Source organism: Arachis stenosperma, chromosome 10, assembly GCF_014773155.1.
Source record: "Arachis stenosperma cultivar V10309 chromosome 10, arast.V10309.gnm1.PFL2, whole genome shotgun sequence".
NCBI classification, from domain to species: domain Eukaryota; kingdom Viridiplantae; phylum Streptophyta; class Magnoliopsida; order Fabales; family Fabaceae; genus Arachis; species Arachis stenosperma.
Window position 1 is genome coordinate 113,363,579 of NC_080386.1, and position 72,089 is coordinate 113,435,667.

Genomic DNA, 72,089 nt, shown 5'->3' on the forward strand with positions numbered 1-72,089 from the left:
ATTCTAAATTCAGATTTTACCTAATGGATTCAAAATTAAATTAAAGTTTAGGAAATCCTTACCGCTCCCACACGCGTTGCAACTCAAACCCAGTAAGCCCTACAAGCTAAATCGAACCTAGAACAACAAAATTGGCAAAATCTCATCATAGGATTTCAATTTCAAGAATAGAAAGGAGATAGAAATTCTGGGGCAGAAATGGAGCTTACTGGTAAAATTGATCCTATAAAAATGTAGAACTCGACGCGTTGGACGCGTGGCTGCGAACGGTGCGGCGATCGGAGCTCGAACGAAAAAGTTGTGGTAGTTGGAAGATTTGTGAGGGTTAGGGAAAGCTCTCTTCTTCCCCCAAAGCTGTTCGGTGTTGTTGTTACTGAATGGGGAGAAAGAGCTTCTGTCCCTTTTTAATTTATGGGTCCGGTTTGGGACTCGGTTCAATTGGTTCGACCCTTTCGGTTCAATTTTAGGTCAAATTTTTGAAATTGGTATCAAAATTCTTGTTTTGATGAGCTCTATCCTATTTTGATGTTAGTTTTTGTAATTTTAATTTTTTTAATTAAAATTCAAATTATTGACTAATTATTTACCGATTTTAGCGGACTTTACATCTATCAAAGATTCGTTAAAAACATTAATATGTTAATTTCTTAAACCATCTAAACTATTAATTATGTAGAGTACTGAATTTGACATTTAATTATATCGAGTACTAGATTTAAAATTTATTAATTTTTTAAATTATATTGCAAAAATATTAATTAATTAAAATATTATTCGTCTCTCACATGATTGGCATATAAAAGATGCAAAAAAAATTTATACATGCCAATGGTAGAGTGAAAAAATTTTATGTATATTTTGTTAATTTATTTTTTATTTAATCTATTTTACATTCAAAAATATTATTTTTTTATTGATTATTAGATTATTGACGTGTAACACAATAAACAAAGATAAGAATTTTGTTAATTGATTTTTTAAATAATCTGGTAATTTAAGATAACAACTTTGCTAATTGATTTTGTTAATATCTTTTTTTATTTTTAATCTATTTTACATTAAAAATATTATTTTTTATTGATTATTAAATTGACATATAACTTTTAAATGTGGCAAGATAAGAATTATGTTATATGTTTTGGTTGTTTCAACTTTTATGATTATTTTTTCTATTTATTGTTCTATGTCATGGACCATGTAAGTTTTAATTTATTATTTTTTTATATATATTCTATTTTAAAAATCATTTTATTTTATCAAGTTTTCTAATTTATTTTATTGTATTTTTTTTACTTTAAAAATTTTAGAGTCTAAAGATTTTCTGTTAAATGATTTCAACCATATAATCAAGAAGTAGTTCAACAGAATAAGTTTGAATTTTGGTAAGTTATTGAGTCTAATCGAAATAAACACATTGAAATACAATAAACAGAATCGTTAATTCAACATTTACTAATAGATAACTACTAGAAGAAAAAAATATTGCATAAATAATAAAAGTAAGTTCATAATATACAAACTAATTTAGACAACAACAAAAAAATCGTAACAGGAGAAAGATATAAATTTTCACCTTTTGTTATATGGTACAAAGATTATATATAATATAATAAATGGTACATGTTCTCATATATAAGAACATGGGACTTAATATTATCCTTTCATAGAATTTTTCTGCCTTAATAAAAGAACTAATATCATTTAGATTTGATATTTATTTTCGTACTTAATAAAAAAACTAATATCATTTAACTTTAATTTTTAACTTTCAAGATACATGAAAAGATGTAATTTTTTATGTATTAGATAATTTAAAAGATACTTATTATATAAGAAGTTAAAAATATTTTAAACTTAAAAAAATTAATAACAAAATTAAATTTGTTCAAAATCGTAGGGAGAATTAGAGAGAGAAAGAAAAAGTTAAAACCTTCTAACTAATTACAAAAAATCACCACCATCGAAACTATTAAATTTGAGTATATTAAGGCCCAGTTTGGATAAACAGTCTAATTAAGCTTCTTTTGACAAAATAGCTTAAACAATAAATGGCTATATTAAAAGTAGCTTATAAATAAGTTATTTTGTGTTTGAATTTTTACTTCTAAAAGTGCTTATTTTATAAAAATGTTATAAAAAGTAGTAGTATTACGATAGAAGCCATTTTTTTTAACTTCTCTATAAGCTCCTAAATAGTTTCTTAAAAAGCTACAATTTACTTTTTAAAAATTGTACCAGACATTAATACTACTACTTTTCATAAGTTATAAGCTCAAAAAAGTTACTCTTGAAACTTTTCAAACGGGCCCTAAGTGGGGTTTAAGAAGTAAATTTAGAACGATGAATCTAAAATTTTTTTATCTCTCTTTATATAGTATTTCACTTTAAGTAACTATTTTTTATGGATAGTTTTCAAATGATGAAGAAAATAATAAGAAGATTCGCATTAGATTATGAAAATTAATCTCATCCTTATAATACGATGGCATTATTTTAAAACATATAAAATAAAATAATAAAGTATAATTTAATTGATGTGCACAATAAAATAAATATGAAACTTATAAAATGGCAGTCAAATGTGGATAGTAATGATTGCCTTCTTTTCTAAGGTATTATATTAAACTGCGGCTTAAATTTATAATTATTAGTTAAAAAACTTACAATTATGTACTATTTTTAATTATTTTAGTTGAAAATAATATATTTTAATATTTTTTTAGGATTATTGGCATCAAATTTTGATAATTTGAAAAAATTTTAAATGCTTTATGTCTTAATTTTTTTTTAGCAAAACTTCAACAACTTATAAAAGTTAACACAATAGATGGTTATAAATCAAAGTGATAAATAGAGTAAAAGTTGCGATGATGATACTTGGTAATAATTAATAATAATCGGATGAAGAGAATGTCGAAGGAGGAAAAAAAATGAGACAGGAGAACAAGATAATATAATAGTGACGATGAAACAATGACATGTATGTATATAGAGAATAATATATAGTAAGAGAAAGAATAGTGTTTAATATAGTAAAAGGATATAATAAAAATATAAATTAATAATTTTGAAAAAAATGAAAATAAAGATAATTTAAAAAAATTAGGTATAAAATAAAAAATATTTTTTATCAATTGAAATTATGAATGAAGATAAAGAGTGTTTTGAATATAAATTTTTATCATTGCTTTAAATTAAATATTATCAAAAAATAAATAAAAAAACAATAACGTTTCTAAATAGTTAATTGTAAATAATGTTTCTAAATCTTTATTTTCATTTTGTTACACATAATAACAACATAATAACTTTGTTTAATATCTTATTTAATTTATAAATTTTATACATTCTAAAAGTTAAATAATTTATAAATTTTTTATTTTTTTAAATTTATTTATTCTTAATATTTAGATTATTTTATTAAATTTATAATTTTAAAATAAAATTATAAAAATTAATTTCTTCAAAACAATAGAAAAGGGGTTGAACAGGCACGATAGTGCCTGTTGAGCCGCTAGTACATAATAATAGTTGAATGAATGTAATATTCGAGGAGGCTTAAAGGAAAGCTTAAACAAAATCGTGAAAAGAAAAGCGCATCGCTTGCGTGAACGGAAACTTGAACAGGAAGAAAGTAAAGACACATATATATAATAATAAGAGTGCGGTGTCTAAAGATATAGAATATCAAGCTCCAGGCTCGACTTGCGAAGTCAAGACCGGCCAGAGAATAATATCATATATACATATATACAACTCACTATCCCAAAATACATAGACATACACTTAGTTCTCTACAAAAGCCTCTAAGAGGATAAGATTTAGAACATGAACACTGAGAATTATCTAGACATATATACATATACATAGCAAAATATCAAAAGTCTAGCATCCCAACTTCGATTGCAATCAGAACTCTAGATGCCTAGCGAGGTAATGGTGCCAACATATATAATATATAAGGTCCCGGAAAAGCCAGAGGCGATCCTAGAACTCTGACACTCAGATTTAAAAACTTAGAGTTATGAGTTAAACTAGAAACAAGATAAACTATCTAAGGTACTGAGACTCTAATCCAATTATAACTCAACCCCTTAATTCTCACTCTCCTCCAACCCTCCAAAACTCTAGTGGAACCACCCTCGTCCCTCCTCCTCTAGACAAGGAATCTCTTAGTTGCATAAATATATAATACAGACAAAGAAAATACAGATAGATTTCAGTTACAACAAACAGGACATATAATAGTTAAGCATAGATTATCAAGTAGGCAACCGCAAGTAATGCAAACTTAAACAAAATAGACAAATGCATATGATGTATGCCTACTCTATAGCTGATGAGTCTCATTTGTCGATTATATAGCCAAACCCGACATGTCCGGTAGCTAACCCTGGACTGTCTCTCCGTGTGTGCATCCCCAAGAGTCTATACATAGCTTTTACAATCAATCATCAAACTCAGCTCATTCGGAAAATTTTCGAGGAGTTAAAGTGCATGTCCACATCTTGTGACGTAAAGTCAACAGAGTATCGAGTTTCAACCTGGAGCAAGTGGAGGCTAGCCATTGCATCTACCCAGAGAAACTTGTATCTCAGATAAAAAGAAGTGCACAAGCCAAAATAATCATTCAGATTCAATTATTCAATATAATTTTAGCCATTGTTCATCACATATTCAGTGTTTCAGCACTTCTCAATCATAATTCACCACTTCACAATCTTTTTTCACCACTGAGTAAACACCCTCTCAAGGTTCACCCCTCTCCCTATGAGTAGAAACAAAATTTGGAACTCAAAGAGGTAACTATAGAGGTCTGGAAGTTAGAAAATAGGCTGAAAATCACAAAAAATTCACTTTTCTAAAAAAGAGGGGTTCTGCGTACGCATGCCATGTTTCGCGTAGCGGAAGTGTCATTTGCCCAACTCACGAACGCGACCATGGTCCGCATACGCGAGCCCCTTAGACAGAGGAGATGTCTCGCGTCGCGTGGTACTTGCGGCCTGTAAAATTCGCCTTTCGCGTATGCATGCACACGCCCACGTACGTGAGATGTCTGGACAGAGCCGAACGTTCGCGTCACGTGTGTGTCAGCATACGCAAGTCCCTCAAAAGTGTTAAAATGCTGCTAAGTCCTGTAGAATTCACTTTTGCACACCAAACTTCCGACGCGCATAACTTTTTCGTTAAAAATCAATTTTAATTTGTTCTTCGAACGGCATAAATTTGGGGGCCCAAAAATCAAGTTATGACCCGCCGAAATTCAGCCAAAGATTAGTTTTTTACAAAATCACCAAAACCTTTATTTTCACCAACTTTCAGTTTAAAATTAATATATACTCCTCAAAACTATACCCATTGTATATAAAACAAGATCACAACCATTTCATCTCCTCCCCTTTATCATTTACTTAATTATATTAATTTCCACTCCAAACACCCAAAATCATATAACATAACTGATCATAATACATTATCATCATCAAACATCAACATCACAATCAACAATAACATCATTCATAAACTCATTCTCAACATAATTCCATAATTCTATCAAGGTTACTAAACATTAACCTGCTTACACATTCCAACCTATCCTATAGTCGTCTAACCTACGTTTTAACAAAACATTATATATTATCTACGAGAAACCAAAATCATACCTTGGCCGCTTTCTCCGTAATGTCGAAGCACCTCAAATTTCTCTGTTGCACTAACACCCAAGGTTCCAAACGCACGCCAAACAAAAAATCCAACCTCCAACGTCCACAATCAAGCTTTCTCACCACCAATTTGGTTCTAACACATATAATCTAGTCTAATACCAAATAATATTATGCAAAAATTAACTTATGGTTCATTGTTATTAATGATTCATGAGAATTAGAGATTTCTCACCTTACCGACAAAAATTGGGACACGACTTGGCATGTCCACTAAGTTAGCTTGATCCTAAACACCAAAATCAACAAAAGCTTAACACCATTGTTCAAGATTTTCAAAAATGAGAGAGATGAGTAGCTGGATGAAAATTTAAGACTTACATACCGAATTGTTCAGTGGGTATTGTAGAGCTCAACACGATAATCGCGTGGCCGCAAACTGTACAGCGATCGGAGCTCCAGATTGAAAGTTATGAGATATTGAAATTTTTGAAAGCAAAGGGGTTTAGGTTTTCTTGTACTCCTCCCCCTATCTAGCGTGATTCAATGTGATAGAGGAGAAGATAAGCTGAAACTCATGAGTGTTGATAAGTTGGGTTGGGTCTTGGGATTCAATTGGTTTGGTCTGTTTGTCTCAATATTGGGGCAAAATCTTTAAAATTAGTGTTCAAACTCATATTTTAATTATTTCTACTTCATTAAACTATAAAATATAATTTTCTAATTTTTTATTAATAATTAATTTATTGGCTAATTACTCTTTAATTACGCAAGGTATACAGCTTATTAATTTCACTATAAGTAATTCTATCCAAAAATATATAATTTATAAGAGAATTTTCTTGAATATTTTGGATAATTTTATGAAAAGAATTTTAATATTTAATATTTGTTAAGTTAATTTATATTCTTTTAATTAAAATTGTTAGTTTTTAAATCTTTCACAATTAAAAATAGTAATTTAATCTTCTGATCACAATACCTAAGAATAATATTTTAATTTAAGAAATATAATTTTAACTTTAAAATATAATATTATAAATTTAATTAAGCCAGGTGCAGTGATAATGATCTTTTATAAAAATTCTTTATGTAATGTGGTCCTCACCCTTTATATCTCGAAACAATTCGAATATATTTCGAAGATTTTTTAAATATTTTTAACAAATCGAACTGAGCTTATAAGCCATTTTTGCAGAGTCCGCATATAAACTCGGATATTAAGTAACAAAGCAGTTACAAAAGATGCCTATAAAAGGCAACAACAAAGAAATCTATAGGATATACGAGAAAGAGATACTAGAAAAATACACATCAACTCTATTGCTTTCAGTTTCTTAAAATAAATACTAACTTGAGCGTCAGAGTCTTTTTTGCAGCTTCTACGCCCCCAGTTCGAGTTCCGAGGAGTCTTCACTGTTATCTGAAGAAGAGGCCTTTGGACGTTAGCAGACGAGTTATACCTCAGAAGATATCCTCTTTAACGGAATATTTGGCATCCACCGTGGGGCCGATAATAAAGTTACCCTACATTTTATTTTAGCCTTTTTCTGCAGGGCCGCAGTCATGGCAAATGATGGTACTCCCCCTCTTATTCCGTCTTATGCCAAGCTGGTGGCTATAAATGCTGCACTCCAAGCTGAAGTCAAGAAAATGACCAACCTACTTGCCATCAAGACAAGTGGGAGTAAAGAGGACGGAGAAAAGAAGGCTGACAAAGAACATCTCAACGACAAGCATAACTCTGACACGAATACGGCAATGGAGGTTACCTCCCTAAAACCAGCAAAAGAAGAACAAATCATTTATTGACAGAGATCGTAAATTTTCAAATATCGAAGAATTTTACACTGTCAACCACTTTGAAGCCATACGAAGGACTGGGTGACCCAAAGATACATGTCACAAAATTTGAATCAATGATATTTCTGAACGGTGCTTCTGATCCTATTTTATGCCGTTCTTTTCCAACCTTTTTGGATGGAGCTGCTTTACTTTAGTTTTCTAGTTTGCCTGCAGGTTCAATTTTCAACTTTTAAGAGTTTGCCGACCTATTCATCAAACATTTTGTAGCCTCTAAAATCAATGTCAAAAATTCTTACTATCTTAGTACCATCAAGCAAGGCCAACACAAAAATTTAAAGGACTACATGACTCAATTCACCGAGGTTGCAATAAAAATTCCCGAATTGTGCCTCGAAGTACGTCTACATGCCCTAAAGAGCGACTTCAGGCCCGGAAAGTTCCAAGAAACGATTACGGTCACCAAACCTAAAATATTCGCTGAGTTTCAGGATAAAGCGGTAGGACAAATTGAGATTGAAAAGCTTCGCAAAGCAAGAAAAGGCAAGAAACAAACACCCCGAAAAGATGAGGATAAATATGAAAGGTCAAACTAAGCATAGGAGCAAAAGAAGCCTTTCAGGCTAACACCTAAATTTGACATGTATACACAGTTCAACACCAAAAAAAAAGATATAATCAAGGAAATTCTTCATGCTAAAATAATAAAATCACCCAGTAAGGCAGGAACTTATCAAGATCAAAATTACGTGGATAGAAGAAAACATTGTGCCTTTCATCAAAAGTTTGGACACACAACAGATGAAAGTGTCATAGAAAAGGATCTACTTGAACATTTAGCATGGCAGGGTTTACAGGACAAATATGTCAGTGGCCGGAAGCATGCAGCAACAATAGGAGATAAAACCTCAACACCAAAAGATAAGGAAAAATGGGATACCCAACCCCAATTTTATGCAATTCGGGGAGTTATCAACTACATTTTAGGAGGTTTCATAGGAGGCAGAGCCACTTATTCAGCAAGAAAATGAAGCTACCGAGCTATGTTAACTATGAAAGGATCTTTAATAGCACAAACACACACGCCACCAACCAGTACTACTTTCACCACCTCGGATCTTCAATCACAATGCCAAAATCTTGATGATCCCATGGTAATCTCTGTGAATATCGGAGAATTAACAGTTAAAAAGGTTCTATTGGACCCGGAAAGCAGTGTCGACGTTTTATTCTATTCCTCGTTTAAGAAGATACAACTTAGCGACAAAGCTCTACAATCCTCCATCGGAGAATTGGTAGGGTTCTTAATGAAAGAGTTCCCATGACAAGTTATGTTTGGTTAAGAACAACCTTAGGGGAGCCTCCATGCTCGAAAATATTAAATATTCAGTTTCTAGTAGTCGATTGCATATGCCCTTATAATATAATTCTGGGATGACCATCATTAAATGCTTTTGGAGCAATTGTCTCAACAATTCACTTGTGTGTCAAGTTTCATGTGCAGAATGATGTAATAGCAACCATTCTTGGTGACCACAAAGAGGCAAGACATTGCTATAATATAGGTCTAAAGATCAGATCACCACTAGAGGAACAAATCCAACAAGTCAACTCAATGTGCAACAAGGAGGACATTCCAAGACTGGCCGAGCTCGACCCCCAAGACGACCATACACACAGACCAAAAATAGTGAACAATATACTAACATTGGATCTGTTTTTTCTGCAGATGATAACCAAAGTCTTATCCGCCTACTTCAAAGTAATGCTTATCTTTTTGCATAGACACCCACTAACATGCCTGGATCGGTCCAAATATTATATACCACAAATTAGCAACAAAATCAGCCGTTCGACCTATTCGATAGAAAAAACGAAATGTCAAAACTGAACGAAAGGAAGCGGCCCTAAAAGAAACCCAAAAGCTACTCGATGCAGGATTTATATGTGAAATTAGATTCACCTCCTAGTTAGCCAATGTGGTCATGGTAAAGAAAAATTCCGGAAAGTGGCGCATGTGTGTCTACTTTATAGATCACAACAAAGCATGCCAGAAGGATTCATACCCATTACCAAATATTGACAACTTGGTGGATAACCCTTTGGGTTTTTAGGTCCTGAGTTTTATGGACACCTATTCCGGCTACAATCAAATCCAAATGCATCCCAAGGACTAAGGTAAAATAACTTTCATAACTGATCAAAGTCTTTTTTATTATAAAGTAATGCCCTTTAGACTTAAAAATACAGGTGCAACATACCAGAGTCTAATGGATAGTATTCCAAGAACAAATTGGTCGAAACATGGAAGTTTATGTCGATGACATGGTCGTAAAATTAGAATCCGAACAAGCCCACCAGGATGACCTTTTCGAAGTCTTCGAGCAAATAAGAAAATACAACATGCGATTAAATCCCGAGAAATGTCCATTTGGAGTACATGGCGGCAAATTTCTTGGCTTCATGCTGTCACACAGAGGTATAGAAGCAAACCCCAAAAAGTGGCAAGTTGTACTTCAAATGAGATCACTGAACACTGTTAAAGAAGTTTAATAACTCACCGGACGCTTAGCTGCGCTATTAAGGTTCTTGTCGGCAGTTGCCGCAAGATCGTTTCATTTTTTCAACAGCTTACGAAAGCAAAGAATTTTACATGGATGGATGCTTGCAAAAAAATGTTCACAGATTTTTAAAACATCTTGAGCTCGCCACCCATCCTCCAGAAACCACAACTTGGTAAACCTATTTATTTGTGTCTATCAGTTTCCCCTCACATTGTTAGCTTTGTATTTGTTACAGAAACAGGAAAAGAACAATATCTAGTATATTTTGGAAAAACTCGCTTTCGCCTTATTAATCACAGCTTGATGCCTACGTCATTATTTTCAAAGCCATTGGATTATAGTTCGGATGAATCAACCGCTATGCCAAGTGCTGGCATGACTAGACCTTGCCGAAAGACTCATCAAATAGTCAATTGAACTCTCAGAATATGACATCTCCTATCAATCGAGAGGCTCATTGAAAGCTCAAAACCTAGCCAATTTTATCAGTGAGTTTACAACAAAATAGGTCACAACAATATGAGACTTATATGTTAATGGCACGTCAAACAACGAGGGATGCGGAGCTGGTATCATCTTAAAGCATGCCAACGGCGTTTTTGCTAAGCAGTCAATCAAATTCTCATTCTAGGAAAGTAACAACCAGTCCAAGTATGAGGCATTGCTTGCTGGTCTATGGCTCGCCAAAGAAGCAAACATCAAGCACATCAGAATACATTGTCATTCCCTCTTAATCATCCAGCATGTAAGTGGCAATTTTCAGGTACAAGATAAATTTTTAGAACAATATTTGAATATAGTAAAGAACCTACAACAATTTTTCCAACATTTTGAAATAGTGGATATACCTTGGGAACAAAATAACCGAGCTAATATCTTGTCCAAGTTAGTCATAAGTAGAACACAAGATACTCCACCAACTCCATACCAGCTGACACTTGGAAACCAAGTATACATAATAAAAATGTTATGAGTTTATCACAGCAAACAGATTGGAGACACCCCTACATAGAATACCTTAAAACAGGAAAGGTACCTACAGCCGAGAAGCCAGAAATTTTTAGTAGAAGGGCAAGATACTTCACAACCATCGGAGACAATCTATAAAAGAGAGGATTCTCTCGACCATTACTCAAATGTCTCGGCAAAACTGAAGCAGATTTACCAATAGCCGAGGCACATGATGGCATATGTGGTACATATATTGGAAGACGTAGTCTGGCCTTAAAACTGTTGCAAGCAGGATACTTCTGGCCCTTAGTAAAGAAGGATTGCATGGAGAAAGTGCAACACTGTGACAGCTTCCAGCAATGTGCTTTAATCATCCATACCCCAGCCGAGCTTCTGCACACCACCGAAATTGGATGGCCTTTTCATAAATGGGGGCTTGACATCTTCGGGCCTTTCCCAATATCGACCAGCCAGGTAAAATTCTTACTAGTAGCTATAGATTACTTTACAAAATGAATAGAAGTACAACCACTTGCCAAAATGACCTCGGATAAGGTACGCTTTTTCATTTGAAAGTTTTTAATATGTAGATATAGGTTGCCTAAAGGTATCAATACCGACAATGGTCGGCAATTTACCGATAAGAAAATAGGTTCTTCTTTAGAAAACCTTAATATCAAATATCATTTTTTCTTTCTCGAGCATCCACAAAGTAACGGGCTCGTAGAGGCGACTAACAAAGTCATTTTGCAGGCTTTACGAAAAAAGCTAACATAAGCTAAAGGATAATGAACCAAGCTCATCCCTAAAGTATTATGGAGTTATAACATCACTCCACAATCTTCAACAAAGGAAAACTCGTTCTGACTAGTCTACGGTGCCGAATCCATGACACCGGCTGAAATTTCGCAAGGCTCACTTCGAGCCGATCTATTGGATGATGAAACCAACACAGAAACATGATTAGCTGCGCTGGACACATTGGACAAAGAACGAGATATTTCCAACATCATACAGCAATCCATGAAAATCACAATAAGGCAAAAATATAACAAGAAAGTGCATTCACGAGCATTATAAGAAGGAGACCTGGTACTCCGGAGAATTGAAGACGTTCGAAAGCCACAAGGACATGGAAAGCTAGCTGCTAATTAGAAAGGCCCCTTCAGGGTAACAAAAGTACATGAAAGGGGAGCATAATCTCTACAAACATTAGCTGGAACAGACCTCCCCAACACATCGAACATATCATCGCTTCGTTTATACTATAGATGAAATCTTGTAAAAGACGGGGCAGAGCAGTACTCTTTTTCCTGGTCACGAGGTTTTCTCCCGCATAGTGTTTTACTCAGACAGATTTTAACGAGGCCAATCACCTCATACCTTCAGCAATCAGAAGGTTATTTGTCAATCATATACTATCAATAATAAAATTCCAATATTTGTCAAAAAATTCCTACTACCAACAACAAAATAAACAAATATTCATTACTATTCACAAAATAAATCGACGTAAAAGTTCGGCCAATATTCAAACTACAAGATAGAACCGACATCAAAGATTGGCCGAAATTCAAACAAGTTCATATCAAAAGACCAACATACAAGGTCCGCATAAAATACACTATAAACAAATGAGTCACTAAGACTTCTTTTCAACAATAGCCATATTCTCGTCCTCAGGTTCTATAGCTTCATCATCAACTAACTTTCCGTTTACGATGATCTTGGTCATGTCCAGATTGCAAACATTAAACTCAGGTGAAACAGTCACCACCTAACTCACAGCTCGATCAAAGCCAGAAGCGAACATTTCCAGCACTTCATTTTCCAACTCATGAATTTGGGAAGTTGTAACACCCTACCACACAAAGCCTTATGCTTAAGTCATAAGACAGAGGTTGTGAGGTATTACGACCTCTATAAGTAAAATTATATATATTAATAGTGAAAAAGATTTTTAACTAGGAGCCTTTGAAGAGAAGGATAAAGCAAAAATTGTCAAATTGAAAAGCGCAACACTCCCAAATGCAATAACATAAGCGAAACATGATAAAAGATAAGCTAACACGGATATATATACAAAAGAGTGCCAAAATACATATATCAAAGCTCAAGACCTTATTTGTGAAGATATCCGGCCCGATCACATAAGTATATACAGTTGTTACAAGTAGAAAGCACAATTACACGTATATCAATCAACAATCATATTCATATACATACTCAGCCATAAATCAATATTTATCACAGCCATCCGGCTCATAACATAATTCATAACCAGCCAAAATTCATTAAAAATTACAGCCATTCAGCTCATGGCATATACAGCACTTCCACCATCATCCTCAACAACTCATGCAATCATTATTACTTTTGATTCATCATTAATTTTCCCGTTACTTCATTCACAAGCTACCTTCCTCACAGCCCTAACTAAGTTTCATTACCCAAAAACTACCTATCATGCATTAAACAAGAGAAAACAAGGATTTAAACGTTAGAGAAATGTATTAAAAACCAAAAATCATAGTTGTAGAAAAATAGGGGCTCGCGTACGTGGCTTCTTGCTCGTGCACGCAAGGAGCATGGCCCATTGCATATGCTTGCGTCGCGTTCCCCTTCTCGCGTACACACCCTAGCAAAACTGGACTTCTTGCATACGCATCACTAGTTCGCGTACGCGAGCTCCTCAACCCAAATTGATCGCTTGCGTCGCGTGCGATGTGGTCGCGTGCACAACCAAGAAAATGCCACTCTTGCGTACATGACACACACCCTACGTACGCGAGACCTTGAGGCCATAGCCACTGGTCGCGTCGCGTGTGTTTCTCGCGTACGCATACAGAGCAGAAGTTTTGAAAAGTTGCTAAGTTCAGAATTTTCAATTTCGTACACCAAATTTTGATTGAGCATAACTTCTTCATTTTGAAATATTTTTCCTTCGTTCTTCAAACGGCGTAAACATCTTGGACCAAATTTTACTTCTAAAGAAGTTTGACACAAATCGGGGGTCTGGAGACCAAGTTATGCTCCATCAAAATTAGACCAAAATCACAATTTTCACAAAACTTGTAAACCTCCAATTTCAAACCATACAACTTCCAAATCCTTTTAAAACCAACCCAAACTTACCAATTCAACATCAAACATTCTAAATCCACATAATCAACTTCCTCATTATATCCATATCCAACCAATTCTCTATTTTCATCAAGTTCCAACCCAATATTTCCAATTTCACAACAATCAATATAACTCATTAAATATCCATATCAAATACCATATCAACTTCAAATTCATCAATCATTATACACAACCTAATCTATATCATGAACAATTCATACATTCATCAACAAGAGCACCAATTCATAATGTCCAAGGATATTAACCACGTGCATAACAATCAATTTTAAACCAAATCATCAACCTCAACAGTTCAAGTCCTATCCTAGGGGCACTAGCCTAAGTTTTCACATTACATTATATTTTAGATATGAAAAACCGAAACCATACCTTGGCCGATTTTCTGATCAAATCCGAAACACTCTCAATTCACTTATCCTCAAGCTTTCAAGGCCTCAATGCCTCACCAACAAATTTTCCAGCATATAGCTCTACTTTCAAGCCTTCCAAAACCTTAACCAAGCTCCAATATACATATATACACTACCTATTCCACAATATCACATTTAAACATAGCAACTTAATACCCATATACAATAAATCAAGAATGTCACAAGGGTTGAGAATTCTTACCGCACCCAAGGATCAAAGAGGCAAGACTAAGCATTTTCATCAAGCTAATTGGATCCTATATCATCAAAGAGCTGAAAATTTTAACACTTTTACCCCATAATTTCAAAATCAAGGGCTGAGAAAACTGGAAGAAAAACGTGTCTTACCTCTTACACAACCTTGTGGGCTTTGTAGAACTCGACGCCGCGGTCGCGTGGCTACAAACGGTGCAGCAATCGAAGCTCCAGATCAAAAGTTACAAGGATTTGAGGAGGTTGGAGAAATTGTGATATGTTCTTCTCTTTCCCAATGTGTTGCAGCGTGTTTTGCTTATGTGGGGGTAGAAGAGGGTGCTGAGCCCTTTTGTTTAATGAGGCTTGGCTAGGCCTTAGGTCCAATATAGGCCCATTTTGCTCGGTCCGGCCCGTTCGACCCAGTTTTTGGGCCAAATTCTTTAAAATTAGTGTCAAAATTCTCGTTTTAATTTTATCTATCATATTAAACCATGAAAATCATGTTTCTAATTTTTTTAATACATTTTAATTTATGAGTTAATTATTCATTAATGAACCGGATTTTACAGAAGTCATCCTTTCTTTCTCATTATCGGAATTCTTCATTTGACTTGTAACAACCGAATTTAATCTTGCAACTTTGTCACGTCTTCTTCTCTATTTTTCATTTTTGCAGTAATATCAACTATGACCTCATCTCTTTCCTTTAAGGTCTTCTCCAAATTTGCCAACCTTTCAGTAAGGGTCATTTCCTCCACTCTAAGGAGCTCCGTTGACCGACCTATACATAGCAGCCTCGAGGTAACCACCTGAAAAATGCACAAGTTAGTCATGACCAAAGAAAGTACACATTAACAACTAAGAACGTTCTTAAGTACATACCTGCATATACCTCCCAACTGCCTCCTTACCCACCCTCTTCAATAGCCTAATATTGCCAGGGTGTTGAGTGCCCTTATCCGCTAACTCAGTGATAGGAAATTACTCACTCAAAAGCGATTGAATGCTGACACTATCAAAAAAATCATGAAGTCTTTTTTGTTTTTCAACAGTAGCTCCAACTTAGTACCCACGTCCAACTCTTTTTCTGACAGGATCTCCAAAGACTTCTTAGAATTAGGCCTTTTTCTTTTAGGTGATGGCGGAAGAGCACTGGATTGAGCCACATCACCAGCATTCCCCTCAACACTCATAGCCACGCCATCCTTGTCCCCTCTCTTCTTTTGAGTCAAAAACGACTTTAATCGCGATAAGGTAAACGTCGAAACCTTTCCACCTAACAAAAAATCACACATCCAAAAATCAGAAAACCAAAAAAAATATATATATATATATAAAACATCGCTTAGATTTTTCTCGTCTGCCTCCATTTTCAACATTTTAAAAATAGACAAACATTTACCAGCTAAAAACCATTAAATTAAAAAATTCAGAAACCAGTTTTCTTCATCACTCCTCTCTACTACCTCAAGAATTTGCATAGGTTCTAGGCACCAAAATGAAGGAAATTTTTCAACCAACTCATCATCCAAAAAAAGGGATATTCAGTTTCAGAAGATCGAATTTTCACAAACATGACCTTAAAATCTTTAAATGAAGATTTATACAACAAAAAATGAAATGACCAGAAAAACTACTAAGATTAATCCAAGTACCCTTCCGAACATCTTTAGCTTGAAAGTGTGAAAAGAAGACATTTAAAGAGGGAGAAAACTCAATAAATTCCATCAATTGTTCATAAGTTAGAAGAAAAGCCAACGAATTAAGGTGTAATTGTGACGGGGCACAGTTAAGTTGTGTCAGTACAGTATTTTCAAAATAGAAAAATGAAAGTTTCAACTTTAGTTCTATTAGAATAGAAAAGTATAAGGAAAAATAAGCCAAGTCCCTTCTCCTCTCACAAACTCTATCTTCTCCATTACACGAAAGAAACTCCAGTCTCCACACCAATATTAGTCCCTTTTTTACCCAACTATCACCACTAAATGAGAAAAGTGATTTTGTGTTATTAAACACAGACGCACGAGACTTCACATCCACATGCACTCAGTAATAAATATCATCTTTTACTGCCATAATTTTTTTCCTAGCCATAGAACACAAAGAGAATAACAGAAACGAAAACAGAGAGGCACTAATCTTTCAAACTCATTTATCTTCCTTCAAGTAAACCCAGCAGATAAAAACTATCCCTTTCCAACAAATACCAAGTAATAAAATAGCAAATAGAAGTTTTATCGCACGTTTTGCAAAATAAACTATTTCTAAAACTATTCATTTTCTATTGGCCAACGTGATAATGACTCCCTCGAAAAATACCACATGAAATTAAATGCACTTTATTGCACATTCTGAAAAAAAAACCCCAAGCTTATTCACAAATAAACGAAATGACGCATGTTGAGTTTAGAAACTCATGCTGTATAATCAAACCAAAGTAAAAACAACATTCGAGATATATGAATATAACGTCATCTTTTAAAATCTCAACTTGCTAAAAAAACAACGACCTATTATAGCAAACTAAAGTTGGGGGTTATGGTCCTCTCCCCTTATATCTTGGAACAATTCGAATATCCTTCGAAGATTTTTTAAACATTTTTAATAAATCGGACTGAATATATGGGCTAGTTCTACAGAATTTGTATATAAACTCGGATACTAAATAACAAAGTAATTACAAAAGTTGCCTATAAAAAGTAACTACAAAAAAATCTATAAAATATACGGAAAAAAATATCAAAAAAATACACACCAACTCTATTATTTTCTATTTTTTAAGATAAATACTGATTTTAGCGTAGAAATATTTTTTGTAAATTTTACTCCAATTCAAATTCCAAAAAATTTTTATTGTTATCTAAAAAAAGGTCGTTGGACGTTAGCAGACGAGTTATACCTAAAAAAAAATCCTCTTTGACGGAACATAATGTAAAACGGGTTTGAATTGACTAATTACATTGCTTAACCCGTTAATTCTTAACTCACACTCGGATACACATTGTTATTAGGGGTGTTCGCGGTGCGGTTTGGTTCGGTTTTTTAATGAAAAGTCATCCGATCCAATGTTATATTAATAGTGCGGTTTGGTTTGGTTCGGTTTTTTTATCAAATCCATCCGAACCAAACCAAACCAATTAAATTCGGTTTGGTTCGGTTCGGTTTGTTCGGTTTTTAAATTGTTTTGAAAACCTTTCCTATTCTAATCATCAAATCATATCTAGGGTACTAGTATAATTAACAATTTTGCAAAATCAGTAGATGCAGATGGAACAATGATCAACTTATAAATCACTAACAAATTTTGTTACAAAAACAGCAGTAGCATATAGAACAATAATCAACCTGAACTGAATCAAGAAATTCAAGAAATACAACCAAATTAATTCCAAAAATTTTGCAAAAATGGTGCACCAATTCCAAACTGAATCAAGAAATAGAACCAAACTAAGTAAAAAATACAACCAAACTAATTCCAAAAATATTCATGTGGTGCACCAATTCCACAAATTCTTCCTTTCACCTAAGGTGTACATATCCGCCTGCAGCATAAGTAAACCCAAGAATTACATAAAATGGTTTCAAACAGATTATATGCAACAGAGGTTATGAAAAAGTATAAAATAAATGGTCGGAATCATATAATGGTGAATCTTTTACACCTTCTCATCAATCTTAGGCCATCCTTGTTCAATTTCAGGAGCTTCTCATCAATCATATAATGGTGAACAGCTTCTTGAAAGTCAGCTTCGTGAACAGCTTCCAAAGTCTTCCTCTAAACTAAAAAGTTCAGAATCAACCCTAAACCAGAATTTCCCTAAATCAAAACAGAAAATTTTCAAAATTAAAAAACTAAATCAGAATCAACAACTCGACCATAGAATCAAGAAAAAGCCAACCTAACTCAATAGTACAAAATCAAGAGCAGAAACACAACAATAAATAAAATAAAAATAAAACAACAAATAAAATGAACAATGATCAGTGAACCAGCAATTAGAACAATGAATCAATAACAAGTAAAGCAATAAAACAATAGAACAGGATGGATGGATGTTCCATTGTGCTCAATAACTGTCTAATCTATATCAACTACTTATTTGTTCTTATAATTATGCATCATGAGTTTGGATCAAAGAACACCTATACCACAGGATTGTTATGTTGATGACAATAACTTTTCTTTGTTCTTGTTCACCATAAACAACTACCGTATGTTGGCTCTCTACCCTTTTTTTTATGTTGAACCTTTAAATTCCTTTTCTAGTTAATAGAAGAATCTAACAATGATGAAGTTAGTTCAGAGACTGAAGAGCGGTATGATAAATATTTAAATAATTACATACCTAACTTGGAGGCAACCACCCAAAACAAGGAAGAGCTTTCTATGTTAATTGTGAAGGACATCCTCTGAGCTTGATGAACATTGAACCATGAACAGTGAACAACATAACAACAATCAGAAGCAATTTCAGGAAATCAACAACAAGTAAATTAAACCATGAACAACAATCAGAGGCAATTTCAGTAAATCAACAACAAATAAATTAAACCATGAACAAAAATCAGCAACAAATATATACTGAAACGGAAATTGAACAACAATATACAAAAATCAACAACAAAGTAAACCAAGAACAAAAATCAGCAACAAATATACACTGAAACAGAAATTGAATACCTGAATTGGAGGCTCCATATCTGACTTGACTCGGTGGCTTGGTGGCGGGTGCTGTCCGCGTCTCCGCGACGCCAGAAACGATGATGTGGGTGGCTGGGTGGTGCTGTCTCTGCGAGGCCAGAAACAATGCTGTGGGTGGCGGCGGGGTGGTGCTGGCTCCGCGACGATGGGGTTGGCTGGTGCTGTCCGCGAGGAGGTGCTGAAACGAAGGGTTCGGCGGCGCTGTGTGAAAGACTGGAAGGGTTCGGCGGCGCTGGGAGGTGGTGAGAGGAAGGGGTTCGTCGGCGCAGGGAGATGGTGGGAGGAAGGGGTTCACGCAGGTTGGGAGTGGGAGGTGCTGGCTGTTGCGAGAGTGGGAGTGGGTTGCGAGAGTGGAGAGCGCAGAGTGAATGTGAGGGTTGGCGGCTAGGTTAGGTCATGTTGTGGGGGGTGGGGGGGTGAGGGTTGGTTTTGTGAGTTTTTTTTAACCGGTTCGGTTCGGTTCGGTTAGGGTTTTCATTGTCAAAACCGAAAACCGAACCGAACCGCAATAAAAATAGTAAAACACAATTTTTTGGTTTTTTCGATTTTCGGTTTATTCGGTTTTCGGTTTTTTCGATTCGATCGATCGGTTTTGTTCGGTCCGGATCGATTTTGAACACCCCTAATTGTTATTAAAAAAAATGTTTGGAGGCAAAAAGCTAACAAATCCCAATAGGTTTACGAGTAGAATGCGAAGCACTGGATCACCGCACCCTTTTCAAATTTTAATATAGAATATTAAAAAAAAGGAAGGTAACTATGCTGACGTGTTAACGTGGAGTGGATGAGGATAAGGTCAGGCCTTCGCCTTCCACATTAACATAGCAAGAAAGAAAAGAACTCAAGTACAAGAAGAAACCCGGGATCATCCGTCCTTCGATACTTTATCCAATTTTCAGTTAAGATTAAGATTAAGAGATAAATTATTAAATAATAATAACAATTAACAATAAAGTGCAAAGCAAACCTAATTTATACTACTAAAATAAATAATTTAAAAGAAAACGAAAGAGATAAAAAGAGAGCACTCAGCAACATAACACAACGTGGTTAAGTGGCAACCCATTCTCTCTCTCTCTCTCTGTTTCCAACTAACGTTTTTGGTTTCTTCTTCGTTTCTGCATTTCGTATATCATATGATATCGGTGAATTAGGATAGTATAATTACAAAACTAACATGATGAACATTGAAGCATCATCAGCAGCGGTGCTGGATTCAAGAAAGGATGAACATCACGACGACGATGATGATAAGTGCTCATCTTCAACGACATCGTCGATCGGAAAGAACAGCGATGTGTCATCAGAGAATGAAAGAATAGCAGAAAATGAGAATGAAGTTCAGAGTGCTTATAATGGCCCTTTCGATATGATGGACTCTCTTGAAGAGGTTCTCCCTATTAGGTAATCGTAACTGCCTCTGCTTTCTATTTTTTACCCTTCAGATATTGTTTCTTCGTCTTCTTTTTTTATGTTGTGTGTGTTTGGCTTTATAAGATGATATTATTGAGAAATTTTACACAATATTTACGGTTTCCTTAAATCTAGGGTTAAAATGATGAATCTTGTTTTGGCAGGAGGGGGATCTCAAAATTCTACAATGGAAAATCAAAGTCCTTCGCAAGCCTAGCAGACGCTGCTTCTTCTGCGTCCGTCAAAGACATAGCGAAAGCGGAAAATGCTTACAGCAGAAGGCGAAGGAACTTGATGGCTTTCAACCACGTTTGGGACAAGTTGAGAAGCAACGGTGGTGGAATCTCCAAGAGAACAATGTCAATGAATTCAAGTAGAAGTGCTCTGGCTCTTGCCTTTGCCGTTAGTAGTTACGATAGTACTAGTAGTTTTACAAGCGAGGACTCAAGTTCAAATTCAAGGTCGCCTACGCCACCGCGGTCGCTTCCGCCGCTCCATCGCCGCAATCGCCTGTCCGGTGCCAGCACAGGCCCTTCCTCTCCTCTGCAGCGGAGTCTTCCGGCCTGGCGGTCCTTCTCCGTGGCGGATCTGCATTATTGTGGCACAGCCGCAACCGTCAATATGCCGGATTCCACCGCCCTAAGAAATGATGCAGCTCATCCATCTTAGTATCACTAATCCTCCATCACCAGGGTAGATTTGAAGAAGGAAAAAAAATGATAGTTCTTTAAATCTTAATAGGTTAACTTAGAATTTTCGTTAATTAGTAGGTATGAAGACTAACTTAGATCGGTATTATAATGTGTTTTGCAGGAGTAAAAAAATATAATTTCTACGCTAAAATCAGCTATTAACGTACTTATGTATAAATATATATATGTAATTTAATTTAAATATAAATATATATGTAATTTAATTTATTTTATATTAATGATGGTTAATTTTAGTGTCCATATTATCGCAATAGCAATATTAAGCCGATGATGAATTTTCCCAACATATATATAGATCAGTAAAATTTGGCCAGATCCGACACAAGATCTGGCTCCCAAAAAGCTATCATCTTCAAAAATTTCTTCAATAACATTAATGTATGGAGAAATTGAACAAATAATTTCACCGGGTAGCCAAATGTCATGAACATCTGGCTGATAGATCTTACAAGGGGGTTTGAGTAATGATATGGTTACTGAAATTTGGCGTTTAGCAAAAGTTAGGATGTTGGCAAGCGAAGGTCAATATCAGCAATAGAAAGGAATGAAGGCTAGTTACCTGCCTAATCGTATAATCGCCCAACTATGCAATATCCATTACTGAAAGTAAAAAGCATCATCAAGAATTTAAACTTCCAAGCTCTAATGGATACGGCCTACTAACATGAGGCTTTTTTTTTTTTTAATTTTAATCAAGTTACCATGAGTTTCATATGTCAACCTTTTAGCTATAACTAGAATTTGAACCCAATATATTTTATAGCAAGGTATATATTGTTGTCACTAGACCAGACATTGAGTTGGTCTATGTAGCCAGAAAAATCTTATATTGGACTAAAAAAATCAAAACAAAAAAATAAGATAAAGAAAATTAAATAAAAAATACACTACTGAAAAGCATTAGAAATTTATAACTAAAACTCAAAATTAAATTGTTGCTTGAAAAGATAAGTTTCAACATTTAAGTTAATAATTCAACGACCATAACTCAATCAACTTGTCCTACTCTTGGAAAATTATATTAATTTTTTGGATAATTAATAGTGAGTTAACCTTTTTTTTAGTAATTTTCTATTCTATTCCATAGAGATCATCTTTATTATTTGATGAGGTTGATTTTGATGAAATAAAATAGAAATATTAATGAACAAAATTATATTGACTATCAAAGTATTAAATGAATAGATAAATAAAAATTTATTATAAATGTTAAGGATAAAATTAAATTAAACTAAATATTAAGAATATTTTTTGTTTTTATAAATTAAAAAAAACTATATTCTTCTCATTAATTATTCAATTTATTTATTTTATTGATTTGTAATATTATTAATTAATATAATTTACAATAATTACTCTATTAAAGAAAGGGACAAATTTAAAAGGATCAATGATCAATGAGATACAAGTATACAACTTTGTTTTTCATTGGGTTTATGAGAACAACTCATATAATACATTAGAGAGTACTCTGCTTCCATCATTTTTAATTATTGTTCTAAGTTTTAATATTCTAAAAAAATGTTAGGGACAAAATTATTAAATATTAAAAATATTTTTAAAATTTGTAAAAATGATTAAAATTAAAAAATAAATTTTACTCTTTAATTATAATTTTTTTTATTTTATCCATCTCTTGGTTTTAAAAGAGATTGACCTAACATGTATAATGCACTGTCATATAATTAGTTATTTGAATCAAATTATAAAATTTAGGTTGAATTATATTCTATAAATTTGATTATTTTTATAGAGGATATTTTGGGAAAAAATTGGAAATTTATAGCAGATGGATCAGATTTATTTTTCAGAGTTAGAGGATAAGCAGCAGCGGACACGACAGTAGCCTCCCTGCCATTGTTTGTGTGGAAATGGTGTCACTTGCCACCACTCCTGCGCACGTTAGCAGCAACAACTACTTTCGAGGCCGATCAACTCTCAACGCCAAACAGTCGTGTGTGCCTATGACAGTGAGGTGTTCACTGCAACCACCAGTTAGATTCCATTACCACGAGAGTCGTCGATCTCTGTCTATCTCCGTCGCTCTCTCTTCTTTCCTTCTCACTTTTCCTAACAGTACGTTACCTCTCATCTTATCTTATGTCATCTCATATTTAGCACTCTCAAATTATGTGTATCTTCTGCAATGTTGTAGGTGCTCTTGCTGAAGGAAATATTTTCGATAAATATGTTAAGAGGTAGCAATATTTTTAATTTTTTATATATCATACTCTTAGTTTGAATTTTTTTTCTTTTTTATTAATCATATAGTTTGAGTTTCTGTCTATGTAGAAAAAAACTCGATCCTCTAGAGACGTATGTGCCAGCTGTCATACTTACACGGTTCCAGATCAAGGATTTGGGTAATTTTGACAAAAACTGATTGCTTGTATTTTGAATCGGAAATCTAGACAAGGTTGTAATGCATGCTTATATATAATATGGATTTGTTTATTAGAAAAAACAATAGAGGGTGATGAACCCCAGTTTGGCCTATGCCGCTCTTTACTTCGTTCTGGACCTGCAGCATCCCTTCGTGTAAACATTCGCGCAGTAAGTTAGAATTTCTTACATACATTTTCTTGTTCTTTCTTTTGTATATTAAAGATTAATTAAAACTTTCATAATTTTTGTTTTATAGATGGCGCAGTATGCATTTGACAGTGGAAATGGTAAAACTGCATTTAACAACGTCGATGAATGTCTTAGGTATTTTCATTTGTTACTCAATTTTCACTGATAACAGAGTTTTATAACTTCCATAACTATCCAAACTAACAAAACTCTGTTTTTTGAAAGGTCGCTAGAAGAACTTGATTCCTTGCTTCTGCATGCTTCAAGAAAGGATCCTGAAGCCTCGGTCAAATCAATGAAAGACAAAATCAATACAGCGCTTACCGCTATTGACAGGTGAATTTATTTTAATTAACTTTGATTTGTTCGTTACACGTTGACAGATATATTCTTAATAACTTGTTTTTGTTTCAGTCTCTTACAAACTGTGCCTTCCGATGTGCTAAGTAAAGGGAAGGTTATAGCTGATTCATACAAAGACCCTGCTGAAGTAGAAACAGATACTTCAGACCCTAATTTAAAGCAATTAGAATCAATACTATGACTAGTTAAAAAAGCATTTTCTTCGTCCAACACTTAATTATGTGAGTTAAAACCTTCAAACATTGTGAACATATTTTTTTTAATAATTTCTTATTCTATTTCATTGACATCGTTCTTATTATTTGATGAGATTGATTTTGTTGAGGCAGAATAAAAAAATATTAATGAATAATCAACCTGGATTGGTTGAGTGATCACTGCACTCGATCAAATTCCACTTTAGGTAGACAGTAATTTGACTGAAAAATTAAGTGAATAAAAAAATGGAAATATTAATGAACAAAATTGTATTGACTATCACAAAATTAAATAAATATAATTTACAATAATTGCTTTGTTAAAGAAATGGACAAATTTAAAATGATCAATGATCAAACTTTCAATGAGATACAATTTGTTTTTCGATTCGATTTACAAAGACAACTCATATAGTATATTAGAGTACCTTGACAAATTTAAAATGATCACTGATTAAACTTTCAATGAGATACAATTTGTTTTTCGATTCGATTTACAAAGACAACTCATATAATATATTAGAGTACCTTAGGTACTCTGTGTCTATAATTTTTAATTATTATTCTAATTTTTAAGCAAAATAAAATAAAATATATTTTGTAAATTAATATTAAAATTATCAAAAAATTTTATATAAAAATTTTAAAAAATACGGTAAATTCTAAGAATATATTTTTTTATATAGAATATATTTTTTATACGTTAATATTACAAAAATAATCAAAATTATAAAAAAAAAATTTGAAGTAGAGGATGGATTAAGCATAACACTGAGAGTGAATATATAGTGATGTTTCGTTTCATGTTTGAAAAGCTACTTGGATTATTCTAACGGTCATTAACCGTCTTTTCTTCGTATATAATCCATTAGAAATTTTATTTTCTATTTCTGATTCAAATTTCAGTCTTTCTCTTCTCTACTCTATTCTTTTTTCTCTTTTCTCTTCGCTCTAGAGGAAGAGGGAGAGTAAAAAGAAAGAGGAGAGTGAGTGAGTTGCGACTAAGGACAAGGAATAGATTCAATAACCATGGATAATCCTTGCTTTGTTGTGCCGTACCATGATCCATATGATACTCCTCCACTCAGTCCGAGTTTTTTCAACATTTCCAACCCTACTCTTCTCGATCTTACCAATGTCTCCAGTGGAACCAAACCCAGTCACTCTCAACAAAAGAGTAATGGAATTCAAGAGGCTAATCTCCAACCAACTTTTGATCCGATGATTCAAGATAATAACTCTGTTGGAGGAACAGGAGGGAATAACTTCGAATCAATTCCTTTGTTACAAGTGCATTCTGAGGAAGGTCTGTCGCATGATTTCAACAACGATGTGAATACAATTACGCTGTCCCATTGGCCCCTACCACCAGTCCCGTTTTCTTGTAGCTGTTGTAGTATCCTCAGAGAAATTGTTCACACCAATGGTATGGAGTATGGACTTAACTTTTTCTATTATATAATTTTATCACGTGTTCCTCTTGATATATCTTACTAATGTAATTAATTGCAGGATTTAACTTTACAAAAGTTGAGATTCATGGAAGGCCCGGCTTGATCTCTCATGCAATTCAACATCCTACTGTGAATGGGGATTTTGTTTCCACTAGCAACCTTCAATATCAAATGATTGAGTATGTTTTTTTTTTCAACAATTAACTTCATGCATGCAATCTATTATTCTTCTATTTGATATTTTATAACCAAATTTCAATTTTTGATAGTTTTTGTAGGAGAAGCATTGATGACGTGAAGAATTTCCTAGTTGAGTATTGCAGAGTACAAAGTGCAGCAGGGTACTTTATGTTACAAGATCCACTATCTGCTTATTATGAGGCCCTATGCACTGGACTTGAATGGGTCGAAGAGTTCAGCGATGACACTGACGATTTGAATGCAAGCAATTCAGGTTGTTCTTTATCTCCCTGTTGGCAAAATGTTATGCTATGTTATGTTGTGTTAAGTTTCAAACATTTTATTAATGGGTAATGTAGATGATGAGAATGAACAAGTGGCTGACAATGGAGTAGGAGCATCAGGAAAGGCTCCTAGAAGATTATCTCTTTCGGAACAGAGGGATAGAGCGGGGAAGATGAAATTGGACGATTTTGCCCCTTATTTTCATTTTCCAATTGAGGAAGCATCGAGGCAAATGAATATCTGCCCCACCGTTGTGAAGAAAATTTGCCGTAAGGAAGGATTATCACGATGGCCTTACAGAAAGGTAAATTTCATTGTTTTTTCTTTCAGCTATCATATGCAATGCTAATAATGTATTGCTTAAGATGCTCCTTTTGATGTGCTTAGCAGATCAAAAGCACTGTAAGGCAGATCTCACAACTTAAGAGAACGATGGAATCAAAAGATGAAAGGTCAAAGGCAAGAATTCAGGCAGAGATTTACAGGCTCCATCTAAAATTAAGAGAGATTTGTGCTGGACGATACCCATCTGGAATAGTTATACCATGATTCAATTGTAAATATGTAGATTTAATTTGTAGGATGAATCTCTGATTTAATTGTAAATATGTACGCGAGAGTTTTGTGATTTTTTCCCCCTTGTAAATAGGGTGCGTATTTGAGTTGACTTTGTGAATAATGAATGTGGATGATAAATGATAAAATGTAAATATTTTTGTACATATGTACGCGAGAGTTTTGTAATTTTTTTCCCCTTATAGATTGCAAATTTAGTTTTGTAACAAATTCATTGGTTAATCTATACTTCATTTTACTTTTGTTCTTTCGTCGAAAGCCCAGACAACCTTGAAAAAAAAAAACAGAACAAAGAACTGTTTATTTTTACTTTTACATAATAGAAAGTTGAACCAAGAATAATAGCAAAAAAGAGAACCATGGCCCTCTTACAAACTTTGATAATCTCTTATTGCTCCTACAGCTTTACATAAATAAATACTGACTACAAATTGGTAATTTTATACATTAAAGATCAAAGTATATATTATAAGCAAAGACCTATTTGAATGCACCAAGTGCAGCCAGTGTGTCATGATATTAGTCCATGCTTCATGACCTTTTAACATTGAATAGATAGCTATAACTTACAAAAAGGAGCTTGTTGGTCACAAATACAATTCGGATTTCTGAGATATAATTATTTCATGGATGCCAAATTTGTACTCATACTGTCATTATAAAGATCACACCGCCTCTTATGCATCTTTTAGACTGTACATATCCATGTTTGAATGGATGGAAATAGATTTATTATGTGGCCTTTTTGGAGGTCTGAGACCCATGAAGTTGTAGAAGCAACGAGTTGCCAACCACGAAGATGGAGCTCAAAGCCATCAACCCTCCTGTGATCAAATATCAGGGGTGACAAACATAAATGAACACTTAATAGGTGATAGAAAAGTACATCAATAAATAAGATCAAATATATTGGGGCTAATAGAACTATTTGTCTCGCTAATATGTGAAGGTGTTGCTTACCTGATAGTGAAGGTGTCATGGCAAATTCAAATTGGGGAAGTAACACTCCAGCAGCAATGGGAATGGCAACAACGTTGTAGGCTACCGCCCAAGATAAATTTTGGTACACTTTTCCCATGGTTGCCTGTGCAAGGTCTAGTGCATCAACAACCTGTAAATAGAAAAGGCATTAGCTATAACTATGGTTTTTCGAGATTGTAGCATGGCATATTTGCATCTCTCATACGAAATGAAGTGCAGTGAAAGCAGAAAAGTTGATGATTCTTTTTTTTTCTTAAGCATAAATGTGAAATAATAAATCGGCATAAAGAAATGCCATACATGAGAAATTTTGTTTCCAAGAAGTATAATGGATGCAGCATCAGAGGCAGCGTTCTCTTGAGCTTCATTTTGTAGAGCAATCCCAACATCAGCTACAGCCAAAGAGGGTGCATCATTTATCCCATCACCAACCTTTGAGAAGAGAGGGGAAAAAAAATGGAACGTCGCAGTAAATGCCTTTTATCTTAGCTGAAAATCAATTTTTACAAGAAACGCGCACACACACACACACTCTAAAAGGGGTTGCTCAACATTTTATTGAATTCTAAGAGCACGCTCAATTATCTCCAACTTTTAAGTGCTACCAACACCTTGTATTGCACATCAATTTGCCACCACTTTATGAACTCTGAACTTTTACCATACAATGATTCCATATTTGAGTAAGGCCAACATATATATATATATATATATATATATATATACATACATAGAGAGAGAGAGAGAGAGAGAGAGAGAGAGAGAGAGAGAGAATGGGGGGAAGAGGGGGGGGGGGGGGGGTCTTAAGTGAGGATAAAAATGATCGTACCATTGCAACATGATGTCCAGAAGCTTTCAAAGATGAAATAAACTTAGATTTCTGCTGTGGGGACAATGATGCTTTCATAAAATCGCTTCCAATCCCAACTGTCTGTGCTATAGTTGCAACTGCCTCTTCCCTGTCTCCTGATAACAGGACCATTTCAATCCCCTTCTGCTTGAGTCTTCCAATCAAGGCAAAAAAGTCAGCCAACACAGAACAAATGTAGCATAACAAGAATTCATAAATATATTAAATCCTACAAGAAGTACTGTGCAATCAATTTGCATCCCGTTAATAGGAAAGTAAACAAGAAGAAAAGAAAAATCAATCTTTTCTTTTTACAAATGAACATGACAATGTTAATTGTGCATTTTGTATAATGCCATAGAACTTTTTAATATTTTTGCTTGAAGGTACACAAACAGCATTAAACATACCTTGCTACGGTAGATTGAGCATCTTCACGTACAACGTCAGATATGGTAATAGAACCAATGATGCCTTCTCCCTCACGTCCAACATAGACAACAGTTTTTGAATAGTTTGAAGATGTCTCTGATGAATGATTGATCAAAGTATGTTCGAGATTCACTAAATCAGAGGGGTTCATTTTAATCTGGAAGCGATCATGGACCCATTCTAAAGATCCAACTGCAACTAAACGCCCATCTATTTCTGCCAATGTTCCAAAGCCTGGTTCTACCAATTGCCCTTGTGTAACTGGAAGGACCAGCTCTAATGACTCAGCTTTATTGATAATAGCCTTTGCAATTGGATGAGATGCTGTTTTCTCCACCGCAGCAGCAATCTGAAGTATTTCTGATTCTCCATAATTAATAGAGCTAACCGAGGAGACAACTGGTTTTCCTTTGGTGAGGGTTCCGGTCTGAAATTGGAGTGTTTCAGTCAACCTACTACTTTTGTACTTAGAGAGCCTTTCCTTCTTTATTCATAAAGAATATTTAACTTAAGCCACCAGTGTAAGAAATTCATCCTATTAATGTCATTAGTTATTTAGGACGAATCTTGATTTGCAATGACACCCATGTATGGATCCTTACCCTATTACGCATGCATAAACATAGTGGCATATGTATGTTTAGTGAAGGAGAAAAGGGGAGGGGTGAGACAACGATAATAGTCCATGGACTTGGAATTTACCTTGTCAAGGGCAATATAATTTATACTGGCCAAGCGTTCTAGCACATCTCCCCCTCTAATAAGAAGTCCTTTTCTTGCCCCTAGTCAATTTTCAAGATGTGTTATGCCTACTTTGTAAAGGCCGGTTAAAAGATACTACTATGTACTTAAAATTCTGAACCAGATTATCAGGCCATAATATTTCTTTGCAATATAATTTACAAATTTAAGTATTTACGCAAAAACTACACATCTGCTTCCTACTTCAAAAGCGTGGAGAGAGAGAGAGAGAGAGAGAGAGAGAGAGAGGGAGGGAGGGAGGGAGGGAGAGGGAGAGGGAGAGGGAGAGGGGGGTTCAAAAACATTAGTATTAGAGAAAATTGATTCAGTATTTGAACAAACAGGTTTTATAGCATGACTTGTGGAGTATACATTTCACATTTGGAATCAATATTCAAGTAACTTTGAGTAACATGTATGTTAAGTTTAATAAATGCAAAAAATATGGGCAACTTACCAAGGGAGGTGCCAACCAGGATCGCTGTAGGTGTGGCAAGACCCAGTGCACAAGGGCAAGAGACAACCTGCAAAAGGGAAGACTCTTTATTATTTAAATAACAATTAACTCAAAGTAAGTTAGAAACACAATGCATGGTTGTCCTGTGTGATAATTCTCCTTTATACAGGAAGATTAAGTTGTATTCATGCTCTCATCTCTGTGACCCAACTTTTCTCTTCATCTCTTTTATTCACATTCTTGCCATTACATACACAGTTGGTTTCAGATAGATAACATTTCAAATATTGCCTTGTAGCAGATGTCTGAGAGCTGAATAATGTGAAGGGTGAAGGCTATTTGAAATGACTTAAAACTTTTAACACAAAAATATGCAAAATATTAATAATTAGGTTATAGTATATTTGTTGTCCATGAAATTTGTCAAAAGTAACTCCGCCTATGCTACACCTACAGTACATAGCCGGTCTCAAGCCCGAATAAAAGGGGAGGGTTGTGTTAGGCCTTCGACAGCCAACATAAAAACTTAGTCGAATATTTATGACATGGATTAAAGGCATTATTGCGCTAAAGCTAGGTCGTTGCCCAGAAGCAATGCGCTGTATGGATCGCGTACAGTGTCAAAATGAGCAAGAGCCGCAGCATTAGCGCCCGGGTGTAGTATTAAATGAGCAAGGGTTCCCGCGTTTTCGTGAACAGACGAGGGTAAATAAGCTAGTTCACAAATAAAAAGGTAAAAGTCGGTGCGACAGAAAGTTGAGATTTGGAACATGACACATAGGCACTCTAACAAGAAAATTCATAGAGGTGGTGGATACCATAACAAGGAGAAAGATTGACATCATGTGCCTACAAAAAACAAAATGGGTCGGCGCGAAGGCTAACGAGTTGGATACCTTCGGATTCAAACTTTAGTATACAGGAAAAGTGAAAAATAGGAATGGAGTAGGTATTATCGTGGATAAGCAGTGGAAGAAGGGCATAGTGGATGTCAAGAGGGTGGGTGATCGGATCATCTCTATGAAACTTGTGGTAGAAGGAAGTACTTTTCATGTGATTAGTGCCTATGCACCGCAAGTGGGTTCGGCTAAGCAATACAAGATAAGGTTTTGGGAGGATCTAGAGGATTTGGTCCAAAACATATCTTTGGAAGATAAGATTTTCTTATGAAGAGATTTAAATAGCCATATTGAAAGAGAATTGACTGGGTATGGAAGTATTCACGTAAGCCATGGTTTTGAGGTGGTCAATATCGAGAATAAAATTATTTTGGACTTTTCTTCAACCTTTAACCTTGTCATCGCAAATGCATGTTTTAAAAAGAGAGACAAACATCTTATATAACCTATAAGAGTGACATGACAAACTCTCAAATAAACTTCTTGTTGAGGAGAGTTGACCAAAAATTTTACATTAATTGTAAAATTATTTCGAGAGAGAGATTAACAACACATATAGGATGCTTGTCATGAATTTTCGCGTTGAGTAAAAGTTGAGAGAGAGTTTAACAACACATATAGGACCCGATAAAATTCCGATTGAAATTTGGAAGGGCCTTGAAGAGAAAGACATCAATTGATTGACCAAGTTTTTTTAATGAGATTTTAAGGTTAAAGAAGATGTCAAATGAGTGGAGAAAGAACACCATGATACTTATCTATAAAAATAAGAGGGATATACAAAGTTGTAAAAACTATAGAGAAATCAAATTCATGAGTCATACCATAAAGTTATGGAAAAGAGTAATAGAACGGAGGATGAAACAAGAGACACAAGTAACAAATAACTAATTTAGTTTTATGCCAGACAGATTCATCACTGAAGCTACATACCTATTAAAAAGGATGATAGAGAGGTATTATAGTAATAAAAAGGATCTACATATAGTGTTTATTAATTTGGAAAAAACGTACGATAGGGTACTAAGGGAGGTCTATGGAAGGTTTTTGAAAGGAAGAGAGTATGCAATTAAAGACATGTATGATGGGATATAACTAGTGTGAAAACTCAAGATGATGTGACAGAGAAATTTTCTATTAATATAGGAATTACACTAAGGATCATCCTTAAGTCTATACCTTTTCACTTTAGTCTTGGAAGTACTCACAGAGTATATCTAAGAACCTGTGTCATTGTGCATGTTTTTTGCCTATGATATCGTCCTTATAGAAGAGTCAAGGAAAGACTTAAATAAGAAGATGGATTCATGGAGAGAAACTCTAGAAGTGTATGGTTTGCACATAAACCGTAGCAATACGAAATATATGGAATGTAAGTTCGACCGCCGAAGGAAAAACCCTAATACAAAGGTAAAGATTGGAAAAAATATCTTATAAAAAGTTAAAAATTTTAAGTATCTTAAGTACATCATACATGATAATGGATAGATTGAACATGATGTAAATTATAGGATGTAAACAGATTGGTCAAAATGACAGAGTGCGTCTGGTTTTATATGTGACAAAAAAGTGTCTTTAAAACTTAAAGGTAAAGTCTATCGTACTGCTATCAAACTGGTTATGCTTTATGGTACAGGGTGTTGCATGGCCAAAGGAGAGCACGAACATAAGTTAAGTGTGACAGAGACGATGTTGAGATAGATGAATGGTCATACGCGATTGGATAGAATAAGGAACGAATATATAAGAGAGAGAGTTAAAGTAGCACCTATTGTAGAAAAGATGATAGAATCGCGTTTCAGCCTTTCAGGTGATTTGGACATCTGAGAAGAAGACCGACAGAACACCCAGTCAGGAGGGTGGATGAGATGGAAGATGGACAAGTGAAAGACAGAAGAAGACCTAAGAAGACTATCCATGAAGTAGTCAAACGAGATTTACATGTAAACGGTTTCTCTATAGATATAATACACGATAGAACTCAATGACGTCGTTTGATCGATGTGGCCGACCCCACCTAGTGGGACAATGTTTGGTTGTTGTTGTTTGTTGAAATTTGTCAAAAGTTTCAAAAATGCCCCTAAGATTTATTTTGTTTCAATTTTATTGCAGAAATTTTCAATTTGCATCAAATATATCCTTGACAGCTAAATTTTTAAGAAGTTTAGGACCAATCTAACAATAATGCATAATAACGATATCTGATATACTTGTGTTAAAGGTTGTTCTTGTAAAATTATTGCTGAATTGGTCATAAACTTTTTGAAAAACTAGTCGTTAAGGAATAAATTTGGTGTAAATCGAAAACTTCTAAGACAAAATTAAAACAAATAAAAATTAGGGGTATTTTTAAAACTTTTAGCAAACTTCAAAGATCAAATATACTTTACCCTAATAATTATCAGCCATGGTCTGGTCATATCAAGAAGAGAAGCTAAGAACCAGTAGAACAAAGTGATCAATGCTCAAGCAACAGGGAAAGAGAAGTCAATCAGGATGATTAGTTTTCATCATAGATCTGAAGTAGAATTTTAAAATCACTCACCAAAACATCTACAGCAAGCTTTAAACTCAAAAGCAAAGGATCCCCTTCTGGGCCCGCAATATCATTGAGCAAAACATCAGGAAATATGTTTGATCCAATATAGTACCTGGAGACAATTGCAAGAAACTTGTTAAAGCTAAATGGTATAGGAGCCATACATGAATCTTTTTTCCTTAGAAGAATTAAAATTGAAAGATAATCATAAATCTTATTGCCAGATTCCGAGACAACTTTTTTTTTTCTTTTGATGTGTTAGAGGCAGAACTATACGGTTTGGATTAAAATGTGAAAATAAATTAACAATAGTCTCGTCTCCGCTTTGTCAAATAAGCCCCAACATTTGATATAATTGATGCAAATCACACGGCAAATTTTTTTAAGGAAATATAGGCAAAGCAGAAATAGACTTACCAAAATGCAAATGTTGCTGCTGACATAGTCATTACGCTGTATACAAATGGCCCTGCTATGGAATCAGCAAGCCTCTGTACAGGTGCTTCACGTGACTGGGCATCCTCAACCTAAATATACAAGAAAGAGCCATGAGTATGACAACATTGGGGAAATTTTCTCTGCAAATGTTTGATTTCCATCTATTCCCTGCATCAATGTGCTTTCAGCCAGGCAGTCTTAAACCATCATTCCCGGATGTGCATGATTTGAAATCATATGAATCAAGTAATTGACAATTTATTTAAATTAGCATACATTCTCCAATAAATCTATAACAATTAGGCCTGGAAACAATTATATGATTAACTGGAAAAGCAAAAAATTGAATTGTTATGAAATAATTTGAAAAAAGCTCTAAGGGCTAGCAGAATTTATTGTTTTTGGCCAGCACTTTTAGCCATTAGTCCAATTCTTTTAGTCTAATAATCCAACAATATATTTTTAGACCACACTTTTAAACATTGATGGCTAACTACTGGCCAAAAACAACAAATTCTACTGGCCCTCTAGCATTTCTTATTAATTTTAGATAGCATCTCTCTACTAATCTATCACACAAGACGAAATACTAACCATGCGTACAATCTTGGATATCATTGTGTTGGAGCCAGATGAAGAAGCTTCAATCCTTAAAGGTCCATCCTGAAATAGAATTTGTATGGCCAATCAATTAGATTAGTAACAGCACTCTGAACCAAAGGTAGAAACAAAATTGCACAGGAGCCCTAAATGTGAATGTAGTGCAACAACATAAAATTCAATATACAAGTCTCCATATAACCTTACCCAATTAATAGTTCCTGCAGAAACTGTGAGGCCTTCCTCCTTAAATACAGGAAGTGATTCTCCAGTAAGCATGGATTCATCCACAACACTTCTTCCTGAAATGACCTTTCCCTGCCCAGGTATTTCTAGCATTAGCAAGCAAGAGCATTGAACCAACAATTTTCATCAGATTCTCAATCTTAAGATATGAAGGGATGCAGTTCATTAAAAGCATAGAAGACTTGAAAGTTGAAACTGCTTGTCAGGACAATGTCATTATTATACTTTATAAGCTACTGATGATTGGGTCAAAAAATCTACCTGGTCATGGGCACCATGAAATTACTATGCATAATCGAGATGATGATGCTAGAACTTAACTCAGGCACCACAATACTGCTTTATCTGTTTCAATAAAATAGGCTGAATTTCGCTAAACAGTCAGAAATGCTTACATCTATAGGAATAGTCTCTCCAGGCAACACCAACACTGAGTCACCTACTCGGATATCATCAGTTGGGACTTCAACGCAAATTGTGTTAGAACCGAGCACACTCTCTGTAGATGGTGAACCTTCCGATGAAGTAACCACAAGTCTTGACTGAGTAGATATCAATGACTGGCAAAAATACACAACAATGGAATCACATAACACTAAATAATGGAAAAATAATTAAGTTTAATAATTACTCCAACAGAAAAATGACACCCTTTACAGGGGAAAGAAAAAAACTATAACTTGATGTATAATACTCATAAATGATGCACTTATTTCAACCAGAGTTCCCAATCTGGATTATTCATTTTGACATATGAAAGTGATCAAAAAATGGAAATAGCAGTCGTAAGATTGAAATTTTAAATAGAAAATCAATATATTTCCTAATTTACATTGCTTCAACTTGCAAAGCCACTTGCATTTAGGCTTCCAAGAAATAAATTTTCACCAAAACTGTTAACGATATCCAACAGAGCCTACAAACATTGGAAATTATTGTTCTTGTAAGCATAAATATGATTCCAGATTGCTGATAGCAAAGTATAGAAAACTAGAAATCGACGGGTTAAAGATCGGAACAAAAATAAATATTTTCAATTGCAACAAAGATGCAAGGGAGACAGAAGAATCTTTAAGGAAAAAAAAAGGGGTCCAACCGTCGAACACAAGGACTAAGAATACAGTACAGGCAGCATTTTAGACATTCCACTGTGGGATACTGTCAGATGAAAGAGATGAACAATAATGCAACTTACAAGGAGTTCATTCATATCACTAGACGCCTGAATCCTTGCCTTTTCCTCCAAAGAACGTCCAAGAAGCACAAAACCAAGAAGCATGACCTGCATGCTAAAATACACAATCCCTACATGAGAAGCTTACTATTGACATGAACAAGAAAACGCCAATTAGAGAACAAATAACCTATGAACAAAGTGCTAGATCAAAATGAATATTTTCCAGTTTCAGATATTGGAACATATGATTGTATGAAAGGAAAGAAAGTCACCGGCTCATCAAAGAATGTTGCATCCCAGGCCAACCCGGGATTCAGTAGTGATATCTACAGAAAGAAGATGAAGTTTGATTAATTCATCAAACGAAAACAGGAACTTGGCAGTCTTATAGCTTAGCAGAACGGTCAAATTCCAAAGAGAATCTCACCGAACTGATGATAAAAGCAGCTATAGAACCAAATCCCACAAGAGAGTTCATGTTTGGTGATCCCTTCCTAAATGCGTTCAGGCCATCAAAGAGTAACTCTGCATTACCATGAATGTAGTACATTAAAAAATTTACAAGTATATTCATAATTAATAACAAGAAGAACAAAACTGTTATAATACAAATAATTATTATTAACTAAAAAATAAAATACATCTTTATATTATATTATATATAATAAATAAACGTCATTTCCATTATTACATAATAATTACAAAAGTTTCGGTGATGTAGTGCCATAATTTAAATTTTAAAAGATGTTGCTGTATACGGAAAGCAAGATAGAAGAGAGATGAACCAACCTCGTCCTGGTCCCAAGAGAGCCCCCAGAGCTATACCACCTTTCACATATGAATTGTGAAGAATTTCCAAAACCGATCCTACGAATTATAAAAAGCAAGTTATGATCGTGTAATCCGAATTTAGTTTATTTATATTGGACCAGAATTAGCAGCTGAATTACCATGACCAATGTGAATCCCCAAAGAATGAAGAACGTGCGAAGCGTGAGATCCACAGCACAGCGCCACCAAAGCCCAAGCAAAAGCGACACGGTTGCGGCTTTTGGCGACGAGTTCCTCCTTCTTTTTCACAAGCTCCTTCCACTTCCTGACGTTCTCTGCAACTCCCAAACTCGACGCCCTTCGTTTCGTCGGAAAACCGCACTCGGTCAGCCTCCGGGCCAGGCTCTCCGCAACCGTCGCCGGCTCCTCCACATCCTTCTCCTCGTCGAGCCGCCTGAGCTTGACGGCGGCGGTCTCGGTTAACATGTTGACCACGACCGAGTCAACTCGGTCATCGGCGGAGAGGATGTTCTTGACTCGTGAGACGCAGGCGCCGCACATCATACCGGAGACGTCGAGCAGGAGCGGGGAGTCTGTAGTCTTTAGCTGAGCTGGCTCCGGCGAGGCAATCTCGGTGCGTGAGGAGTTAGATACGAGGAAATGTGGCCGGAGGAATCCCGGGTGGTGGCAGTTGCGGTGAATGTCATTGCGACGGTGATTAGTGGGAAGAAGGGGAAGGAACTGAACATGACGATTTGGTGCGTGGTTGAAGGAGATGTTGGATTTCGGGTAGAGATTGAGCTTGAGGAGTTGAGTCGTCATGGTCATGAACGGGGAGAGAGAGAGAGAGAGAGAGAGAGAGGGAAAAGGAGTTGAGAACGTGAACCACGAATTTATCGTGTTCAACTTGTGTCGCACCTACCGTCAGCTCGTTTCGGACAGAGTAAGGTAGCGGCGTGCGTCGAATATCTTTCCAATCCAAACATGCCACGAGTGTAATATCACGTGACATAAAATGTTTAGAACTTCATCTTGGATTAATAAACACACACTGATACACAGAACGAATTGCAATCAAATAAACGTGATTAAATTATTAGGAATACTTGTTAGGTTCAAAATATGATACTTTTTTTTTTTTGGTGACTAAAATATGATACTTTGTGGATAAAGAAATTAAAACTTCTACTATATTTAATAAATCACAATATGAAAATTGCCATGGCTAAAATCAATAATTTTTTTAAATTATCTGAAAAATAATTGTTCATGTATTATTTTCCAAAGTTCCTTTTCTTTTATAAAAAATTACCAATATCCAAGATAAGTGAAAAATTAATGATGATTGAATTTTAATGTATAATTAAATTTTGTTTTTGATAGATAATGTTATTAATAGTAAATGAGCATCAGATAATGAGGGGACGTAACTAACCGAGTTAGCAGAGGTATCTGTTGACCCAAAGGTGAAGTGTCCCAAATGATGTTTAGATAGATTAGTTAATAGAAATGGTCCGAAATTGGGATTTTTTTAAATAAATAATTTAAATATTTTATTTATGGATATAAATTATTGTAATTTATTTATCAATTTACATTTTTTATTTATTTTATTTACAGTATAAATGAAATAAATTTGTGCATATCTGTTTATACTATAAATAAAATAAGTCATATTTCACGTTGCACGTATTACGTTTACATACGTGATACATAAAAGAGAGCGATTAACACATATCTCGTTTACACTACAAATGAGATATTAGAAAAATTAACTTGTTTGCACTGTAAACAAGATAAAGTACGATAAATTACGAGCAGCTATAAAAAGATCTACAATTATTTTGTATTTTTCACAAACATTTTACTTCTTCTTTTCCTCCCTTTCTTCAATAAATTTAGTAAAAATGTCTAGTAATAGTAGATATATTGTTGTAAGTGTGTATTTCAATTATCATTTGAAAAACAGTTACACTGGTGTTATATTTGAGTATGATAATCCTACTATGTTGTACACTCGAAGAGTAAATTCTTTATCTGAGTTAAAGAATCTAATATTAACGAATTTCAGTGATAATGGGACAAAAGAGGTTGAAAAAGTTAGGTATAGGTTAGTATCACTGATGAAAAATAGAGTATTTCAGTTTCGTCTATTTTGCCTTGATGGCGATGAGCATGTGCATCTCACGTTTGATATCAACGGGAGAATTATAACGAACAAATGATGAAACTTTCTGCGGAAGTTGGTAATGTTAGTGGTGGTGGCCACTCAAATTTTTTGTCTAGGATGACCCACGTCTTGCACCATTACCGCTGCACTGTGCTAGTCTAGTGGTAGATATAGACGTGGACGGTAAGGAGTCCGATGAAGAGTATGTTACCAATAGCAATGATTGTGGTTCTTCTGAAAATGAGAAGGAGGAAGAGTTTGTACCAGAGATTCCAGTTGGTGCTTCAATTCGGTATCTTATGCATGTGCACAACCAATTGCAAAGTTATCACTTGTATCCAGTCCTATCATATATTGGATCTGGATGCGATGTTCAAAGAAACTTCATTTTCCAATATGGGTGGGGATGATTACAACATAGATGGTGGTGTGAAGTTTCGCATTGGTCACAAATTCAAAAGTAGAGAGACAGTCATACAAAGTGTAAAGAATTACAGCATTCGAAGAAGTGTTGAGTACCGAGTTGTGGAGTCGAATCGATCAAAGTAACATGTGCATTGCAGGCAATTTGCTAAAGGATGTTCTTGGAGTCTCCATGTTGCCCTTCGATAAAATCTCGAATATTGGTAAGCCTTACTTTATAGTGTAATGCATATTCTTATTTATCATGATTATTTTGGTTTTGAATGCCTATCGATTATATTTTAATTCGTTAGGAAATGGGTAAATTTGGCAATCCGCACACCTGTTTAACCCCACCATATCTCAAGATTATCGACAGTTGGATAGTAACCTTATATATAGTGTCTTCCTTCCCCTCATACAATCCAACCCATCAATTACTCTCCCTAGTTTACAAGGTGCAGTTTGTAAGCGAGATCTCTGTTAAAATGACAAACATTTTAATAAAAAATATATTTGATATATTAAATATTTAAAATCAAAAGTAAAAATTTAAATTTTGAAAAATAAAAAGATAAAAATTATAATAAATTATTATTTCACATTTCATATTTAGTTGGATTTAGAATTAAGTTAAATACGTAAATCCATAAATATATTCAGAATAATTAACTTTATAAATCAAACATTTAAAAAAGTTATCGACATAATAAGGTGAATAAATATTCACTAAAATAAGATATCTAGCATATTCAAAATTAAAATTAAAATATAAAATTCGAATTAAAAAAATAAAAAAGTAATAAATATTTACTAAATAAATTAAATTAAATTTATTAATTAATATTTATTAATAATATATTCCACCACCTAACAAATGCTAATAACATGACAACTAACTTATTTTATGTTACTAAAACACCATCTAATTCAGTCATATATAATAGATACTAAATCTATAAAAATACTCCAACTATAATTATATGCTTATTTAACTAAAAATGAAAATAACAACACTAATCTAAAAGTCAATTGCTCCAGCGATATAATACGTTATGTTCAGGCGGTTGATGTCATTGTCTTGTGCATCTTTGTACCATAATGTCATATTACCTCAAGAACATTAAAGAGAAATGTCAAAAAAAGAGAGAAAGAAAGTCAAAAAGGGTGTGAGTAGGGGCGGAGCTTAGTTTAGACAAGGGGGGCCATGGCCCCCAAACTTTTATTAAAAAAATTAGTAATATTTTTTAAAAAATAAAAAATAATTAAGTTGGCTCAAATATTTTACTATAACTTAAAATACCAAAATTCAATCTTCATCTCTTGCTTTTATTGCACAATAGTTTTTAGTTTTAAACATTCAAAACATGTTGGATTTAGACTGAATTGAGTGTATTCGCATTTCGCAACTCTCTATTCAATAAGCAACACTCCCTCTATCTTTGAGTTCAAATATAAAAAATTAGGTATTTTTTATTTATATAATTTAATATTATTTTATATTTGACTGTTTATTTAATTTAATTTTTTATATGATAAAAAATATTAGAATATTCAATAAGTATTGATACTATCGTATTTGTATAAATTGATAAAAAAATTCAATAAATATTATAAATTTTAATATTTGTTCTTCTAACTTCTTTTTTACATATTTTACAGGATATATATTCAAATTTTTATATAAAATAATCATAAAAAATCAAAGAATTGATGCATTTTTTAAGAGGAAGGTTAATATTTAAGAAGGAGAACATATAACTTTTACAATATCAACACCTGTAGATAGTTCTTCTATTTTAATAAATCACGAAGAAAGTGAGATACAACCTTCAAAAGTTCAAAGAGTTGCATTTGATTAGTTTGACCTTAATTTTTTGAAACGAGACCCTGGAAAAAGGCTTTAAATTTGGCAATATCACCCAAACCAGAGAGATTGGATTAGACGAGTTTATCTTAAATAGGGTTCATATCAAAAACATATTGACAATTTTTTTCTATCTGACCCCCCCAAAATTTTATTTCAAGCTCCGCCACTGGGTGTGAGAGTAACATGAGTAACCTTGTAAACAACTTATAGGCGCGGTCCTTGCTTATCTCGTTTATATTGTAAGCGAGATAAGCCCGTTTTACAACACGTGTACAAACGTGATACATGCAATACAAAACGTGGGTTATATTGTTTATGGTGTAAACGAGATAAATAAGAGAATACAGATTGATAAATAGGCTACAAGTTATCTATATCCATAAATAAAATATTTAAATTATTTATTTAAAAAATTCTCGAAATTAGGCTGCTTTTTCTTAATATTGTAGAAGATGAGTGATTTTCTTCATTAATTTTTGTATGCGTAAATTACACAATGCCATGGGAGAAAATTTTAAAGGTTAAGTATGATTTTGATCCTTAAAGTTTAAGTCGAAAATATTTTTTGTCTTCATCCTTTTTTCGTATACAAAATCGTCCATAAAGTTTAACTTGGTTTTAAAATCGTCATTTTTACTTAAATCTTAAAATTTTGGACCAAATTATTCCTAACAAAAATATTATAAAATAAAAAAATAAATAAAATAAAATAAAGAGAGTGTTTGAAAGAGAGAGAAAGAAAGAGAATACGGGAAAGAAGAATAAAGGGGAAAGGAAGAAGAAGAAGAAGGGTAAAGAGATAGGTGGTGACGACACTAGGGAGAGAGGACGGACATCGCACACCGCGTCGCCATTTATGCTCCTGCACCAGTGTTTGACGTCGACGCCAGCAGATTGGTGAGGGAGGATGTCACGCACAGCGTCACCGTTTCTGCTCCTACTCTTTGCCGCTCGCCGCTATTCCTTGCGTGGTCGCCATTGTTTCGTAGGGTTCCAATTTTTTTATTATTTTATTGATTCTTTGATATTTGAAATGCAGATTTCTTGATTCTTTGGTATTGATTTCTGTTTGTATTTCTTGTTTATTACATTATTAATTCTTCTATTTCTAATTCTTTCATATTTGTTGATTTGTTAATTACATTGTTGATTCTTCTAATTCTGTTTCTTTTGGTTATTACATTGTTTTGGCTTCTAATTCCATTATTGTTGTTGCTGATGTTGTGATGAAGAAGAAGAAAAAGAAAAAGCGAAACTGAGTATTTTGGTGAACAAAGTTTGTTGGAAAATAGCATTTTAGTTTGAAGGACGATTTTAAAATTAAACTAAACTTTAGGAACGATTTTTTATACAAAAAATATTAAAAATAAAAAAAAATTCAATCTATACTTAAGAACCAAAATCTCACTTAACCCAAAATTTAATATGTCAAAACACCACAAATTGAAATAACACTGCCGAATTGTATGTGTTTAAAATTTTTAATCATTTAAAGTCAAAACGGCAATGCTATTTTGTAATAAAATAATTATTTAAAAATTTTACTATTAGAAAACAACAATGCCGTCTTGTGAATGTTTTTTTTTGAATAAAAAAATGAAAAATAACAGCGATGTTTTGCCTATTATATAAATTTAAAAGTTGAAATTGGTCAAAACAATGTTAGCATTGTGTAGTAAAAGCAAAAAGTTATTGATATTTTGTACTAACACAAATAAAAAAAATATAAATTAACTATAAAAAGAGTCCTGGCATTATTTTGAGAACATATTACGGAGAAATAGAAGTGAGCAATACAAAGTTTTTTTTTTTTTTTTAGATTTTGAGAGTGTTATTTAGTAGTTGACTTTATATATGTTGAGTGAAAAAAAATTTGTGGATAAATGTATTGAGTATATTAAATGGAGAACTATGTTAGTTTAAAAAAATATGACAATAGTTAGATTTTGCATGATACATATGAAGGTATGAGTTTTTTATGTAAAAATTCATGTGTTATTGTTATTTCTCTTTCGATAACATTTGAAGGACATAATAATATACTTTCTCAAATTGTAAATCATCAAATACTGAATAGAGTAATAAATATTTTGTACAGGCAGCCTGTGCTAGTATTTGGTAGTTTCATTCAATTTTAAATAATGCATGTGGTTGATAAAGCTAGTATGCAAGAAAAGCTTTTGACCTACCATCAAATTAGAGCAAAAACCTCACTTATCAAGTTATATGTTGAGTTCGAAGAAATCGAAGATGTTGATTTTTCAGAACCCAACATAGATAGAATGGGTTATAATCAAGGTTTTGAAAACCGGGTCGGACCGGCCGATCGTTCTGTAAACCGTTGAGAAAAACGGTTCGGACAAAAGGCAAAACCGTAGATTTTAAAAACCGCCATCAAACTGATGAACCGATTAGGAACCGGTCGGTCGAACCAAACCATGACCCGACCGAGTTTTGAAAAGGCAATTAAACGTCGCCGTGTCACTCACCAGCAATCCCTAACTCTTACTCTATCGCACAAGTGATGAGCGGATAATTTATACGCTTTTTGGCATTGTTTTCAGTATGTTTTTAGTTTGTTTTAGTTAGTTTTTATTATATTTTTATTAGTTTTTAGTTAAAATTCACTTTTCTGAACTTTACTATGAGTTTGTGTGTTTTTCTGTGATTTCAGGTATTTTCTGGCTGAAATTGAGGGACCTGAGCAAAAATCTGATTCAGAGGCTGAAAAGGACTGCAGATGCTGTTGGATTCTGACCTCCCTGCACTCGAAGTGGATTTTTTGGAGCTACAAAAGTCCAATTGGCGCGCTCTCAACTGCGTTGGAAAGTAGACATCCTGGGCTTTCCAGCAATGTATAATAGTCCATACTTTGCCCGAGATTTGATGGCCCAACAGGCGTTCCAAATCAGCTCAAAACTGCCCGGCGTTAAACGCCGGAACTGTCACAAGAATGGGAGTTAAACGTCCAAACTGGCACAAAAGCTGGCGTTTAACTCCAAGAAAAGTCTCTACACGAAAATGCTTCAATGCTCAGCCCAAGCACACATGAAGTGGGCCCGGAAGTGGATTTTTATGTCATTTACTCATCTTTGTAAACCCTAAGCTACTAGTTCTCTACAAATAGGACATTTTACTATTGTATTCTTATCGGGGTAGCTATCTTTGAGTAGTTTTATGCTATCTTAGATCATTGGGAGGCTGGCCTCACGGCCATGCCTAGACCTTGTTCTTATGTATTTTCAACGGTGGAGTTTCTACACACCATAGATTAAGGTGTGGAGCTCTGCTGTACCTCGAGTATTAATGCAATTACTATTGTTCTTCTATTCAATTCAGCTTATTCTTGTTCTAAGATATTCATTCGCACCCAAGAACATGATGAATGTGATGATTATGTGACGCTCATCACCATTCTCACTTATGAACAAGTGCCTGACAACCACTCCCGTTCTACAAGCAAACAAGGCTTGAATGTTTATCTCTTGGATTCCTTAATCAGAATCTTCGTGGTATAAGCTAGAATTGATGGCGGCATTCAAGAGAATCCGGAAGGTCTAAACCTTGTCTGTGGTATTCTGAGTAGGATTCAATGATTGAATGACTGTGACGAGCTTCAAACTCCTGAAGGCTGGGCGTTAGTGACAGACGCAAAAGAATCACTGGATTCTATTCCAACCTGATTGAGAACCGACAGATGATTAGTCGTGCTGTGACAGAGCGCGTTGAACATTTTCACTGAGATGACGGGACTGTAGCCACTGACAACGGTGATGCCCAACATACAGCTTGCCATGGAAAAGAGTAAGAAGGATTGGATGAAGACAGTAGGAAAGCAGAGAGACGGAAGGGACAAAGCATCTCCATACGCTTATCTGAAATTCTCACCAATGAATTACATAAGTATCTTTATCTTTATTTTATGTTTTATTTAATCATTAATCCTCCATAACCATTTGAATCCGCCTGACTGAGATTTACAAAATGACCATAGCTTGCTTCATACCAACAATCTCCGTGGGATCGACCCTTACTCGCGTAAGGTTTATTACTTGGACGACCCAGTGCACTTGCTGGTTAGTTGTGCGAAGTTGTGATAAAGAGTTGAGATTGCAATTGAGCGTACCATGTTGATGGCGCCATTGATGATCACAATTTCGTGCACCAACAAGCCAAGCCCTAATCGAGCTCCTCTCAGTCTCTCACACACACTCAGTCTAGGGAGGGCTCCTCAGTCCTCTCAATCTCATCGAGCTCACCTCTGTCCGGCCACCATCTCGTGCTGCCACCGTCGTCATTCCTTCGAATAGCCACCACCTCGTGCTCGCTCACCTCCCCTCTATTGCGCAACAGCCAGCGCAACCTTCGAAGCCTCCTTTGGCGTAGCAGCCATCGCAACCTTCGAAGCCACCGTCTGCTCTATCACTCTTGCATGCTCTGTCTCCCTCAGTGTCTCTGTCTCCCTTAGTCACTCGGTGTCTCTGTCTCTGTCTCTTGGTGTCTCTATCCCTCTTCGCAACCACAGTGTCTTGCATGTTCTCCAAGTAATTTTTTTATTAACTATGAATTTATGATTGAACTCTGATATAGTGAACCTTTGTAAACTCTAAATTTATGATTTACTAATATAGTGAAGCTCTGTGAACTCTGATTCAAGGCATTCAACTGTGAACTGATATGGTGATATAGTGATTGAATAATTATTTTTTTGTGAACTGTGAAATGTGAACTGATATAGTGATATAGTGATTGAATAATTGATTGAATAATTGTTTGCTTGTTTCAACTAAACTAAGTTACTGATTCAGAACTGTGAACTTTTTATTATTATTGGATTGGATTGTATTGTTATTGGAATGGATTGTTATTGACTGTTTGCCTGTTTCAATTAAATAATTGAATTGGATTGTATTGTTATTGGATTGCCGGTAATGTTTAGGTATGGATAAGAGTATCAACCAAGAGCTACCTAGGAATAATAATGCTGAGAATAACTCGGCTTTGAATGAACCTTCTCTTCCTCCCGGATCTAACGAAAGTCAATCACATACTTTTAATGTTCGGGGAAAAACTGATTCTGCTTGGAGATATATTGCTTTACAAAATATAAATGGAAAACCGCATTACAATACTTATTTTGTCTGAGTACTTTTGGGACGGGAGAATTAATAGAATGAAAAAGTATTTGGTGAAGATAGGTGGAGATATTAAGAAATGTGCTAAGATCCCTTATGATGTAGAAAAACAAAAGGAAGGTTTATTGAAAGAGATTCAGAAAAGTAAAGTAGTAAAAGAAAAGTAAGTTTCAATGAAGAGGGTAGTGATGAGATTGAGGATGCAATTGACGAAGCAATAGTTCTAGAAGAACAATAAACTCCAAGTCAGTTACCGACTAAGTAGGTGATTGGAGGCAATCCCAAAAAGAAAGCAAAAAACATTATTCCTCCTATGTTTGCACCAAGAACAACTCCGAGAAGTCAACCAAGTCTGAAAAGTGTGTTTCAAAACAAAGAGGCGCTTCATGAAGTTGATAAGCGAGTGGCTAGATGGCTTTAGGATTGTAGGATTCTTTCAATATGGTCATGTCACCATTTTTTCAAGATATGGTGGATGGTGTTGCTGGCATTGGGCCTGATTATAAAGGTCCTTCTTATGATAAGCTCAGGGTTAACTTATTAGCCGATCTCAAAAGGGAGTGTCAAATAGTTGTTGATAGCTATAGGTCTGCTTGGAAAGAAATTGGATGTACCCTCATGGTTGATGGTTGGATAGATCAAAGGCAAAGAACGTTGATTAATTTGTTGGTTTATTGTTCGAAAGGGTTGTGCTTTGTGAAATCTGTAGATGCTTCAAATGTGGTAAAAAATGCTTCAAGCTTGTGTGACTTGTTTTCTGAGGTGATTGAATGGATTGGACCTGATAATATTGTTCATGTAGTGACTAATAATGCGGCGAATTATGTTGCTACTGGTAGGCTTATTAATAAGAAGTTTGAAAATATTCACTGGTCACCTTGTGCTGCTCATTGCTTGAATCTTATTCTAAAAGATATAAGCAGCATGCCACATATTTTTAACCTTGCAACACGTGCTTCAAAGATTACCGTGTTTGTGTATAATCATACGGTGTTTTTGTCCTGGCTAAGACAAAGAACTACTTGGAAGGAGATTGTTCATCCAGGTGCAACTCGTTTTGCCACTGTCTTAATCACATTGAAGAGTATCTTTGAGCGCAAAATGGAATTACAAGCATTGGTTGTTGATACACACTTTACCGGACACAAATTAGGAAGGAGTGCTAATGGTAGAGCTGTGAGTGCAATTATCCTAGACAATAAATTTTGGGATGATTGTTTTACTGCATGCAAAATTGTGAGTCCGTTGATTAAACTGATGAGGTTGGTAGATGCTGATGATAAACCATCATTGGAAATTGTTTATGAAAGTATGCTGAGGTCAGAAAATAGAATCAAAGAAATGTTCAAGCTTAGTAAGACTGCATATCAACCTTACACAGAGATTATCAACTCAAGATAGGACAAACATTTGAAAAAAATCTTCATGCAGCGACTTATTTCTTGAATCTTACTTGCTTTTTCGATGAAAATTATAAAGAAGCACCTGATGTCATGCGAGGTTTACTTGATCTTGTTACATTGCATTGCAAGGTTAATAATTTAGATTCAGTTGAGGCAATGAAAGAAATACACTTATATAGAGATTGAAAGGAAAGCTTTGATAGGCCTGAAGCTTTTCGAGCTGCAAAAAATCTTCAACCTGGTAAGAGTATCTGTTTGATAATTACTTTTTTAGTTATTTTATGTTTTCATTTCCTTAATTTGATAACTAATAATTGAGCTATGGGATTGTAACTGTAGATGAATGGTGGAGGTTGTTTGGTGATTCTGCTTCATGTTTACAAAGCATGTCAGTTCGCATTCTTAGCCAAGGATCTGCTTCTTCGGGGTGTGAAAGGAATTGGAGTCTTTTTTATCAAATTCATACAAAAAGAAGGAATAGATTGGAGCATGATAGGCTAAGTGATATTGTGTATGTTACATATAATTTACGTCTTAAATCCAAGTAATATATATTTCATCCTTTCATTTCATATCATGAGATTTTGTGTAGTTAATATACTAGTCTTATCATATATTGTATTTAATTTGTTAGGACAGAAAGACAAAAGAGAAAGCAAAAGGTACAATATGATCCAATCGATATTGAAAGTATTAATTTGGTTGACTTTTGGGTGACGGAAGAGGTTGTTGAAAAAGAGCCTGATCTTCCAAGTAAATGAAGTAATATTGAAGACTTGCTTCGTGAGTATTATAGTTTATTGTCTGATCATTTATTACAACAGCTTTAATCTTTAATTTATTGATAATGTGTTATATATTTTGTTAGATGAGATTGATGTTGATTTAGATCAAGGTGGTGGTGGTGGTAGTAGTAGTAGTACATTTTATGCTGCACCACTTGATTTTTCTAGTCCTAGTAGTGGACATGAAGGTGATGATATCAACAAAGCAAATCTGCAATAAGTTATAGCGAATTTTGATGATTGATGACAAACTTGAATCAGTTGGATGCTGGCATCTTATGTTTATGTTTGATTGGTTGTTTTTGTTATTTGACTTTTGAGTTTGTATTTGAATGAGATCATAACATTCTAGTCTATGTAGTACTTTTTAATTTGAATGATACTTTAAGATTTATATTAGACTATAATTATGTTTTAATGTGTTTATTTATATTTTATTTATTATTTTATTATAAAATGGTTTTTTCGGTTCAACCATGGTCAAACCGATTGAACCTATGAACTAGTAAACCAATAGCTAGAGCAGTTCGATGACCAGTTCAATTTTCAGAACCTTACTACAAATATAAATTAACTAGAAATATAAACTAATAATAAATAAAACTTCTAATATTTTATATAAAAAATTCTCAAAATAAATCCTAGTCGTTAAATAATAATCAAGGCTAATATATTTTAGTCAAATTTTAACACAAATATAAATTTATTATTAAATGATAGATAGATTTTATTATTAAGACACATATTTAAGAATGTGAATAACATTAGCTAACACTAAACGATCTTTCAGTTCTCGAAACTACGTCAACTTTATGAAGCTTCCTCTACAGTCTATCTTTCTAGGTGAAACACTAAACTAATCCAAGCATTCAGCCTCTAAGGCCTCATAACTACTGAGAGTCGGTCCTGTAATTAGTAGATCATTCGCCGGAAGACCAAGAATTATTGCCACATCCTCCAACGTCACAGCACACTCACCAATCGGAAAATAGAATGTGTGAGTTTCAGGGCACCATCTCTCGATTAGAGCATTAACTAATGCCGATTGACATTGGACAACTCTGATATGGGAAACGTGATAAAAGACAGTTTCCCGTAAATGCCCCCTCTACAATTTGATTGTATGGATCCGGCGACATTAAATGATCACATTGCAACATCTATAAATCTTACAAAACGTAACCATATATCAATAAATCTTAAACGAACCTTAAATATAAATCTAATTTTTATTAGATACATTAAAACTACATATTCTAATGTCTAAAACCTAATTATTTTATAATAATAATAATTTTTATTCCTTATTTTCTATTTATATAACCAGAATAATTTTAAAATATATTAAACACTTCAATTAAATTATTGTTATACATTTTATATCACCAAATTTATCAATAATCATAAATAATTTATTAAATTCATATTTAAAATTTAGTATCACTAACATAATTCATTACCTAAATTACACTAAATTTATTCGGTTTCCATTCTTCATGGTACTTGATAAACCACTATTTTATGATAAATCTTGCGCTTAAATTGAATGATTTTATCAACTCTTCACCTACTTATTCATATGAATTTGCATGGTTTTACAATTCCTTCCTTATGATATGACATATGAGTAAACATGTTTCCTAAGCTTTAAAATTATTAAATTTAATTATCCTTTATTACCATTCGATGCCGTGATTTGTGTGTTGAGTACTTTCAAGTTTTATAGGGCAAGAATGACTTAAAGGATGGAAAGGAAACATACAAAAATGGAAGGAAAGCACAAATTGGAGTTTTTGAAGAAACTGGAAGCGACGCGAACGCGTGCTTAGCGCAAAAAGCATCGACGCGAGCGCATGAACGACGCGAACGCGTGACTCGCGAAACACAACTAACGTGGACGCATGACTGACGCGACCGCGTGAAAGAGCAGAATTCCAGATGACGTGACCGCGTGACGTGCGATCTGCAGAATTATTTGCAGAAGTCGGCCCCAGCAACTTCTGGACCCTTTTTTGTCCAGATCCAAGCCCAGAGAACACAAATTAAGGGGCTATAAATGGAGGAATCCATCCATTCATCAAGGGGGAAGAGAATGGATACATCATACAACATACTTTCATACATAGTTTTAGGATTTAGATGTAGCTTTAAAGAGAGAGGCTCTCTCTTCTCTCTTGGGATTAGGATTAGGACTCCTCTTAAAAGACTTAGGAATATTTTCATCTTCTTTAATTACAGGTTTAATGTTCCTTTTATTTATCTTTTCAATCTAATTTATGAAATTTATCCATGTTAGAATTGATATCTTCATTTAATATAATTTGAGGTATTTCAGACTCATGATTGCTTTCTTCTATTTATTATATAAATAATTTAGATTTTTCTCTTTTGCCTTTGGTTGATTAATTGGTAACTCTTGAGTTGTCAAACTCATCGTGATTGATAATTGTTATATTTGCTGATTAATTTAGATTCCTATAACTCTAGTCTTTCCTTAGGAGTTGACTAGAACTTTGGGTGTTAAATTGATTTGTCTACTTAACTTACCTTCATAGTTAGAGGTTAACTTAGTGGTAGCAAAAATATAATTCTCATCACCATTGATAAGGATAACTAGGATAGGACTTCCAGTTTTCATACTTTGCCAAGAGATTTCTTAGTTAGTAATTTATTAATTCCTGCAATCCATTTCTCTTGTTCAAAACCTTTTCAAAACCCAAAAACATTGTTTTCCATAACCAATAGTAAAACTCACTTCCCTGCAATTTCTTGAAAAGACGACCCAAGGTTTGAATACTTCGGTTTATAAATTTTATTGGGTTTGTTACTTGTGACAACCAAACGTTTGTAAAAAAGGGATTCTTGTCGGTCTAGAAGCTATACTTACAACAGAAATTTATTTGTGAAAATTCTAGATCGCACGAGAGTTTCGTTCTTCAGTACTATAACAATAATAATAATATACATTAATTAATTCATTTTCAACAATTATTATATTAAAACAATTTTAAAATTTCCACTTCCAGTATAACAAACAAACACTCTCAATTAACTATTCTATTCTAACAGCACACAACAATAAATCATTAATTCTTTATTAAATATCTATATTATACTCATAATAATAATAATTAATTCAATAATTTTTTATATATCTTCTATAATAAATTTATTAATAACAATTAATAATAATTAGTTTATTATCATACCTAGATCTTAATAAAAATTATTACTACAATAAATTTATTACTAACAATTAATAATAATTAATTTATGATCATAATAAAAATCATTACTACAATAAATTTATTAATAACAATTAATAATAATTATTTTGTTATCATACCTAGATCTTAATAAAAATTATTACTACAATAAATTTATTACTAACTGTTCTGTCCTGAGTATGCCAAGGTATATAGCTTCCGGGTGGGCACTTGAATCCTAGGTCGAGGTATACGTCGTCTCGGGGGAGCGTTGCGGATTAACCTCGGCCCTCTGAAACACGGCGGGAGAGCACCTGCACAAAGTACTCCGACGCTCAAGTAAGTATGTGAGTTATAAAGGAATAAAGAATAATAAGTGAGAATGAGTTATGTGACCTGTCTCTCCTGGGCTATTGGAGTTTGGTTTTTAGATGAATGTCGTGTTGTGCATTGCCTATTTGTTCCGATATTAGGAGCTCATATGGTGAGTTTCATTGCTGTTAATAACGGCTAGGGGATAGTGTTTGACCTATGTGATTTCGATCAAGTGGTTGCTTCAATTGAGTGTTGGCTTCCGGATTTTAAGGTCGGTTTCGATTCTGATCTCATCTCCGAGTTTATAGGGTACACATCATAGCCCCAAGCTTGTCTATCTCTGTGTCTTAAGTGGCAGGCAAGCTTTTTTTTTGCAATTTTTGTTTTGTTGATTGTTCGAAGTTGGGCTTTGGTTGTTAGGCTTATCTTATGGGAAAAGGTCAAGGGGAGTCAAAAGGTTTTCTTGCTTTGCTTGGCGCGCTGTGATTAATGCACTTCTTATTCGTTTGGTTTTTCGAGGTTTGTAGCAGTTAAGTTTTGGTTTATCTACTTAGTTAGTAGGCTTGGTAATATCATTTGATTTCTGGTTTTGGGACTGGTGCTTTGTTTCTTCATCTTCTGTCACTCATACCTTCGACTATGACTTCAAAAGGTTAGTCCTTCCATCCGCACTCATTTTTTGTTTTTGTTTCGTTATGGCGAGGGAGAAAGATAAGAAAACGGTTGTTGAGGAGAAGAAAGATAACCCCATACCACTGGGTTCATGATGATGTGAAAACTCGATCGTCTTCATATGTTGATTCTGCGTCCTTGCATGAATTCGAAGGTTTGAAGATCGTGAAAGAAGGTTTTGGTATAGGTGTTGAGTTAATGCCTTGTTTGAGTGAGGATAGGGTATTTGAGAGGAGAGAAGATTGGGAGTATTTTTATATGTATACGCCTTGCTTGTTGGAGTTAGGTGTTAAATTCCCCTTTTCTGCTTTCAAATGTGATGTCCTTACTCAATTGAACTGTGCGCCATCTCAGCTACACCCTAATTCGTAGGCGTTTCTTTGTGCTTTTGAGTGTCTGATGGAATTCTTGTCTTTTCCTTGTTCCCTTTCTTTATTCTTCTCACTGTTTCAGTCTAAGGGGGTTAGGAGAGGGCAATGGGTGTGTTTGAGTAGCTTTTCCGGTCGTTCTCTCTTCTTACTTTATAAATCTTCTTTCAAAAATTTTAAATCTTTGTTTGTGAAAGTTCGGTCGAAGGAGGCCGAGTACCCCTTTTATCTTGATGACGAGCTTATAGAGAGGTTTCCGTTGTATTGGTGTTCGGAACCTTGCCAAATCCTTGAGGGTACTGAGCAGAGCGTGGATGAGGAATGTTTGTTAGAATTTTTAATAGAGTGTTTTGCTAACGATGTGTGTTTGTCTATACCCGAACTCCTTCGTTTACATGATGCTGGTGACAGTGAAGGTCTGAGGTCTTATATAGGTAATGATATTGCTGTTTTCTTGTTATTCATTTGCTTTATCTATCTGACTGATGATCTTTGTGTAGGTGGGGTGAGCTCTGACGTTAGGATTTTTGCTAGTAAAGAATTTATAAAAATATTCGCGTTGTAGATATAGCTTCTAAACTAACAGAAATCCCTTCGTACAAAAGTTTGGTTGTCACAAGTAACAAACCCCTTTAAAATTGATAACCGAGTATTTAAACCTCGGGTCGTCTTCTCAAGGAATTGCAGGGAAGTCTGTTCTTATTATTGGTTATGAAAAAGTGTGTTTTGGGGTTTTGGATTAAGGTAAAAGGTTAGTTGAATGACAAGTAAAATAAAATAATAATAACTGTAAAATAAACCTTTGGCAAGGTATAAGAACTGGAAGTCATATCCTAGTTATCCTTATCAATTGTAATGAGAATTGGATTTTTCTTCCACCTTGTTAACCTTTAACTATGAAGGTAAGTTAAGTGGATGAATTAATTCGAATCCTCAAGTCCTAGCCTTTCCTTGGGAAAGGCTAGAGTTATTGGAATATGAATTAATGAAATGAAGAAATCCAATTTTCAATCAACAATGAGTTTGATAACTCTAGAGTCACCAATTATTTAACCAAAGCCAAAAGGGAAACTATCTAAATTAAATAAAAAGCATTCATAAATAAAACAATCATAAACTGAAATACCTCAAATAACATTAATTAAGAAAATCAATCCAAACATGGAACATTGAAAATAAATAAATACAAAGAACATTAAGCCTGGGATTGAGAGTCACTCCTAAAACTAAGAGAAGTCCTAAATCCTAATCCTAAGAGAGAGGAGAGAACCTCTCTCTCTGAAAACTACATCTAAAATAATAAAAAGAGAATTATGAATAGCATGATAATGAATGGATGCATTTCCCCACTTTATAGCCTCTAATATGTGTTTTCTGGGCTGAAAACTGGGTCAGAAACAGCCCAGAAGTCACTTCCAGTGCTTTCTGGTCTGTACAGGTCGCGGCCAAGTGACGCGGAGGCGTCATCTACGCGTCCGCGCGGATTGCAGTTCGCAGATGCGATGCGGGCGTGTCATTCACGCGTTCGCGTCGTCTAACTTCGAGGCAGCTATGAAAAATTATATATCAAATCGAAGCCCCGAACGTTAGCTTTCCAATGCAACTGGAACCGCGTCATTTGGATCTTTGTAGCTAAAGTTATAGCCGTTTGAGTGCGAAGAGGTCAGGCTGGACAGCTTAGCAATTCCTCCAACTTCTTGTATTCCTTCCACTTTTGCATGCTTCCTTTCCATTCTCTAAGTCATTCCTGCCCTATAATATCTGAAAACACTTAACACACATATCAAGGCATCTAATGGTAATAAGAGAGGATTAAACATAGGGAACTTAAGGCCAAAGAAGCATGTTTTCAATCAAAGCACATAATTAGGAAGGCAAATGTAAAACCATGCAAATAGTATGAATAAGTGGGTAAAGAGTTAATAAAATCCACTCAATTAAGCACAAGATAAACCATAAAAAAGTGGTTTATCAACCTCCCCACACTTAAACAATAGCATGTCCTCATGCTAAGCTCAAGAAAAACTATAAAGAGATGAAGAGGAATGATAGAACGTATGAGATGCAACCTATGAATGCAACTAAATGCAAAAATGTTTCTACCTACTTGGTGAAAAAGTAAATAAATCTTTCAAGAATAAATATGAACTGGATTTCACTAATTCAAATCACAAAATACAATACAAATAACTTGCAAGAAGAAGATAGCTCATAAAAGCAGGGAGCATAGAATTAAACGCTGAACCCTTACTTGGTAGTGTATATCACTCTAACTCTCAAGTGTCTAGGGTCAATTCTCTCAATTCTCTACTAATCTTTCTTTTTCTAGCTTGCTCTTCATCTAACAATCAACAAAAATTTAATGCACCAATACACAAATCAAGAGGTCTTTTAAGGGTTGTAATGGGGTTAGGGTCAAGGTAGGATTGTATTTGGCCAAGTGGACTAAAATTTGAATCCTTAATTAACATAAACTTCCCACCTAACTTAAAACAATCCATTTAATTAAAATACAAAATCTAACTTCCCATTAACCGTGTTTACTACATATTTATGCATTCCAAGTTTTGAGTACAGCTCATATGCATTGATTTCACTATTTATTTTAGGGCATTTTGTCCCCTTTTATTAATTGCTCTTTTCTTTTTCTTTTTTACTTTTTTTTTCAATGCATATGATTAAAGTATTGAATGCAATAACATGTGCTCAACCATTATTTTGCACATTTTCACTAAAATACACAACACCCAATTATTCAAACCAAATATTTTCAAACCCAACTTCGCCACACTTAAATCATGAGCACTTTTACTAGTCTAAGCTAACCAAGGATTCAAATTAAGGACATTATTGTTTTCAGCTTAGAGTTAGTAATGAGCTAAAGTAAAGAACAAATGGGTATATTAGGCTCAAATTGGTTTGCAAAGGATAATGAAAGGGTAAGGCCATATAGGTATGTAAGCTCAGTGAAACAAGGGCATCAATCATATCAGTGCATGCATACATCAAACAATGGAAATATAGAATTAAGCAAGACAAAGATCACAATTTTAGAGAGAAAAATACATACCAAAAATAAAATATTGGTTGATAAAATGCAACCAATCAAATAGGCTCAAAATCTCACTGGTTTTGTGTGTTCGAGCTCTAAACTATGTTCCAAAATAATATTTCTTCAAACAAGTTTTTCAAAAAGTTTTATTCAAATTAGTGAAATACTATAAAAATTTCTTGAAAAAGAAAATAGTACTTTAACCAAGTGGTAAAATATGCACAAAATCAAATAAATATGCAAATGCAACAACTAGCTACAAAGAAAACTTAAACATTGGTGTTGAGACAAGAAAGTACTAACCCATGGAGATCGGTATCGACCTCCCCACACTTAAAGATTGCACCGTCCTCGGTGCATGCTAAGATGTACAAGTGGATGGGCTGCTCCAACTGATGCCTTTCTCCAAAGATTGTGCAGGTGGACTTGTTTGTCTTCTCATTAAGAAGCTTTTCCTCTCCCTTCGTGGTGGCCATCCTAAAAGAAGAGGGAAAAAAAGAAAAGTAACCCAAAAATAAAGATAGAAAATAAATAAAATATGGGTGCTAATGCCAGATAATAAGGGTCTCAATTACATGGTAGCTACAACATGCAAGTGAGAAAACAGTAGAAGTACATGGCAAAGCAAGAGTGCAAAAATTTGCAACAATGGGAAAGAGAGTGCAAGATAATATAAATTCATGTCAATGCAAAATTAATACAAATATCATAAAAGATTAGCATTGACTTAAACAATATTACCCAACAATGTAAAACAAGTCACTGAGTACCAAAATAATACCAAAAAAGACACAACAGTTGAATATGAACAAGTAACACCAATGGAAAAATAATAAATTTAGAAAAGAAAATAAAAAGATGCACAAAATTAAAATGCAATGGAAGAAAGTATGCAAATAAATTAAATAAAATAGAGTGGAGGTGAAAAAGATGAGAAGTCAAAGAAAATAAGAAAGGAAGGAGAAAGAAATAAGAAAAGATAAGAAAAATAAGGATTTGGAGAAGAAAAGATAAGATATTTGGCAAATTAGGATAAGTTGTGCGACGCAAGCGACGCGATCGCGTGGGGCACGCGGTCGCGTGACTTGCACTTATACGGATTGACGTGGTCGCGGCGGTCACGCGGTCGCGTGACACAGTTTATGCTACTGGCGCGAGGGCAGCTTCGCACTCGCACAACTCTCTGTTCAAAATTTTTATTTTTGCCAAATCTGGGGTGACGCGATCGCGTGGGTCATGTGATCGCGTGAGTGGCCATCATGGAGATATGACGCGGACGCGTGGGAGGGCCTGGGCTTCCAGCACGAGTCCGGCCCAACTCCAGCACAACTTTCGGTCATGCACGCTTTTCACGTCGATATTCAGGTCACGCGGCCGCGTGAGTGACGCGGTTGCGTTGGAGGCCAATGTTCCCATGTGACGCGGACGCGTCGGCGACACGGTCGCGTGGGTCGATTTGTGCCACTGGCACGCCTCCAGCCACGCTCCAACGTGACTCTCTGTTCAATTATTTTCTCCCCAACGCACTAGTGACGCGGACGCGTCAGCGACGCTGCCGCGTCGTGTGCGATTTTTGATTTTTTTTCCGAATAAGATGCAAATGCAGATGCAATGAATGTTATGCAAAATTTGCAGGTTCAATAAAAATTCAAAAACAGACTAAAATGAAAACTAAAAAGAGAACAATCATACCATGGTGGGTTGTCTCCCACCTAGCACTTTTAGTTAAAGTCCTTAAGTTGGACATTTGACGAGCTCCTTATTATGGTGGCTTATGCTTGTACTGATCCAGGAATCCCCACCAATGTTTGTACGTCCAATATCCTCCGGGATCCCAAACTTTGCTTGTGCACCCGTCTTCTTGTTGATCATCATGATTCCATCCGGGTAGCTAATAATCTGAATCCTCAGGGGAGCTGTCAAATAACTTTTTCTAGAATCCTCAGGGGAGCTACCAAATAACTCCCTAGACCCATTCAACTGAGTTCTACACCAACCTTTACGTTTAAACTTTGAGCACATAACCATGTTGAACCTTGCAGGACAATACTTACCACTAACCATCTTCCTCTTACTCTTGATGCCACAGAGAGTTCTGAGTTGACCATCCGTCTCCAGTAGCCCATATTCAAGTGGGAAAGTAAAGGATAAGGATAGGAATTTTACCCACTTGAACGTTGTATTGGACGGTAATGGTCTTGGGAGAGATATTTCTAATGAATTTGCAAGCTCCACTCCCTTGTGCTCTTCTCTGACAACTTCTACCTCTTTGTAAGCTTCTTCAATCTCAACTTCTTCCTCTTGGTAGCTTTCTGCCAATTCAATCTCTTTTTCATTGCTCACCAAAGGCATGGGAGGTTGTGCCTCTTCTTCTTGAATCTCCATCTCTTGATTGACCTCTTCCAAGTCTTCTATCATGACATACCTTGGAGGTTGTACACCTTCCTCAATAATAAATTCAAACTCCTTAGAAGAGGGTTCTGTGACTTGAGGTTCTCGTGGAGGTTCTGCATCTCCTAAATCTTCAACCACTTCTTCCTCTGCAAATATTATGGCTTTCTCCACTTGTTCCAGTATAAAGTCTTGCTCCTTATTGTCCACTGGAGTCTCTAGTGCCTCCCTCATGCTACGTTCTTCATTGGATTCTCCACATGGGGCCATGGGAGTCTGTTGGATGTCTGAACGTCTGGAAGATAATTGATTTATTGCTTGCTCTAGTTGATGAAGGGTTGCATGAAATTGATTTGCTGTTTCCTTGAAATGATCCCTTGACTCTTGTTCCTCCTTGACGATTACCTTTCCATGACAACTCCCTTCAAGTACTCCTTCACCATCAAGGGTCTTTATGAAGTATGGATTTGCGAAGACAATCCCCTCTCTCTTGTTCCATATCAATAGCATCATGGGGATCATCTTGCTCTTGGATTGATGGATGTGGGTGCTCTTCCATGGATTGTGGTGATGGGATGGGTGGATCATTATGTGGTTGAAAAGGAAGTGCACTAGAGCTTGAAGGTTGATTGTTGAAGGTATTTGATGGTCCAATTCAGGCGGCGAGAGCTTGTATAGTAGAGTTTAGATCGGTAAATGCTTTCTCCATGGAGGTTTGGGGTGGATAGGTGATGAGCGGATAATTTATACGCTTTTTGGCATTGTTTTTAGGTAGTTTTTAGTAAGTTCAAGCTACTTTTAGGGATGTTTTCATTAGTTTTTATGTTAAATTCACATTTCTGGACTTTACTATGAGTTTTTGTGTTTTTCTGTGATTTCAGGTAATTTCTGGCTGAAATTGAGAGACTTGAGCAAAACTCTGAAAAAGGCTGACAAAAGGACTGCTGATGCTGTTGGAACCTGACCTCCCTGCACTCAAAATGAATTTTCTAGAGCTACAGAACTCCAATTGGTGCGCTCTTAACGGCGTTGGAAAGTAGACATCCAGAGCTTTCCAGCAATATATAATAGTCCATACTTTATTCGGAAATTGACGACGTAACTTGGCATTGAACGCCAAGTACATGCTGCTGTCTGGAGTTAAACGCCAGAAAAACGTCATGATCTGGAGTTGAACGCCCAAAACACGTCATAACTCGGAGTTCAACTCCAAGAGAAGCCTCAGCTCGTGGATTGATCAAGCTCAGCCCAAACATACACCAAGTGGGCCCCGGAAGTGGATTTATGCATCAATTACTTACTCATGTAAACCCTAGGAGCTAGTTTATTATAAATAGAACATTTAACTAATGTATTTGATCAGCTTGGGACGATTAGTTCTCAGATCATGGGGGCTGGCTATTCGGCCATGCCTGAACCTTTTACTTATGTATTTTCAACGGTGGAGTTTCTGCACACCATAGATTAAGGGTGTGGAGCTCTACTGTACCTCAAGTATTAATGCAATTCTATTTTCTTCCATTCAATTCTCTCTTGTTCTTATTCCAAGATATTCATTCGTACCCAAGAACATGATGAATGTGATGATTATGTGACGCTCTGATGAGCGGATAATTTATACGCTTTTTGGCATTGTTTTTAGTATGTTTTTAGTATCTTTTAGTTAGTTTTTAGTATATTTTTATTAGTTTTTAGTTAAAATTCACTTTTCTGGACTTTACTATGAGTTTGTGTGTTTTTCTGTGATTTCAGGTATTTTTTGGCTGAAATTGAAGGTTCTGAGCAAAAATCTGATCCAGAGACTGAAAAGGACTGCAGATGCTGTTGGATTCTGACCTCCCTGCACTCGAAGAGGATTTTCTGGAGCTACAGAAGCCCAATTGGCGCGCTCTCAACGGCATTGGAAAGTAGACATCCTGGGCTTTCCAGCAATATATGATAGTCCATACTTTGCCCAAGATTTGATGGCCCAAACCGGCGTTCAAAGTCACCTACAGAAATTCCAGCGTTAAACGCCGGAACTGGCATAAAACTTGGAGTTAAACGCCCAAACTGGCATGAAAGCTGGCGTTTAACTCCAGAAAAGGTTTCTACACGAAATTGCTTCATTGCTCAGCCCAAGCACACACCAAGTGGGCCCGGAAGTGGATTTTTCTGTCATTTACTCATTTCTGTAAACCTTAGGATACTAATTTACTATTTATAGGATCTTTTGACATTGTAATCGGTACCTTATGACCTCATAACACTTTTTACACGTTTCTTGTACCTTCCACGGCATGAGTCTCTAAACCCCATGGTTGGGGGTGAGGAGCTCTGCTGTGTCTTGATGGATTAATGCAATTACTACTGTTTCTTATTCAATCATGCTTGCTTCCATTCTAAGATATCACTTGTTCTTAACCCGGATGAATGTGATGATCTGTGACACTCATCATATTCTCAACTATGAACGTGTGCCTGACAACCACCTCTGTTCTACCTTAGATTGAGTAGATGTCTCTTGGATTCCTTAACCAGAATCTTCGTGGTATAAGCTAGAACTGATGGCGGCATTCAAGAGAATCCGGAAGGTCTAAACCTTGTCTGTGGTATTCTGAGTAGGATTCAATGATTGAATGACTGTGACGTGCTTCAAACTCCTAGCAGGCGGGGTGTTAGTGACAGACGCAAAAGAATCAATGGATTCTATTCCGGCCTGACCGAGAACCGACAGATGATTAGCCATGCTGTGACAGAGCATAGGAACGTTTTCACTGAGAGGATGGGAGGTAGCCACTGACAACGGTGAAACCCTACATACAGCTTGCCATGGAAGGAGCCTTGCGTGTTTGATGAAGAAGACAGTAGGAAAGCAGAGATTCAGAAGATGGAGCATCTCCAAAACCTCAACCTATTCTCCATTACTGCATAACAAGTACTTATTTCATGTTCTTTTGCTTTTCACAATCAATCCTGATAATTTCTGATATCCTGACTAAGATTTACAAGATAACCATAGCTTGCTTCAAGCCGACAATCTCCGTGGGATCGACCCTTACTCACGTAAAGTATTACTTGGACGACCCAGTGCACTTGCTGGTTAGTTGTGCGGGGTTGCAAAAGTGTGATTGCAATTTCGTGCACCACGCTCATCATCATTCTCACCTAGAACGCGTGTGATTGACAACCACTTCCGTTCTACATGCAACAGAGCTTGAATGTGTATCTCTTAGATTCCCCAACAGAATCTTCGTGGTATAAGCTAGATAGATGGCGGCATTTATGAGGATCCGGAAAGTCTCACCTTGTCTGTGGTATTCCGAGTAGGATCCTGGGAATCCGGAAAGTCTAACCTTGTCTGTGGTATTCCGAGTAGGATTCCGGTAATGAATGACTGTGACGTGCTTCAGACTCGCAAGTGCTGGGCGTTAGTGACAGACGTAAAAGAATCAAGGGATTCTATTCCAGTAGGAGCGGGAACCAACCAGTGATTAGCCGTGCTGTGACAGAGCGCGTGAGCGTAGTTTTTACTACGAGGATGGGATGTAGCCTTCGGCCAGTGTGATGCCTCCAGACGATTAGCCATGCGAGTGACAGCGCAGACGACCATTTTCCAGAGAGGATAGAAAGTAGCCATCGTCGAACGGTGAACCCCTATACACAGCTTGCCATGGAAAGGAGTAAGAAGGATTGAGTTGAAGCAGTAGGAAAGTAGGCATTCTTGAGCCATACAGTCTCTCCATTCGCTTATCTGAAATTCCCACCAATGAATCTGCATAAGTATTCTATCCCTTTTATTATTTCTATTTTCTTATTTCTATTTTCGAAACCATAAACCAATTTAATCTGCCTAACTGAGATTTACAAGGTGACTATAGCTTGCTTCATACCAACAATCTCTGTGGGATCGACCCTTACTCACGTAAGGTTTATTACTTGGACGACCCAGTACACTTGCTGGTTAGTTGAACGGAGTTGTGAATTCAACTGGTGCCATAATAATGATTTCATACAAGTACAAAAGAATATGGATCACAATTTCGTCCACCAAGTTTTTGGCGTCGTTGCCGGGGATTGTTCGAGTATGGACAATTGACGGTTCATCTTGTTGCTCAGATTAGGTAATTTTCTTTTCAAAAATCTTTTTCAAAAATTTTTCTTTTATTTTTCGTTTTTCTAAAACTTTATTCTCGAAAAAATTAATAAAAATTCAAAAAAAATTAGAAAATCATAAAAATCAAAAATATTTTGTGTTTCTTGTTTGAGTCTTGAGTCAATTTTTAAGTTTGGTGTTAATTGCATGCTTTAAAAATTTTTCTTGCATTTTTCTTAAATCCCATGCATTCATAGTGTTCTTCATGATCTTCAAGTTGTTCTTGATAAGTCCTCTTGTTTGATCTTGATGATTTCTTGTTTTGTGTCTTTTCTTGTTTTTCATGTGCATCTTTGCATTCATATTTTTCATGCATTAAAGATTTCTAAGTTTGGTGTCTTGCATGTTTTCTTTGCATCAAAAATTTTTCAAAAATATGTTCTTGATGTTCATCATGATCTTCAAAGTGTTCTTGGTGTTCATCTTGACATTCATAGCATTCTTGCATGCATTCATTTTTTTGATCTAAAAATTTCATGCATTGAGTATTTTTGTTGTTTTTCTCTCTCATAACTAAAAATTCAAAAATCAAAAAAATATCTTTTCCTTATTTCCCTCCAAATTTTCGAAATTTTGGGTTGACTTGGTCAAAAATTTTTAAAATTAGTTGTTTCTTACAAAGTCAAGTCAAAATTTCAATTTTAAAAATCTTATCTTTTCAAAATCTTTTTCAAAAAGCATATCTTTTTCATTTTTTTTATTTTTCGAAAATTTCAAAAATCTTTTTCAAAATATTTTCAAAATCTTTTTCTTATCTTTATATCAAATTTTCGAAAATTAGCTAACAATTAATGTGATTGGTTCAAAAATTTGAAGTTTGTTACTTTCTTGTTAAGAAAGGTTCAATCTTTAAGTTCTAGAATCTTATATTGTAGTTTCTTGTTAGTGAAGTAAATAATTTCAAAATTTTTGAAATAAATATTTTTATCTTTTATTTGATCTTTTTCAAAAATTTTATCTTTTTCAAAATTTGATTTCAAAATATCTTATCTAACTTCTTATCTTCTTATCTTTTTCAAATTTGATTTTAAAATCTTTTTCAATCAACTAACTAACTTTTTGTTTGTTTCTTATCTTTTTCAAAACCACCTAACTACTTTTCCCTCCTCAATTTTCGAAAATACCTCTCTCTTTTTCAAAAATTCTTTTTAATTAATTAATTGTTTTAAATTTTAATTATATTTTATCCTTAATTTTCGAAAATTACTAACCTGTCTTTCAAAATTATTTTCGAAATTTCCCTTCTCTTTTCTTCTACTATTTAATTATTTAATTACTAACACTTCTCTTCACCTCTCTTCATCTAAAAATCCGAATTCTTCTTCATTCTTCTACTCCCTTCTTTTTCTACTAACATAAAGGAATCTCTATACTGTGACATAGAGGATTCCTCTTCTTTTCTTGTTTTCTTCTCTTTCATATGAGCAGGAACAAGGATAAAGGCACTCTTGTTGAAATTGATCCAGAACCTGAAAGGACTCTGAAGAGGAAATTAAGAGAAGCTAAATTACAACAATCCAGAAACAACCTTTCAGAAATTTTCGAACAAGAGAAGGAGATGGCAGCCGAAAATAATAATAATAATGCAAGGAGAATGCTTGGTGACTTCACAAAGCCAACGTCCAAGTTTGATGGAAGAAGCATCTCCATCCCTGCCATTGGAGCCAACAACTTTGAGCTGAAACCTCAGCTAGTTGCTTTAATGCAACAAAACTGCAAGTTTTATGGACTTCCATCTGAAGATCCTTATCAGTTTTTAACTGAGTTCTTGCAGATCTGTGAGACTGTAAAGACGAATGGAGTTGATCCTGAAGTCTACAGACTCATGCTTTTCCCTTTTGCTGTAAGAGACAGAGCTAGAATATGGTTGGATTCACAACCTAAGGATAGCCTGGACTCCTGGGATAAGCTGGTCACAGCCTTCTTGGATAAATTCTTTCCTCCTCAAAAGCTTAGCAAGCTGAGAGTGGATGTTCAAACCTTCAAACAAAAAGATGGTGAATCCCTCTATGAAGCTTGGGAAAGATACAAGCAGCTGACCAAAAGATGTCCATCTGACATGTTTTCAGAATGGACCATATTAGATATATTCTATTATGGTCTCTCTGAATTTTCGAAAATGTCATTGGACCATTCTGCAGGTGGATCTATTCACCTGAAGAAAACGCCTGAAGAGGCTCAAGAACTCATTGATATGGTTGCAAACAACCAATTCATGTACACTTCTGAGAGGAATTCCGTGAATAATGGGATACCTCAGAAGAAAGGAGTTCTTGAAATTGATGCTCTGAATGCCATATTGGCTCAGAACAAAGTGTTGACTCAACAGGTCAACATGATCTCTCAAAATCTGAATGGATGGCAACATGCATCCAACAGTACTAGAGAGGCAGCTTCTGAAGAAGCTTATGATCCTGAGAACCCTGCCATGGCAGAGGTTAATTACATGGGTGAATCTTATGGAAACACCTATAACCCATCATGGAGAAATCATCCAAATTTCTCATGGAAGGATCAACAAAAGCCTCAACAAGGCTTTAACAATGGTGGACGTAATAGGCTGGGCAATAGCAAGCCATATCCATCATCTTCTCAGCAACAGACAGAGAATTCTGAACAAAACACTTCTAATTTAGCCAATATAGTCTCTGATCTGTCAAAGGCCACTTTCAGTTTCATGAATGAAACAAGATCCTCCATTAGAAATTTGGAGGCACAAGTAGGCCAGCTGAGTAAGAAAGTCATTGAAACTCCTCCCAGTATTCTCCCAAGCAATACAGAAGAGAATCCAAAAGGAGAGTGCAAAGCCATTGACATAGTCAATATGGTTGAATGCACAAGGGAGGAGGAGGACGAAAATCCTAGTGAGAAAGACCTCCTGGGACGTCCTTCAAGCAAGAAGGAGTTTCCTATTAAGGATCCAAAGGAATCTGAGGTTCATATAGAAACCATAGAGATTCCATTAAATCTCCTTCTGCCATTCATGAGCTCTGAAGACTATTCATCCTCTGAAGAGGATGAAGATGTGACTGGAGAGCAAGTTGCTCAATATTTAGGAGCTATCATGAAGCTGAATGCCAAGTTGTTTGGTAATGAGACTTGGGAAAGTGAACCTCCCTTGCTCATTAATGAACTGGATACTTGGATTCAGAAAATTCTACCTCAAAAGAAACAAGATCCTGGCAAGTTCTTAATACCTTGTACCATAGGCACCATGATCTTTGAAAAAGCTCTGTGTGATCTAGGGTCAGGGATAAATCTTATGCCACTCTCTGTAATGGAGAAGCTGGGGATCATTGAGGTACAACCTGCCTTGTTCTCATTACAACTGGCAGACAAGTCATTGAGACAAGCCTATGGAATAGTAGAGGACGTGTTAGTAAAGGTTGAAGGCCTTTACATCCCTGCTGATTTCATAATCTTAGACAATAGGAAGGAAGAGGATGATTGCATCATCCTTGGAAGACCTTTCCTAGCCACAGCAGGAGCTGTGATAGATGTCAACAGAGGTGAACTAGTCCTTCAATTGAATGGGGACTACCTTGTGTTTAAGGCACATGGCCATCCCTCTGTGACAGAAGAGAGTAAGCATGAAGAGCTTCTCTCAGTTCAGAGTCAAGAAGAGCCCACACAGTCAAACTCTAAGTTTGGTGTTGTGAGGCCACAACCAAACTCTAAGTTTAGTGTTAAGACCCCATATCCAAACTCTAAGTTTGGTGTTGGCAACTATACAACATTGACTTGATCACCTTGTGGCTTGGTGCACGAAATTGCAATCACACTTTTGCAATCCCGCACAACTAACCAGCAAGTGCACTAGGTCATCCAAGTAATACCTTACGTGAGTAAGGGTCGATCCCACGGAGATTGTCGGCTTGAAGCAAGCTATGGTTATCTTGTAAATCTTAGTCAGGATATCAGAAATTATCAGGATTGATTGTGAAAAGCAAAAGAACATGAAATAAGTACTTGTTTTGCAGTAATGGAGAATAGGTTGAGGTTTTGGAGATGCTCCATCTTCTGAATCTCTGCTTTCCTACTGTCTTCTTCATCAAACACGCAAGGCTCCTTCCATGGCAAGCTGTATGCAAGGGTTTCACCGTTGTCAGTGGCTACCTCCCATCCTCTCAGTGGAAATGTTCAACGCACCCTGTCACGGCACGGCTATCCATCTGTCGGTTCTCAATCAGGCCGGAATAGAATCCTGTGATTCTTTTGCGTCTGTCACTAACGCCCCGCTGGTGCACGAAATTGCAATCACACTTTTGCAATCCCGCACAACTAACCAGCAAGTGCACTGGGTCGTCCAAGTAATACCTTGCGTGAGCAAGGGTCGATCCCACGGAGATTGTCGGCTTGAAGCAAGCTATGGTTATCTTGTAAGTCTTAGTCAGGATATCAGAAATTATCAGGATTGATTGTAAAAAGCAAAAGAACATGAAATGGTTACTTGTTTTTCAGTAATGGAGAATAGGTTGAAGTTTTGGAGATGCTCCATCTTCTGAATCTTTGCTTTCCTACTGTCTTCTTCATCAAACACGCAAGACTCCTTCCATGGCAAGCTGTATGTAGGGTTTCACCGTTGTCAGTGGCTACCTCCCATCCTCTCAGTGAAAATGTTCCTATGCTCTGTCACAGCATGGCTAATCAGCTATCGGTTCTCGGTCAGGCCGGAATAGAATCCATCGATCCTTTTGCGTCTGTCACTAACGCCCCACCTGCTAGGAGTTTGAAGCACGTCACAGTCATTCAGTCATTGAAACCTACTCAGAATACCACAGACAAGGTTTAGACCTTCCGGATTCTCTTGAATGCCGCCATCAGTTCTAGCTTATACCACGAAGATTCTGATTAAGGAATCCAAGAGATATCTACTCAATCTAAAGTAGAACGGAGGTGGTTGTCAGGCACACGTTCATAGTTGAGAATATGATGAGTGTCACAGATCATCACATTCATCCGGATTAAGAACAAGTGATATCTTAGAATGGAAGCAAGCATGATTGAATAAGAAACAGCAGTAATTGCATTAATCCATCAAGACACAGCAGAGCTCCTCACCCCCAACCATGGGGTTTAGAGACTCATGCTGTGGAAGGTACACAAAGAAACGTGTAAAGTGTCATGAGGTCCAGATACAATGTCAAAAGATCCTATTAATAGTAAACTAGTATCCTAAGGTTTACAGAAATGAGTAAATGACAGAAAAATCCACTTCCGGGCCCACTTGGTGTGTGCTTGGGCTGAGCAATGAAGCATTTTCGTGTAGAGACCTTTTCTGGAGTTAAACGCCAGCTTTCATGCCAGTTTGGGCGTTTAACTCCAAGTTTTATGCCAGTTCCGGCGTTTAACGCTGGAATTCCTGAGGCCGAATTGCTACGCCGGTTTGGGCCATCAAATCTTGGGCAAAGTATGGACTATCATATATTGCTGGAAAGCCCAGGATGTCTACTTTCCAATGCCGTTGAGAGCGTGCCAATTGGGCTTCTGTAGCTCCAGAAAATCCACTTCGAGTGCAGGGAGGTCAGAATCCAACAGCATCTGCAGTCCTTTTCAGTCTCTGAATCAGATTTTTGCTCAGAACCTTCAATTTCAGTCAGAAAATACCTGAAATCATAGAAAAACACACAAACTCATAGTAAAGTCCATAAAAGTGAATTTTAGCTAAAAACTAATAAAAATATACTAAAAACTTAACTAATTATACTAAAAACATACTAAAAACAATGCCAAAAAGCGTACAAATTATCCGCTCATCACAACACCAAACTTAAATTGTTGCTTGTCCCCAAGCAACTGAAAATCAAAATAGGATAAAAAGAAGAGAATATACTATAGACTCCAAAATATCAAAGAAACATAGTTCCAATTAGATGAGCGGGACTAGTAGCTTTTTGCCTCCGAACAGTTTTGGCATCTCACTCTATCCTTTGAAGTTCAGAATGATTGGCATCTATGAGAACTCAGAACTCAGATAGTGTTATTGATTCTCCTAGTTAAGTATGATGATTCTTGAACATAGCTAGTGTATGAGTCTTGGCTGTGGCCCAAAGCACTCTGTCTTCCAGTATTACCACCGGATACATACATGCCACAGACACATAATTGGGTGAACCTTTTTAGATTGTGACTCAGCTTTGCTAGAGTCCCCAATTAGAGGTGTCCAGGATTCTTAAGCACACTCTTTTTGCCTTGGTTCACAACTTTATTTCTTTCTTTTTCTTTTTTTTTTCGAAATTTTTTTTTTCACTGCTTTTTTTTTTTTTTGCTTCAAGAATCATTTTTATGATTTTTCAGATCCTCAATAACAGTTCTCTTTCTCCTCATTCTTTCAAGAGCCAACAATTTTAACATTCTTAAAACAGCAAATTCAAAAGACATATGCACTGTTCAAGCATTCATTCAGAAAATAAAAAGTATTGTCACCACATCAAGCTAATTCAACTAGTTTCAGAGATAAATTCGAAATCCTGTACTTCTTGTTCTTTTGTGATTAAAGCATTTTTCTTTTAAGAGAGGTGATGGATTCATAGGACATCCATAACTTTTAAGGCATAAACTTTAAATTTTATTAATTATAAATTAAGAACAAGACTCAGAAAATAAATATAAGATGAAGCTAAAATTAGAAATCAAAACAAAAACGAAAAAAAATAGGCTCCTAATGATAGAGGTTTTCACAGAGTTAGGACTCAACAACCTTGATTTTGAGAAGTGGATGCTTCCTCAGCTTGAGAGGAGAGCTTTTGGCGTTTCATCTCTTGGAGTTCACGCCCCTGCTTCTCTTGTTCCTTCAGCAATTTGCAGAGCATGCAGTTCTGATTCTGCTGTTCTTCCTTCAGTTGCTCCATAGTCTCTTGCAACTTGGTGATAGATGCTTCTAGGCTAGCCCAGTAGCCAATTTCAGGAAATTCAGGGAGGAACTCCTGCACCCTCCTTTTGATAGAATTTTCTTGCACTTGTCCTTCCATTGACTTCTTGGTGATTGGATGCTCAATGGGTATGAATTCATCTACTCCCATCTTCACCCCAGCCTCTTTACAGAGCAAGAAGATTAAGCTTGGGTAAGCCAGTTTGGCTTCAGTGGAATTTTTATTTGCAATTGTGTAGATCTCACAGGCAATCACATGATGAACCTCCATTTCTTTTCCAAGCATAATGCAATGAATCATCACTGCTCTCTTGATGGTAACCTCAGAACGGTTGCTAGTGGGCAATATGGAACGCCCAATAAAGTCTAGCCAACCTCTTGCAATTGGTTTGAGGTCTCCCCTCTTGAGTTGGTTTGGGACACCTTTAGAATTGGTTATCCACTTAGTTCCAGGGAGGCATATGTCCTCTAGAACTTGATCCAACCCTCTATCTACTCTCACCATCCTCCTATTAAAGGAGTCAGGATCATCTTGAAGTTGAGGCAACTTGAAGATTTCTCTTATTTTGTCCAGATGGAAGTACATAACTTTCCCTCTGACCATGGTTCTGTAGGTATGGTAAGTGGTTCCAGTCATTCTCTGCTTATCTGTCAGCCACAGATTTGAGTAGAATTCCTGAACCATGTTCCTTCCAACCTTTGTCTCAGGATTGGTTAGAACTTCCCATCCTCTGTTTCGAATTTGCTCTTGGATCCCCGGATATTCATCTTCTTTCAGATCAAATTTAACTTCCGGGATCACTGACCTCAGACCCATTATTTTGTGATAATGGTCTTCATGTTCCTTGGTTAGGAACTTCTCTTGATTCCAAAGATTCTTTGGATTATTGGTGCACGAAATTGCAATAACACTTTTGCAATCCCGCACAACTAACCAGCAAGTGCACTGGGTCGTCCAAGTAATACCTTGCGTGAGCAAGGGTCGATCCCACGGAGATTGTCGGCTTGAAGCAAGCTATGGTTACCTTGTAAGTCTTAGTCAGGATATCAGAAATTATCAGGATTGATTGTAAAAAGCAAAAGAACATGAAAAAGGTACTTGTTTTGCAGTAATGGAGAATAGGCTGAGGCTTTGGAGATGCTCCATCTTCCGAATCTCTGCTTTCCTACTGTCATCTTCATCAAACACGCAAGGCTCATTCCATGGCAAGCTGTATGTAGGGTTTCACCGTTGTCAATGGCTACCTCCCATCCTCTCAGTGAAAATACGTCCCTGATGCTCTGTCACAGCATAGGCTAATCATCTGTCGGTTCTCAATCAGGCCGGAATAGAATCCAGTGATTCTTTTGCGTCTGTCACTAACGCCCCGCCTTCAGAAGTTTGAAGCACGTCACAGTCATTCAATCATTGAGTCCTACTCAGAATACCACAGACAAGGTTTAGACCTTCCGGACTCTCTTGAATGCCGCCATCAGTTCTAGCTTATACCACGAAGATTCCGATTAAAGAATCCAAGAGATATCTACTTAATCTAAGGTAGAACAGAGGTGGTTGTCAGGCACATGTTCATAGTTGAGAATGATGATGAGTGTCACAGATCATCACATTCATCCGGGTTAGGAGCAAGTGATATCTTAGAATGGAAGCAAGCATGATTGAATAAGAAACAGTAGTAATTGCATTAATCCATCAGAACACAGCAGAGCTCCTCACCCCCAACCATGGGGTTTAGAGACTCATGCCGTGGAAGGTACATAAGAAACGTGCAAAAAATGTCATGAGGTCATAAGGTACGGATACAATGTCAAAAGATCCTATAAATAGTAAACTAGTATCCTAAGGTTTACAGAAATGAGTAAATGACAGAAAAATCCACTTCCGGGCCCACTTGGTGTGTGCTTGGGCTGAGCAATGAAGTAATTTCGTGTAGAGACCTTTTCTGGAGTTAAACGCCAGCTTTCATGCCAGTTTGGGCGTTTAACTCCAAGTTTT

The 72,089-nt window shown here is 35.5% G+C and overlaps 5 protein-coding genes across 6 annotated transcripts; 4 read left to right on the forward strand and 1 right to left on the reverse strand.

The window, feature by feature from the left end:
* Positions 1 to 20,449: 20,449 nt before the first annotated feature.
* Positions 20,450 to 21,701, forward strand: LOC130956255 (protein OXIDATIVE STRESS 3 LIKE 1). The gene is made up of 2 exons (XM_057883302.1): positions 20,450 to 20,839; positions 21,013 to 21,701. The coding sequence occupies exons 1-2, from the start codon at positions 20,613 to 20,615 to the stop codon at positions 21,515 to 21,517; spliced, it is 732 nt and encodes a 243-aa protein (XP_057739285.1). The 5' UTR covers positions 20,450 to 20,612; the 3' UTR covers positions 21,518 to 21,701.
* A 1,659-nt stretch (positions 21,702 to 23,360) lies between these two features.
* LOC130956090 (uncharacterized) lies at positions 23,361 to 24,766 on the forward strand. Its single transcript, XM_057883120.1, has 7 exons — positions 23,361 to 23,637; positions 23,717 to 23,759; positions 23,854 to 23,924; positions 24,020 to 24,114; positions 24,203 to 24,270; positions 24,361 to 24,471; positions 24,550 to 24,766. The coding sequence occupies exons 1-7, from the start codon at positions 23,433 to 23,435 to the stop codon at positions 24,677 to 24,679; spliced, it is 723 nt and encodes a 240-aa protein (XP_057739103.1). The 5' UTR covers positions 23,361 to 23,432; the 3' UTR covers positions 24,680 to 24,766.
* Positions 24,551 to 27,298, forward strand: LOC130956088 (uncharacterized). Of its 2 annotated transcripts, none has more exons than XM_057883118.1 (6): positions 24,551 to 24,719; positions 25,602 to 26,121; positions 26,208 to 26,328; positions 26,419 to 26,603; positions 26,689 to 26,918; positions 27,005 to 27,298. In XM_057883118.1, exons 2-6 carry the CDS (start codon positions 25,725 to 25,727, stop codon positions 27,161 to 27,163), a joined length of 1,092 nt encoding a protein of 363 aa, XP_057739101.1. In that variant the 5' UTR covers positions 24,551 to 24,719; positions 25,602 to 25,724; the 3' UTR covers positions 27,164 to 27,298. The 2 variants fall into 2 exon arrangements, with proteins under 2 accessions (XP_057739101.1, XP_057739102.1); XM_057883119.1 differs by having other exon boundaries at positions 26,428 to 26,603.
* A 231-nt stretch (positions 27,299 to 27,529) lies between these two features.
* On the reverse strand, positions 27,530 to 38,206 carry LOC130955247 (copper-transporting ATPase PAA2, chloroplastic). The gene is given in 18 exon segments (XM_057882070.1): positions 27,530 to 27,928; positions 27,930 to 28,014; positions 28,151 to 28,301; positions 28,472 to 28,603; positions 29,001 to 29,175; positions 29,432 to 29,880; positions 30,156 to 30,235; positions 30,652 to 30,718; positions 34,096 to 34,201; positions 34,507 to 34,616; positions 35,122 to 35,190; positions 35,335 to 35,445; positions 35,769 to 35,933; positions 36,569 to 36,655; positions 36,823 to 36,876; positions 36,978 to 37,075; positions 37,340 to 37,417; positions 37,501 to 38,206. Coding segments are annotated over 18 exon segments (2,727 nt in total). The 5' UTR covers positions 38,150 to 38,206; the 3' UTR covers positions 27,530 to 27,867.
* Positions 38,207 to 47,366: 9,160 nt separating this feature from the next.
* Positions 47,367 to 49,306, forward strand: LOC130957503 (uncharacterized). The gene is made up of 4 exons (XM_057884359.1): positions 47,367 to 48,207; positions 48,641 to 48,728; positions 48,936 to 49,054; positions 49,170 to 49,306. Exons 1-4 carry the CDS (start codon positions 47,367 to 47,369, stop codon positions 49,304 to 49,306), a joined length of 1,185 nt encoding a protein of 394 aa, XP_057740342.1.
* The last annotated feature ends 22,783 nt before the right edge of the window (positions 49,307 to 72,089 follow it).

What these genes read in the sequence shown, in the direction of transcription:
- LOC130956255 (XM_057883302.1), top strand. Translation starts at nt 20,613, where the DNA reads ATGATGAACATTGAAGCATCATCAGCAGCGGTGCTGGATTCAAGAAAG. An exon ending in GAAGAGGTTCTCCCTATTAG is followed by an intron (nt 20,840 to 21,012) that starts GTAATCGTAACT and finishes TTGTTTTGGCAG; the next exon opens with GAGGGGGATCTCAAAATTCT.
- LOC130956090 (XM_057883120.1), top strand. Translation starts at nt 23,433, where the DNA reads ATGGTGTCACTTGCCACCACTCCTGCGCACGTTAGCAGCAACAACTAC. An exon ending in GTTCCAGATCAAGGATTTGG is followed by an intron (nt 23,925 to 24,019) that starts GTAATTTTGACA and finishes TTTGTTTATTAG; the next exon opens with AAAAAACAATAGAGGGTGAT. An exon ending in GCGCTTACCGCTATTGACAG is followed by an intron (nt 24,472 to 24,549) that starts GTGAATTTATTT and finishes TTTTTGTTTCAG; the next exon opens with TCTCTTACAAACTGTGCCTT.
- LOC130956088 (XM_057883118.1), top strand. Translation starts at nt 25,725, where the DNA reads ATGGATAATCCTTGCTTTGTTGTGCCGTACCATGATCCATATGATACT. An exon ending in AGAAATTGTTCACACCAATG is followed by an intron (nt 26,122 to 26,207) that starts GTATGGAGTATG and finishes AATTAATTGCAG; the next exon opens with GATTTAACTTTACAAAAGTT. An exon ending in CTTCAATATCAAATGATTGA is followed by an intron (nt 26,329 to 26,418) that starts GTATGTTTTTTT and finishes AATTTTTGATAG; the next exon opens with TTTTTGTAGGAGAAGCATTG.
- LOC130957503 (XM_057884359.1), top strand. Translation starts at nt 47,367, where the DNA reads ATGGTGGATGGTGTTGCTGGCATTGGGCCTGATTATAAAGGTCCTTCT. An exon ending in ATTGGAAATTGTTTATGAAA is followed by an intron (nt 48,208 to 48,640) that starts GTATGCTGAGGT and finishes TTGTAACTGTAG; the next exon opens with ATGAATGGTGGAGGTTGTTT. An exon ending in AAAAGAGCCTGATCTTCCAA is followed by an intron (nt 49,055 to 49,169) that starts GTAAATGAAGTA and finishes ATATTTTGTTAG; the next exon opens with ATGAGATTGATGTTGATTTA.